The sequence below is a fragment of the Pelmatolapia mariae genome, linkage group LG7, assembly GCF_036321145.2.
Source record: "Pelmatolapia mariae isolate MD_Pm_ZW linkage group LG7, Pm_UMD_F_2, whole genome shotgun sequence".
Lineage (NCBI taxonomy): Eukaryota > Metazoa > Chordata > Actinopteri > Cichliformes > Cichlidae > Pelmatolapia > Pelmatolapia mariae.
In genome coordinates this window covers 25,850,919-25,922,430 of record NC_086233.1, presented here as the reverse complement: position 1 = coordinate 25,922,430, position 71,512 = coordinate 25,850,919, and the positions used below count along the sequence as shown (strand labels likewise).

At 39.7% G+C, this 71,512-nt stretch overlaps 3 protein-coding genes across 5 annotated transcripts in view; 1 reads left to right on the top strand and 2 right to left on the bottom strand.

Annotated features, from left to right (window-relative positions):
- fyb1b (FYN binding protein 1 b) overlaps positions 1–13,523 on the bottom strand; it is a 16,691-nt gene extending 3,168 nt beyond the window's left edge. For both annotated transcript variants that reach the window (XM_063480691.1, XM_063480692.1), the window contains exons 1-11: positions 13,326–13,523; positions 7,765–8,764; positions 3,532–3,634; positions 3,323–3,396; positions 2,437–2,459; positions 2,009–2,070; positions 1,159–1,291; positions 887–1,046; positions 542–662; positions 267–286; positions 82–157 (exon numbers count right to left, since the gene is read on the bottom strand). In XM_063480691.1, coding sequence (XP_063336761.1) covers positions 82–157; positions 267–286; positions 542–662; positions 887–1,046; positions 1,159–1,291; positions 2,009–2,070; positions 2,437–2,459; positions 3,323–3,396; positions 3,532–3,634; positions 7,765–8,764; positions 13,326–13,328 — 1,775 coding nt within the window. In that variant the 5' untranslated portion in view covers positions 13,329–13,523. The remainder of the gene's footprint in view (positions 1–81; positions 158–266; positions 287–541; positions 663–886; positions 1,047–1,158; positions 1,292–2,008; positions 2,071–2,436; positions 2,460–3,322; positions 3,397–3,531; positions 3,635–7,764; positions 8,765–13,325) is intronic.
- Positions 13,524–16,392: 2,869 nt separating this feature from the next.
- ccdc80l2 (coiled-coil domain containing 80 like 2) lies at positions 16,393–26,479 on the bottom strand. The gene is made up of 12 exons (XM_063480689.1): positions 26,024–26,479; positions 25,864–25,952; positions 25,555–25,728; positions 25,248–25,399; positions 23,119–23,424; positions 22,692–22,932; positions 22,413–22,569; positions 19,859–19,995; positions 19,235–19,386; positions 18,431–18,534; positions 17,966–18,046; positions 16,393–16,883 (listed from the first exon to the last, which is right to left on the bottom strand). Exons 1-12 carry the CDS (start codon positions 26,301–26,303, stop codon positions 16,549–16,551), a joined length of 2,208 nt encoding a protein of 735 aa, XP_063336759.1. The 5' UTR covers positions 26,304–26,479; the 3' UTR covers positions 16,393–16,548.
- A 3,786-nt stretch (positions 26,480–30,265) lies between these two features.
- nnt (nicotinamide nucleotide transhydrogenase) lies at positions 30,266–67,725 on the top strand. 2 transcript variants are annotated; one of them, XM_063478666.1, is made up of 22 exons: positions 30,266–30,323; positions 32,290–32,509; positions 35,151–35,380; positions 36,281–36,498; positions 36,736–36,823; positions 36,975–37,063; positions 38,560–38,747; positions 39,116–39,249; positions 39,367–39,558; positions 40,568–40,721; positions 41,610–41,771; positions 45,750–45,860; positions 50,443–50,588; positions 50,866–51,061; positions 52,820–53,053; positions 54,746–54,906; positions 57,141–57,320; positions 57,556–57,715; positions 61,257–61,338; positions 63,110–63,228; positions 63,971–64,086; positions 65,343–67,725. In XM_063478666.1, the coding sequence occupies exons 2-22, from the start codon at positions 32,356–32,358 to the stop codon at positions 65,484–65,486; spliced, it is 3,258 nt and encodes a 1,085-aa protein (XP_063334736.1). In that variant the 5' UTR covers positions 30,266–30,323; positions 32,290–32,355; the 3' UTR covers positions 65,487–67,725. The 2 variants fall into 2 exon arrangements, with proteins under 2 accessions (XP_063334736.1, XP_063334735.1); XM_063478665.1 differs by lacking the exon at positions 30,266–30,323 and adding an exon at positions 30,583–30,711.
- The last annotated feature ends 3,787 nt before the right edge of the window (positions 67,726–71,512 follow it).

Here is a 71,512-nt window from a genome sequence, read left to right as displayed (position 1 = left end):
CTGTTATGTTTTCTGAATCTTTCCAGAGTGTCTTTACGTTTGCATTTACCCGTTTTTTTAAATAACAAAACCAGTTCTCACCTGACTTCTAAGTTTGGATCGACAACATCATCGTATATTTCTCCTCCTTCTCCTCCTGGTAGAGGTGGTAGGACAACTACAAGGCATAAGAGATGTAATCAGCAAGATTTCATTACAGAGTGAGCAACAATATTATTAATAAAATAATATAATGATAAAATGAAACACAGTATTGTAAAATGTACCTCCTGGTCCTTTTTTAGTGCTGTAGAGAAAAAAAAGAGATATTAAATGAGAAGCAGGCCAACTTGGCTAACTTTGTTTTTTCACAGTAAATTGGAGAAGTGCTTCATGGGGTAACAGCAATACAAAAGTGAAACCGACAGTAACACTGGAGTTGCCATTAACGTTTCATGACCCTGACTGAGTAGCATTTTCAAATGTATTATCTATGTCTGTGTCTGTGAAGGAGTGTTGGGGCCACATTAAGGACTCATCATTTACAGTTACAGTCCCGTACCTGTTATCAACCACATCGATGTCATCGTAGACCTCGGGGTCGTACGCCTGCTGAAGTGAGGCTCCTTGATTCTTCAAGGAGTTAAAGTCAATTTCTACTGAAGTCGTCTTCACGTAGCCAACTGTGAGAGCAAAATGAAGCATTGACGAGATGTTAGTGTTGCTCCTACAGTCAGCTTTGAGGCTAAAATATTGACTAAAAACGGAAAAAAGAACATAGATGGTGCATAGAGAGATAGCTGATCCTGTATTTGCAGATACAAGTGACAATTTATCCTGTCAGCAAAGAGTTAGAGTGGAAGGTGATGAGAAACTGAGAAAATTGAGGGGTAGATTGTGAACCTACTGGATCCATCCTGTGCTCTTCCCAACCATTTACCCTCGGGGTTTCCCTGGACTCGAATGATGTCCACGGGGTCTCCCTGCTTCAGACCAAGGTCAGTCTTGCTGCTTCGACAATCTGTGCATGCCTTTCCTTTCTGAAGGACCTCCAGGGGACCAACCAACTAACACACAACCACGCATGCACATGAATTCAAATGTGCACAGGACAAATAACTTGGTTTTGATGAGTGAGGTGTGACAGTCTTATTGATTCTACCTGAGACGTTCACTCACTTTGAATCTTTTCCGGGCCTCTTGTTCCTTCTTCTCGCGTTCCTTCTGCTCCTTTTTCTCAGCCTCCTGGCGTTTTTTCTCCTCTTTGTCCTCTTTCTCTTTCTTCTTCTCTTGCTTTTGTTCCGCTGCTTCCCTTTAACACCAAAAGTACAAAGCATTTAAAAATAAAGTTTTGATGGATGGATGGATAAATAGGTTTAAGATTCAGTTTTATTGGGTAAGAAAGGTGAAGAAGAGCTTTCAGACTGGGTGGAGTTTGTGATAGAAAGCTAGCAGGATACCTTGAAGGGAAGGCTTAAAAGATGGTAGCGATGTATAGTTATTGAGCCATACATCAATGCTGAAGATGCTCAGATTCTCACTGGGAGTAACAGGGATGGATTGTACCAATTTAGTCAAAATAAACCTGGTTTATAAATGTATATTTTATGTTTATGTCTATGTAAGATATTCTTAGGTTCTATAAAAACAAGAGCTTTATTTAATATCATTACCGAAAATATTCCAAGACTTCTGATGTCCCTTAAAAAGGGAAGTTAGAAAGGAGATTTAATTTACTCTAAGTTTGTCTGCTCCCTTGTTTTAATCGGTTGAAGTGCCACAGACCGAAAAGCAACAACATCTCATAGTGATGCAAAACAACCACTAGATGGTAGTGTTAATAAGGTGTGACGTGGACACAGCTGAACGTTTACCGCAGACATTTTGAACTTTGGATCTAAGCAGACTTATTTCATACGCAGTCCTCAAACACTGTGAATAAAAAGGCCAGTTATTCTTTCACACTTTAAAACCTAGACATTATGAGTGAGGTGTGGGATAAGCCAATGGAGGTGTGACAATCTCTCACCATCGTTCATCAAGATCTTCATACATCTCTCCATCATCATCATCGTCGTCATTAATTTCCTCCTGGGAGGAGAGGACATAAAGCAACAGAAATATATAAGGCTATAACCTTAGTCAAGTTAAGACACATTTAATTTTAGAGTATAAACTTTTTAACTTAATTATTTGAATTCGTTAAAGATATTTAACCTCCTGAAGTTCTGGTTGGACTACAAAAGCCTCTTTGAAGCAGACCTACAATCTGTCAAAAGCCGTTTTTTTTCTACCCATACATTCATTTATAATTACTTCCAGGGCTTGTGTTATTTAGTCACTATTCTGTTGCTGTTTCCTTCTGTGGTACCACTGGTGGTGATGTGGTTTATTCTGCACTTTCACCTGCATGGCAATCTGTATTTATATGAGTGAAAGTAATTCAGCATGTCTCACCTTTCCTCTCTGGCTTGGGTGGGCTGCAAAAAGAGAAACAATAAAGCAGCGTTACAACGAGACCCTTTTGAAGCAGATATCACAATCTGAATTCATGTTCATACTGTGAAGTTTAACGTGCTCAATGCTGACTATCACCTGTACCAAAAACATTTTAAGCATTAGTCTTTTTTAAGTATGATATGAAAATACATAATATTTAGAAAACTAAATCTCTTTAGCTTCATGCTAACTTTTTCATCTTTCGGCTGCTGCCTTCAGGGGTCGCCACAGCAGATCATCTGGGTCCATCTCAACATATCCCTAGCATCTTCCTCACCATTTTGTAAACTTTCTCTTTCAGTCTTGCTGCTATCCTTCTGTCACAAATCACTTGTCTCCATCGGCTCCACCCTGCCTGCACTCTCTTCTTCACCTCTCTTGTGCGGGTCTGTTGCTTTGTACGGTATTTAAACGTATTCAAGTTCACTGCTTCTGCTCCTTGCATCTTATCCTTATCCTTTACAGCTGTCTCCCTGAGGTTCACACAGCTGTATGCTAACTAATGTAGGTAAAGGTAGGTAAACAGTGATGGTGAGGTTGCACTAGAATCCACTGGATAAAAAAAATATTTTGGGATTACTCCAAAATGAAGCATATAAAAATGGAAAACTTTCTACTTAGGAATAGTTGAAGCCATAACATTTTGAGTTCTACAGATATTCTTTTCTTCCTTTCATACAACTCCACACATTTTCAATGCCAATAAAATGCATTTTACATATTTAGAAATTACCACTGTCTTCTAGCACAAATATGGCACAAAGTTCAGCTTCTTCTGTATTCCAGTGATGTTAAAAAAAGTTGTGCAACATTAGTTTTAGAGTCTTAGAGACTTTTACTGGACCTGCAGATGGTGGTAGAGGCGGGGGAGAATTGGTCACGTGATCGACATCGTCGTAAGTGTCTTCTTGCTGGTTCCTAAACAGCAGGTTAGGATTTAGCTGTTATTAATTGGAGTAGCATTATCCATAAAATACACAGCATGTCCAACATTTATCATCGTGTTTCTGTTCAAACAGGAAAATGAGAAAGTGTGTTTAATGTGTCACTCACATGGCTCCAGGATGTCGTGGGGGCAGATTTGGCAGTGCAGGTGGTGGGGCTTGATTCTGGGCCACATGGTTGCTCGCAGTGATGGGTTTCTTAAAACTGGGACCTGCAGCAGAAACATGCAGTGTTGACACTGTGTTAGCCAATTACTCTTTAGGTGGTTTTGCTGTACTTTACTTGCTTCCGGTGTAAATTTAGCACTTTTTAGACCAATGCAAATTTCACCAACACTGTCTGCCACCGTCTCTGATGACCACACAAGACGTGTACATAAATAGATGGGTATCTATGTATCTAAATGTGAAAGAGTTTTATTTTTCTTTGAAATAGGTCTCTCTAATTTCTGTGATGATTATCTATGTCAAAGAGTCACATCAGTCTCATCTAGACACATCGAAACTGGTGCAAAGATGGTCCTCTGTACATAACCTTCAGAGACTGGTGACGGTATGTGTTAATAGGACTCTCTTTATGATCAAGAATGATATATAAAATATTTCTGCAGCGAGGCATTTGAATCTCCTAGAGTGTTTTTCCTGCTTAAGTAACCCTTGTGCCACAAGATTTCGAGAACAATGTCCAATCTTCGTTAATTGTCCACATAAAAAAATGTCCCAGGAACTTTAAAATGTGACTTACGAAGTTTTGAGAGTACTGAAAGTAAAAGTGAAAACAGCTACGTCTTTGAAAATGTTTCGAATATGGAGTCTTTTTTGCCATGAAATGTATTCAGGTGTATAATGTGTAATGCACAACAACCAGGAAGTAATCAAAAGTAAGTGCTTCAAGATTGTATATCTACAACATCGGTAAATGTGCTTAATTCCATCCGACCAACCACTTTGGCCACTAAATTTGAATGATGCACCTAAAAACAAACTCCAGTAACGTAGGCGATGCAAATTATGTAAATCTTTATAACTTTACTCAAGATCAATATAGGATCACAAAAGCCATAAGTAATAAAGGAAAGAAAGTGAGAGTACAGCGTGAAAACAACATTTTCCAGAGTTATTACTAGTGGACGCTGGGTAATGTGGTTTGGTGGAATGAATCTCACAAAACTGCAAAACTGTGATCAGAACATTGCTCTCTTGGCCTCTAGTGAGTGACCCAGAATTTCAGCCAAGACAGCCGACCTCTGACTGGAATATATTCACGTATGTGGCTGTAGACAGAGCCTGTCTTTAAAAAGGCTCCCTGGCTTGCTGGAACTTACTTCCCCATGTGGTGAAACAAACTCAGCTGTCAGAGTGGCGAGTGAAGTGGGGGTAGAAAAGAGAAACTGGACAGGGAACTTGCAAATAGAGGAACCTAGTGTAGTTTTGTCACTTTAGTCTCTTATGTGAAGCTCTGAAGAACTGCAGCATTTGTGTAAACACACTGAAAATACACAGAGTAACTTATGCAGTGCAATATTTCATGTACAAGCAGACTTTGTGTATTTCTTTTAGGTCTGATAAGCTAAAGTATGCTCAATAACTGCTGGCCAAACACTGCCCACGTCACTGAAACCACACTGACTTGTGAAGCAACTTCTATTTCACACTTCAGAAATGCGTTAACAGAGTGTGTCCAAAGTAGCATCGCGAGCGATATAGAGGAAATGCACTTGAACCAATAAAATAAGAGGAACACCTTCTTTAGACAGTCACGAGAGCTGCGCGCTCTTGAGTGCCCCACATTACCTCTTACACATTTAACCCTTTTCACGGGGTGGGGAGACTGACTCTACTTCTATAGAGAGTCCATTACATAAAATGTCACTGGGGCTTGTTTTCCTGCAAATTCTGCCGTGTTTAATTTGCCATATGTGTTGTATACAGATTGAGATCAGAGAACCAAACACTCACGAGACCAAACTGAAAACAAAGGATGTAAAATCAAATAAAAAGCAGAAGTATTTCTGACTGGGGGGGGGGCACATGTGCATCCCTGCTGGCTGGCAGAAGTTTAGTGCCTGAAGCTGAACTCCCTGTCTCGCATATGTAGAGCATGTTTTCTACTTTCTTGTACGTTAGGCCATACTGCAAAACAATAAAATGTTCATTTTCATTTCATTTTGAAAAGGCTATTTCGTGAGTTTGTTAAGCATTTTTTTAGAGTTCTCTTTTGATGGAGATACATGGGAACAGATTACTTCCACATGATCTCATCAAGATTAGTCAGCAACCACAGCGGTCATCCATTTTTTATTAATAAAAAACAAATCCAAGACCTAAGTTTGGGTTTAAATACTGTTTTCTAGTATTTCTTAATGTAATCTTTGGATATTCAGCATTTCTTTAAACTAGAAACACCAAACTGTTCATCTATCAAATAAAATAAGATTTTTTCTAGTACAAATGTATTTATTTACTTTCAAATAGTAAGGTTTCTTGTTCTGTATTGAAAAGTGCACATTCTAGTCTTGCAACACTTCTACTGTCATCTTACAATAATGGGTGATAACAGGTAATTAAAATAAACAACAAATATATTTACATCTATCTTTTTAAAGTAAAATTCTGAACTCTCCTTCGATTCTGAATAAAGGAAGTACCTAACGTGCTGGGTTAACTTTAGCTTCATGAAGGTGTGATCACACGTGTCTGGGACAACGTTAAACTGTGAAAACACGCCTCCACTGCATACTTGTGTAGAAAACGCCAAACTGCTTTTCATTTAGGTTTAGTGTCTTGCCCTAAGATACTGTGACATGCAGACTGGAGGAGGGATCAAACCACTGACCTTCAACTTAGTAGAAAACCTGCTTGACCTGCTGAGCCACAGCCACCCTAACTGGTACCATATAAATGAAACTGAATTGAATGATTCAGTAGATGATAACATTTAACTTTTACAAATATGGAAGGCTGAAACTGGCATGGATTTATTACAAGATGCTCACTGCACTGGTTAGATTCTTGGCTCTGTTAGTAGTTGAGCCCAAGCGAGAACATCCTGGGCTGAAAAATGAAGCAACCACAGAAAGGTTTGTCCAGTAACCCTTTGAAGCTTGCTCTAAATGCAACTAAATATCCATACACTCTCATAATAAAATGGCCAGCTGCAGAGCAGAAAAAAGTAGCATGTTTAATGTCTTGTACATAAGCCTGTATACAAAAAACAGTTGAAAAAGGCTGTTGGGGTATTGTTGTCACCCTGGCGGGCAGGCAAGTGATGTGGTCAGCAGGTTTCTGAATGCGATAACTCGAGAAAAAAGCAACATAGGAGTTTCAAATTGATACAATAATTGTATCTACTAAAACTATTAGGAGTTGTTTAAATCTCAGTGACCTCGGCCTCAAGGTCAGGGGTCAGAGGTCCTCAAAATCTTGTTTATGTGATAACTTTATCGTGGCTTGCTTTGACAAGTGGATGCCAGCAACCTGTCTGCTATCCGCATTACTCAGTAATTCAGTCATTTTATGCTCACGACACCCTAAACAAGCCAAAATTTCAAGGCACACTTGTGTTCATATTTGTGCAAAACAGCATCTCAAACATTTTACATGCTCTTGGTGCTTCTTTTGATTACACTGTCAGATTAAAGGGCCTTTGGTCATTTGGACCTGCAATAAGTTCCATTAGTTTATAACTTGCCTCTATAACCTTATCAGACCCTTACACACAGGCCAACAAACGGTCTTGGTTCAGATCCTCCACTCTTTTGAAGCAGGCCAAGTTTTCTCAAAATATATATTTGGCTTCTACGTGGCTTCCTTCCTTTTGACACCCTGAGCCAGATGAAGCCACAATCCAAAAGGGAATGACCGTTTGACTAAAACGTGGCCCATCTCTTTACTTTTCTTTGGGAGTTGACTCAGGATGAGTACAAACACCACATCTCAGCCACAGGTCTACCAATAATGGGCCAGATGTCAGATGTGTTATAACATTTGGGTCACATCATGTACATGCTTGCCATAACCCATATCGGGCATGGCTCATGACATTCAGCTCAGGGCTGGGCCACATATCACAACTAAAGGTGGGTCTTGATACATTATTTGATCTCAGTTTTGGTTGAGCGAAATTATAGTATTTTATTTTTATGTTATCCCTGCATAGTACTACTTTTCAAGTATATGCGTCTGTGCAGTGTACAGATCCAGAGTGTACTATCCAAGATTGCTAGTGTCAGCATGCAATTTAGCATCCAACCAAACTGTTACGCCTCTTGGCAAAAAGTCAGCATGCCACTGACCAAAATGATAGTGTGGCTTTGCGGTTACATGGACAAATCCAACTTACCCTCGTCAGAGGCCTCTGGGCCTCTTTTAATGTTCTCCAGGTTGACTTTCGGAGGTCGGTTAGGTTTAGCAGGAGGAGGACCCAGAGCCAAGCTGTTGGGGAGAGGGTTACGCTTTGGGCCTGATGAATCATTTCCGTTAACACCACCGCTTGCCAGAGGAGAGGGCTTGACTGGCTTCTTAAAGCTGGGCTTCTTACTGGCTGGAGGTTTTGGAGGAAGAATGGAGTTAGTAGCTGTAAGGCTAGGTTTGCTGGTCCCACCACTCTCTGTCTGCTCAGTCTTTTCCTCCTTGTTGAACAGATTCTGAGCAGTCCTGAAGTTTGAGGTGGGCTTAGAAGAAGAGTTGGCCAGCAATGAAGGTTTGATCACGTTGTCTTTGTTCCTTCCTGCCTGTTCCTCAGCTTGCTGCTGTAATTTTACAATGCTGCCAATCGGTTTTTGTTGCACACCAGGCAATTTTAGTGGCGCAGGACTGCTGTTTGGTGCTGCATTGTTTTCGTCTTTAACCCAGCTGGGCTTGTTGCTGATTGCTGGTGAAGGTTTAGGAAAGGCAGGTTTGGACTCAGACAGGGTGGAGGTAAGAGGAGGTTTGTTGAATGGAGGCTTCTGTGCCAGGCTTTTAACTTCAGGAGCCTGTGATAAGGGTGGTTTCAAGGGTGTCTGCTGTTTATTAACAGTAAAGGGTTTGCTGTTGGTGTTGCTATCATCCTGGATGTTGGCAAATCTGCTTGCCAAGGCTTTAGCTTTATTTGGCTCTTGTACCTCTGTGTCACTTTTAGTAGATACTGTGTTTTTTAGGAAACTTGGTTTTGGAGGCGTATTTACTGCACTGCCTGAGAGGCTTTCCAAGACTGGTTTCTTCTGTATAGGTGGGCCAGAGGAGAGGGTCGGGTGCAAGGGTTGTTTGATACGTCCAGGGGGCGCAGAGGAAGTCTCGTCAGTGCTTCCCCCACCTGCTTGGAAGCGAGCCATGATGGCCTTTACATCTGACTTATTGTCCTGGGGGGAAAAAAAAGACATAAGGGGTTCAGAAAGTGAGTTAATAAGAATCCAACACTACGGTAAGTATCAAACTGATTTTTACTTAAGGAAGAATCTAAGCTAAAGGAAAATAAGGCCGTGCTTGCTAGAACATAAATGGCTTCAACAGAAAATAAAATCCAGACAGAGCAAAAAGGGAATTTAAAAAAATGAGTTACTCACACTGAGCTGCCATGAAAGTTCAAATAGGAACAGAAAGTTTCATTTCCTCTCATAAATTTTCATTGTCCAGTCAGTAGAATTTGTGCTTTCTCTTCAGTTTCTCTTTCACTGCTCAATTAAACAATCTTTTTTCCCCCAGTAATTTACCCAAGATCCCTCTCACACTATTTTTTTCTATGCACACATAGAAACTTAACGCACAGAGCTTTGTCTCAGAAAGTTAATCACAGACTTTGTGGTTCAAACACGTTCAAATGACACTACGTCTCAAAGTGTCGTAGTGGTTAGGCCAGCACCTTGATTGCAGCTACGGGTTTGCAAAAGTGACCCTGTTTGTTAGTGTCACTCTGTTAAAGATTTAATGTTTATAAGAAAATATCCTCTGTCATGAAAATAAGGGATTTTATGTTCCTTGACTATAAGTATTCTCAGCATTTACAGGATTGTGTAATGCAGGAACTCTGCAGATGACTCATGTCATTATTGTTCTATGTTTGGCACTCTTAAGCAATATTTGAAAAAAAAAGAGAGACTATTTTCTATCTTACAGTATTTTAACTTGAGAATTGCCAACAGTCAAAACACATTTGTTTCTGAAATAGAGTCTGTTGCATTTGGCAGCATGGTGCAGTGGTTAGTTTTGTTGACTCATACCAGAAAAAACTGGTATGAGTTTTGACCCTTGTGGTCAGGCTTTGTATGTGCATGTTCTGCCTGTGCCTGTGTAGGTTTTCTCCAGGTGCTCTAGCTTCATTTCACAGTCTAAAGACATGCATATTCGGCTAACTGGTGGTTGTAAAGTTGTTGTAGGTACACTCTTATGTTGTCCTGTGATAAACTGACGAGCTATCCCTACTCTCACATGATGTCAGAGTATATGTGCTACCTGTGTTTTTAAATGTGACATATGTCTGTACAACAAAAGCATCCTATAGGTTAAGATTAATAAAAGAAAAGATAATCAATCGAAGGATTGAGTGATTTTTCTTTTCTTCAGATGTTTAATATATTTGTCTTACAATCCCACACAATAATGTGGAAGTCTTAACATCAACTACTGCCCAGTTATTGTCTTCACTCCAGGTTTCATCTATTAAAAAACACACAATAACTAAAAACTTCTAACTAAAAAAAAACCCCTTCTCTCAAACCACACTCTGTACCAACTTCCTGGTTTGTCACTGTCATAAACACAAGTTTCAAATGGCCCCAGTTTAAAAGCATTTATTACATGGACCTTTGTAATATACCTGCTTCAAGGTAGCTGCAAAATGGTGTTTACACTGGAAATAATTTAGATGGTCTGTGTTTTTAGAGTGGCTTTGAATGAATGAGGAATTCAAATATGTGAACTGGAACAGTCGGTCCTATGAGTATGTAAAAGTGTGAGGCAGGAATAAGCTACATCACTAACCACAGGTACATCATTAACCACACTTTCATCCAGCGTCAGTTTAACAACGTGTCATATATTGGGCTCGTGACCAACTAGGAGCCACACCTATTCTAATGAAGCTGGCTTGAGCAGGAAGTAGAGATAAGAGCATGAGGACACACAGCTGCAGCTATTCCTATGGAGCAATAAAAGCAAGGGAACACAATGCAATGGAAAGTGCAAATGTGCACCGCTATAAACAGAAACACTTAGCATACAGTGTTAATGTGCGCTTATGCGCTAAGACTTAGACACAAAAACAGAGTGAAGTGGAAGCTAATTTCTCTTACTGACTTCTCATTGTAATAATGTAATATTGCGTATGATGGCTCAGTGAGTTTCATAATCAGCATACAGTCCTGTGAAAAAGGAATATCACCCCATGGTTCAGTAGCTTGTAGAAACACCCTTAGTAACAATAACTAAAAATAGTTCTCTTCTGTATTACTTTATCAGTCCGTTGCAACGTTATAGAGGAATTTTAAAACACTGCTTCTGTTCACTGAAATTTGTGGGCATTTTTGCATTTGTATTGGTTTTGGATGCACAGCTCTCTTAAGGTCCCACCACAGTGGGGTTGAGGTCTGGACTCTGACTAGAGCATTGCAGTACCTTGTGTTTTTTTCTTTTTCTATTTTAGTCATTATATGTGGTTTACTGCTGTGCTTGGCATCATTGATCTGTTTCGTGACCCAATTTCAGCCAAGATTTAGCTGAAACTGCACATTTAATTCTAGAACACTTTGGTATACAGAGGACTTCATGGTTGACTCAGTGACTGCAAGGTGCACATGTCCTGTGGCTGCAAAACAAACCCAAATCATCAGCATCATCCATCAATAAGCTTGACAGTTAGTGTGAGCCGCTTGTATTAACATGCTGTTTAGATTTCCCCAAGCATGGTACAGTGTAGTATTATTACCAAACATTTGCTCTTTGGTCTCATCTGTCCAAAAGGCACTGTTCCAGGAGTCTTGTGATTTTTTCAGCTGCAACTTTGTAACCTAAGCTGTGCGGCTCTGCTCTTTTTAGAGAGAATAAGCTTTTTCTTTCAGCCTTTCTAGACACGTCATACTGTAGCGTCTGAGATGTAGAGCTCGCATTGCTCAGTCTCTCATTGGAGTTAATTTGCTGGTACATCCTGGGATATGTTTGTCATCTTGTTAACACCTAGCTGAATGCTCCAGCCCAAACTTCTGTTTTTACTGAGGTGCTCACACTTGCTGATGATCAGTAAATCAAGTGCATTTACACATGGCTTAGTCTGCTTAGCTTTTCACGAGACTACATATACGTTATATTGAGTTTTAAGAATTAGATGCTTTTCTTTTTACCAACCCTTGCATGCATATTGTTTGTTTTTGTTTTAGTATTCTAAAGGAAATGTACTTGTTGCTTGGACTATTTTCCACTTCCAGTATATTTTACTGATGACATAATGCCCCAGTACTGTACGTGGATCTATCTACTCTGGCGACCCTCTCTCTGGAAAGTAAGGGAGTGACAAAAAGTACCAGTCTCAGTCTTTAAGATGATGACTTTAGTCGCCAACAGTGAACATGGACCAGACCATGTAGGGAATTTCGAGTCTTTAAAAGCTACACTGTCTAAAGAACTGAATCAGCAGTGGAGAAGTGGATGGTGTTTTATTTGATACATTTGGACACATTTTATTCTGAAGTGGGAAAATGTCGCAATGTGCATTCCCTGTTATCAATGAATGCACATGGCTATCCGCTGTCGACAACATGGCTTCAGTGTTGAAGAGAGGAATGTCAGCATATGCTCTTTAACAGCCAATCTCTCGGTAAACTGAGAGAGACAGTGGGTGGAACTTCACTGCAGTGGTGCCAGTAACATCAAGCGTTAAATATGTTAACGCTGAGCCTGAAATGCGGTTGAATATTAAATCGGTAGAAAGAAAAAGAGGAAAGTTCCCTCGTAATACTTCTGTTTTTTAACGCTATAAATTGCCTAATATGTTATGTACAGGATTATTGCAGTTGCTTCTTCTCGAGATACGGGTGCACTGCAGTTGCAATTTTGTAAAGGACCTGCAAATGTTGTCACATACCAGAAACACCTCTTGATAGGATAGCCATTTAATGCAGTACAGCTCAATGGGAACACAAAGCTGCCATAGTTTGTGTGGCACCTATATACTTGTCTGAGATGGTTCAAAGGTTTGAACCATAAATTTAATGCAGAGCTATTTAATGTAATTATAGATATGAAAATAATTATATGTAAATAATCCATTGTTATGGTGCAGGACCAGAGCATAAATAACATAATAACCACAGAGTCTTGGATGCTAAGCCAGTTACTCCAAACATATTTTCTCTTCTAATGTTTGTTCTTTCACAGAAGCCTTGTGAAAAGTGACCAGCTGAGAAACGACAGAGGAAGAGGAACCACGATTTCTATTTACAGTGTGATGAAAAGTGCAGAGCAAAGGTGCCTTGCTTAATCGAGCTGACACAAAACCCAGAACCACCAACCCCAACTGTGAGGTTTAACTTTCCTATTTTTTACACAGTACGTGAAAAGAAAATTGGGACAAAAATGATTTAAATATCAAACTATTTTTAACAAGTTTAAACACGTGGTTTTAATTCAGCATTTTACTTTACTTAACTTTAACGATCACTGAAATGAACGTAGTGCATGTGTGTGTACACATTAACTCGCTCAAACGAATTAAAATGTACCAGTTTGTAATAATAATCAAGTATGGCTGACTTCTAAAAGATACAAAAGCTCATGTTATCCTGTCACGATAAGCCGTCTAAAACACACATAACAACCGTTCTGCAGTTTCAAGAGCAAGTTCCTTCTGTTAAACCCACAGTGCCCACTTAGAGTATTTCAATCATTTAAAATGTGATGATTAATTATTTAAGTTTCTTAAGTTTTACTCACCATCTTGAGGAAGACTTTCCCAGGCAGAGAGCTGGTCAACGACTGGTTTGTGGATAAAGGGGAGAGTGTTTGTTCAGTGTTTGTTCAGTGCCTCTGTGCGAGTTTCTGTTTCTGTCACAGAGAGAAAGGCACTGAGATAGTGAGTGTTGATAGTGAATGACAAAGAGTGTGGCTGAGCATTGAGCATGTATGTCTGAGGGGGGGATGTATACTCCCGTTCTTTCGGTGACATAAGCATCTGTCTACAACTGACTACTTCCTCTCTTAGTAGTATGTGTGTTTTGTGTGACTGTGGGTGTCACAACTTCTGTTATCTCCGTGTTTTGATCTCATTGATTTGCCTATCCCTGGCAAATTCCCTGCAGTTTCCCTCTGTGCTTAACAAATGATGTTCACTCAGTCAGAGGCAGGTCAAAACTGTTCCATAGCAACTGTGTTAAAGAGGTGTTATAGCTTGTATGATGAAAAGGTTTTTGGTCAGCAGTGCGAGAAGACAACAAGCCATAGCCAATTAACAACATTAGTAGACAGCACAGGAAACATTGTGGTCATATGAGTGGCGCAAAGACAAGACAAGCGTATAAGACCAGCGTACATCCATGCTAGTGGCTCTTTGAAGCCTTAGAAGTGCTTTGAGCTAAATCAGAGGTGCCACAGTTCAGTTCACAGAGGGGCAAACTAGTAAATGACAATCACATAAAGGGCCAAGCTTATATATATTGAATTTATCACATGGCCTCATGTACTTTATGCAATTGTGTTCTCACACACTTACACTTTAAGTTTATCTTATCATGTTTTCAAATGATAAGTCAGTGGTTTTATGGGAAATTTCATAAATATGAATAAAAAGACCTTTGATTGTGCTTTTTACATGCACTATTCAGACTTCTGACATGAAAATTGGCTGCATGTAAGGATTTAAGAATTGCAAATGCACACTGTAGTTTTTCTGTCTTGAGAAAGTGAGCTTTACAACTTCACTAAAAGAATACTTATAGTACGGTGCTTCATTTAGAAAACCTCTGTTAACACTTCATGGTTTAAGTTTTGTTGTGGGTGTGTAGATCAAAAATGGCAATGATGATTACAAATAATCTTGTAGGAAATGCACAAGGGTGAAGAAGTAATTTATGTAGTCTGCCACTTCTTCATGAATTGTCTGCCTTGAACATTAGCATTCTTCTTTTTTGCCAGTCTTTATTAGCTAGCTTATTACTCCTCATGTCCAGTGTCTGGGGTACCTTTTGCTAAATTTTGCAAGCACATATGTAACTGCAGGCGACAGCTACAGCTGGGTGGACCGAAATTTAATGAGAAGATGAAGTGATAAGTAAAATTTGCAGAGACGTTTCAGTTTCAGCATGCTAACAGCTAATAAGCTCAGTTTAGAACTGAGAACACACTCTGTATAAAGAGCAGAAAATACAAGTGTCAACACAGGCTTTCTATGTGAAAGTTGAGTAACTCCACCAGTTGAGGCTCATTAACCCTAAAGAGAGCTAAGCAGCCCCCTAGTGGACACCAGTATGGCATTTTCCATCTGATTTTATAGTAACAAATAAAACAAATTTATGCAACATAGAATTTGTACCAGGAATCAGAACAAACTGTAAAATCTGGACAGACAGTATTTTTAATGATGGCTACACATATTTTGTTGCATCCTTTCATGTTTTGTAATTTGCTTGTTCCTTTTCTTCTCTGTCCTCCTTCCTCCATTGTGTTTGACATGCTCTGTATTTGTGGTTACAGGCCTGACCAACCTGCTGTGTTTGTTTGTTGTTTCTTTTCGCACCAACCGGTCCGGTTGGTGGTCAGTGGGGTCAGGAGGGGTCACTCCTGGTAAAACAAAGTCTGTTACGCCACTGTCAGTGAAAGCTCAAAGGGACTATTTGGGTTTCTCTCTAAGGTCTCTAATCGACCTGGCTTCCTTTTCCTTGGAATTTGCGAGGCACATTATGTCAGCATGCAAATTTGACACAGAGACAGTTTAAAGTAACTTTCTGTCTTACTTCAACCTTCATTCTTCTTCTTCTTACTTGTAATTCACATTTTGAGGTGAAGCCCAGAGCTGAATTTAGAGCCAGTTGTGTGATGGATGTGTTTTTCTTTTCGCTTTTTTTGCTTTGTTATATTGTACCATGTTTTGATTACATTTATTGTTCAACTTATTGTACATTCACTTTCTGATACACATTATAGCTATGTTACAACCCACTATTCTTCACATCTGTTATATTATGTGTTACTACCTATCACCAACTGATTATCAGGATTCCTCATTTTTAAAGTAAAAATGCTTTTACTTTCTTTTCTGTCTTCTTTTGTGATGTATAGACCTTTAGGTTAAAGGTTTAATTCACTCTTTTTTAATTATGTGCTGCTGCACTTGCAGAGGCAAACATCCGTATTATTGCATGTGAGATGTTTGCTATTTTGGACACTTGCATTTGCTCTTTTACTAAACATTGCTTTAGGATATATCTGACATGAGGTTCATTGTAAACATTTGCTATTCCCCTTGCTGGATCCCGGTTTGGTTAAGACGGATGGCTTTGTTTGTTAGTATTCGGATGAATGAGTCATATCATGTTCTGGTCACAACTCGATGTTAAACTTTCTGTGTTAGGACTTCTGAATTCAAGAAATCAGTCCATGCAGACAAGTGAAGAACTCATGTAAAACTTTTGTTAACACCTGTATTACTGACCATGAGGTGTATGCAGCTCTTTAAAAAGTCATGGCTTAAATAAAAGAACTTCTCTTCTATTTCAATACTTCGTTCGTTTTAGTATCAGCATATTTCAGTAGAGAACCTTTCCTTTTTTGTACTTGCACAGTGGATGTGTTTGAAAGGTCTAGACAGACATATTAGTAAAAAGCACCATCTGCTCTGTCTTGAAATTACTTTCTTCCCTTTTTACATATGAAGTCAAATAGAAAACAGCTTTTTTAAAGGGCAGTTGAAATGCATGAAGGAGACCACGCCATTGTTGTCTGCTTATCTTTTCAAATGTATTTTATTTCTTGTAAAATATCCAGCTTATTATTGTAAGATCCAGCAGATCATCATCTATACATCGACTTTATTGATTCTTATGAGTCCAGTTTTGAGGTCTTTGTTTGATCACTGGCTCAAGTCAAATCCACGTGTTGATACTTTTTCTGTTTCATATTAAAAATTTTAGGTAGATAATCGCATCTTCCTCCTTTTTTGTCATTATTCCTCCGATTGGCTGTAGAAGTGCATCTTCTCTGCCCTCTCTTCATTGTATCCGTGCGAGTGTTCCCGCTCGTTGCCTCCTCTTCCTCTGTCCTCCTGGCAGTGAATCCCCAGCCTCTTCTGCAGCTTCTCCTCCTGGAGGCGGAGCTCCATAGAGTCCACCAGGTCGTAGATGTTATCCAGGGACCACATAGGTGATGGAAACCATGTTTTGGTGTCACCATCCTTCCCCACAACCACCATGCTGAAATAGTCTTTATCGATCTTTAGCTGTTCCCTCATATTGTTGACCATGTCAGGCGTCAATGACTCAACCTCAGTCTGACTGCGACCTGGGTGAAGGATGACAGAATGGAAGTCATTTAAATTACACAAAACAGTGAAAAGCGAAAGAAACGAAAACTAGGATAACCCAGATTCGTTCAGATTAGATAAAATCTTATGACAGCTCAACCTTAAAACCACAGTCAAAACAAAACTTTCAAAAGCATTTCCTCTAGGCTCCAAAAGGGAGAGAGTCCCATATACTTCCATGTTAAAATGCTTGACTTTACAGCAAAAATAAACCTTTTACTACCTGGAACAGAAACTTTTTCGTGCTCTGCAGCTAAATTTCCCCTTTGTGTCATCTGTGCTGACATTTTTGTATTTTTAAAGGGAACATACAAAAACGAGTCAAAAAATTAGTCAAAATCGCGTTTTTGTTTTTGTGCTGCATGTATTGCTATTTATCCATTGGGATCATTTTTGGTGTAAGTTGCCCTGTTTTGAAGATATCAGCTGTATAGATCTCTTTGCTATAATGAAGCGCTACCAGTCAGTATAACGTAGAACAGGGGTGGGGAACTCCAGGCATCAAGGGCCGGTGTCCTGCAGGTTTTAGATGTGTCCTTGATCCAACACAGCTGATTGAAATGGCTAAATTACCTCCTCAACATGTCTTGAAGTTCTCCAGAGGCCTGGTAATTAACCAATCATTTGATTCAGGTGTGTTGACCCAGGGTGATATCTAAAACCTGCAGGACACCGGCACTTGAGGCCTGGAGTTCCCTACCACTGATGTAGAAACTGTTTTCTCTCTGCCAAACTACACCTGCCAACTGCATCACTGTGCAGGCCGAACCACATATCTACATGTGGCAAAAGGTTAGCAGTAGTGACAGCATGACAGAATATAAATACTGAATGTGTCTTCCTCAGTTACACGCTTCCTTTGGTTGACAGATGTAGCCTTTTGGAGTCCACAAAACAGGTGAGATCATGCACCTTTTTTTTTCTTACAAAGAATCTGCTCTTAAACCAAAATGTTTATTAAACTACCTACCTTAAAATATACAATATTACTAATGATTTCAAACGTGTATGCTCCATTACGTTTCATACACCTGGAATGCCCCACATTACCATGACGTACCATTTAAGGGAAATAACTCAACAGTTCCTGATGCTTTTTCTTCTGTTCCTATCAGCTTTAGCATGGCAAAGTGACGAATACCTGAGAAAAACACAAGAGAAGGTACAATTACACTCATTAAAAGGGACTCATTCAGCACAGATAATCAAAACTATCCTTTTTTATAAAGACAAAGAAATGCGTTTATGACGATGAACCTGTTCAGCTAAGTGCCTGTCTAGCTATGGTTATATATTTCACATAATATGGCTCTCTTACCGCACAATTTTATAAATGCATAACATTTTAATACACTAATTTCATATTATAATATTCATTGTTTGATTCTGTCATGATCCGTACAGTTTTGTTTAATGGTATGCTTTTTCAGGTCCAAATTTCACAACCATGACAAATCTACCCATGTCTGACTTCTGGCTTCCTTGTAACACTTCCTTGTTACCGCAGGTCTTTTAAAAAACGTACCCAGGGGACATTCCTGTCCTCTGACAGCAGAGAGCTGCTGCTGAAACAAATAGTCATCCTCAGAGGGAGCAGAGATGAGCAGCAGTCTCCTTTTAGACATGAACCTAGAAATGAAAAATATAGATTTAAACTTGGATGCCTGTCAGTTTCATTCAGTCATTAGACCACCTTCTATAAAATGGAAGACCATAGATTCAATCATACTTTTACTCAGTTTTTAAATTTGAAATATGCTACACTTTATATCATGAATAAAATAGAAACAAACATAAACTTTCACAGGAAGCAATAAAGACGAATATGAAGAATAATTACATGATTTAAGATAAAGATAGGAGATTGGACTGTGAAGGTTTCAGAGATCCACTCTCCACTAAAAAAAGGTCACTGTCACCACATGGTTTTTTTCACTGTTGATAATTTAAGGTGACAGAGAGATTTAAATATGCTGACCCTGTTTACAGCAATCTTCAAATTTATTTTGAGCTTGTTTTGTTCTTAGTGGATGGTGCTCACTGCAATAACAACATCCATCCATCCATCCATCCATCTTCTTCCGCTTTATCCGGGGCCGGGTCATGGGGGCAGCAGCCTAAGCAGAGAAGCCCAGACTTCCCTCTCCCCAGCCACCTCCTCCATCTTATCTGGGGGAACACCAAGGCGTTCCCAGGCCAGCCGAGAGATATAATCTCTCCAGCGTGTCCTGGGTCTGCCCCGGGGCCCCCTCGCGGGGCCCCCTCCCGGGGCAGACCGGGGCCTCCTCCCGGGGCAGAATCTGCAATAAAAACAGATTAATTATATTACCTGAGCAGTGGGTTTTCTACTACAGGCTGTCCCATGTCTTTAGAGCACGCTGGTGGATTCTTTCTTTCCTTCTCTTTTTCTCGGTTCCTCGAGGGAAAGTTGTCAATGTAGTCAAACAAAGCCTGGCTTGATGGCGGAGCCTCAAAGACTCTCTGGGGGGGGGGGATAAGAGCAGGTGAGGGATTACATCTGAAGTCTTTATGGGCATACATAAGCAACTAAACAACGAGGAAAATGTGTTGCGATACAACTGTATTATTTGCAATTATTTTCTTATTTGGTGAATGTCAAAGTTATTAAGTGACCAACACTTGGTCACATAATAAAGTTGTTCCCGATTACTTTAAGTGTTGCTGGAGTCTTCATGTCATCAGAACTTTGTCTTCTCCATGCACCCTGGAAGTAGGTGAAGTTGTGCCAGAAATATTTGTTGCTATGAACATCAAAGTCCCATCTTTGCCTGGTTAAATAATGGGTTCCTCAATGGGTTACTTGAAGTTCAAATATTGCAATGGTTTTGAAATATGAGTGTGTTTTCCTTTTAATCTCTAAACTTATCTGCTATCAGAAAGCCAAATAAGCAAGAAAAGACAAACTTGGAAAGCTCAGGTGAGATTTTCTTACACTGGCCTTGATGTCATAATCTGTGACAGTCATTGAAAAGAGGTCAGGCGATGACAGGCCGAGCTCTGCCCTCAGCAGAGAGATGGCCCCTAAATCCAAGAAATGCTCTGCTTGGCCACTGAGTGGAGGCTCTGAATCTGGAGCACACACATGCAAAGGATATAAATCAATGTGTGCACACACAGATGTTAGAGAAAATACCATGTACACGTTACAGTGCATGCAACAAAAACAGTAATTATAACCACTATATCCCACAGTGTTAAATCAGTGTCTCTGAACGATGTGTGAACTTGTAGACAGTAAGTACACAGGGCTTTTGTTTGTCTGTCTATTTTCACCAAGTCCTCTTGTGGAAAGGGACTACTGTGTTAACTGTTAAAATGTAACTACTGCAGTATCACAGTGTAGCATGTGAGAGAATTAAACTAAACATTTACTACATACCGCAGTGCAAAATTAAACTGTTACTTCCTGGTACAAGAGTTCAGAGAACTACCACATTTTGCTTAGCAGTAAACCTGAGCTGTTTATGTTATTCTGACTAAACCACTTCACTTTATTATTGTGTATTGTTATATGCTTTATTAGATACTATCTGCTTTTTTATGGCTGATGGGAACTGTGTATTGTATGGGTTAGTTCCCTGATGATGAATTCCACTGACTTTGTTGTGCTCTTGATTTTGTATTCAGCGTCTTACTGAGGCTGAACTTTGTAGTTTTGAGTTAAATGTCTCAACGCACATTGACTGGATTAGGCTAGCATTAAATTTGGTTCAGCAAGGCCCCAGCTCACACAGGTCTACAGACCAGTCTCCAGATAAAAATGTGCATTCTCTAATCACTTAATGCATGTTTAAATATCCAGTCCTGCAGGTCTAGAGATTGGAGGTGACCCTCTGGCATATATATTTTTCCTGGGGAATGATATAGATTCCCTGACTGGTTGGCAAGTGGTTGCAATCGCTTGGCGACGTTGGTGGCAAAGAGGAATATGGTGCTGCACCAAAACTCTCCTTATGATTCCTTTGGTTGATAACAGTTTGCATTGAAGATGTTTTCATTGCAGCAACTCTAGCAACCACAGTGATCACAAGGAGGTTTTAGTTTTAGCGCCCTCTGTACAACTTCTAGCAACCACTCTCGACCCAATCATGGAATACACATTTTTTCCCGGAGGACAGGAGGTTGCTATGGCACATCTCTAGGCCTATGTGACTGAGGGATAATTTATGTCCCTCTGAAGTTGAACTGCCTTACTTTACCTTCAACCATAAGTTATCAATAAATGATGTACCAATATGGTGACATATGGGAGTTAGGCTATAATATTAATCCAAAGCTCGAAACAACAGTTCTTTAAAAGCAAGTCCACAAACAATTGTGGTCAAAAGTTTACATACATTCATCATGGCCATGAATGTCATGGCATTTGAGGGCTTTTCAGCACAACTGGTGCTGAAGGTTCTACATTAACTTAACTTGACAAGGCCAAGACCTATTAGGTTCTTGATTGACTACAACTAGTAGTTTCTCTTTTCCAGAATAAAAAGGATTTGTTTGATGCCACTAATTGGACTGACCAATATTCAGAACAATGAAAAAGTCCAACGAACTCAGCCTGTCTCTCGTCCACAGCATGTCTTTCATCCTGTTTTCCTTCTTTCACCCCAACCGGTCGCAGCAGATGGCCGCCCCTCCCTGAGCCTGGTTCTGCCGGAGGTTTCTTCCTGTTAAAAGGGAGTTTTTCCTTCCCACTGTCGCCAAAGTGCTTGCTCATAGGGGGTCATATGATATGATTGTTGGGTTTTTCTCTGTATTTATTATTGTGCGATCTACTGTACAATATAAAGCGCCTTGAGGCGACTTTTGTTGTGATTTGGCGCTGTATAAATAAATTGAATTGAAGATCAAGGAAAGACAATAGGAGACTTAAATTGGGAAGACCTCTTGGAGCCATTTCTAAACAACTGCAGATTCCAAGATAATTAACTTAAATGACTGTAGGTATGTGTCATTCAGATGTGTTATCACTTTGCCAAGATGTGGAAGAAGACCCCAACTGTCACCCTCAATAATTGAAAACAAAAAACTGAAATATCAGAATGACTATGACATTCATGCACAGGGTTAGTGTGTGTAAAAATAGACTTCAGACCAAAGGTTAAAATTAATTAATTAATAATCCATGTCTGTACATGCATAAGGCGTATACCAAGATGGCTATCTCTTTACTAATAACCTTAAGGCTTATAAACAGTCTGTGTATTTTACCGTTAGCTATTGTTAGCATGCTAAAATAGCTGGCAATAGGTCAACACCTTACCCACGGACAATTTTGTTACTGTTCAGTTTCTAGGAAGCACCATATTTGCCTTTGGTTGCATGTTAGTAAAAAACAAAACAAAACCAAGTGTGTGTTGGTTCAGTGATCCCTGAGAGGATTTGTAGTTTTAAAAGCATTCATGAAGAGAACCTAAGCAAATGTTGAAATGCAAATATATAACTGGCAACATCACACGGACGTCAAAAAAGGTAAAAACCCTTCCTACCTAGGTGGTAGTGCTGAAGTATAAGTGTGCCATCACTTCCCTGTCCAGTAATGGTTGCCACTGTGACCTTCCTCATAGCGAGTTCACAGCGATACTTCTCATTCTCCTCAGTCTGCTGGATGTACAGTGTTGCCTCTCTGTTGGGTGTTGAGATCACCTTGTATGAGGCAAAACAAAAACATGAATATTGGTTCAGGTACAGCCGTGAAAATGCATGATTTAAATTCATTAACAATCTAGAGGCAAAGAGAAGTGCAACGATTAGACAAAAGGTCTTACCATCAACCTTCTTGTCCCCTTTAAACTGTCCAAAAACTCCTTCAGCGCTGTTTTATCCTTCTCACTTGCCTCTCTGTTGGACTTTTTCCCCCTTCCTTTTCTTTTCTTTCCTTTTTTCCCTTTGCCTTTTTTCTTAGACCTCTGTTTTTCCTTTTTGTTCTCCTTTCCACTCTGCCCAGTTTTATCTCCATTATTTTTCTCTACATTTCTCTTCTTTCCTTCTTCCACAGATGGATGAGTGCTGCAATACAATATATAAAAAAAAGTCACTTTGATGTCCATCCAGCACTAAAAACAGTATTTATGTGCTGTAAGCAGACGAGGAGGCAAGAAATACCAGATGTGAACACAAATCAAAACATTCGAAGGCATACTCTTCACTCTGTTTCAAAGTCTCACAAGACAGACATGCTTAAAAAGACATTACCTGTTTTTCTTTACTTCCTCATTGCTCCTTGAAACAGATGGAGGACTGGTCATCCTTGTTTTCTCCTGTACTTTAGAATTGATGGGATCATTGTTGCTCGAAGGCTTTCTCATTGGAGACGGCTTACGAATTACAAACCTCGACCGACCACTCAGTATATCCTGGATCTTACTCCTCAGAGCAGCTTTTTTGTCCAACGGTGGTCTTCTTTGTAATGCCACCACAGAAGTCACATTTCCTCTCCTCTGAGGACTAAGTGTCATCTTTTTTCTTTTTTTCACAATCTTCTTTTTGGTGGTTTTACATCTAAAACATGGCATAGAAAACAAAAAATTCACATGTGTGTTCACTTGGAAAACTATGAAATCTTTATCTGTTTTTAATCATCGTTTTTGTTTTTTTTTTTAAACTCATGAATGTAAGTGTCAGCCATTGTAAAAAAAATAAAAATAAATAAATAAATAAAATGAGGGGGAGTTATTTAGCAGGAAGTCTGGTGAGCAGATACTGCCCATGGAATAACGTCCTGTTCACCAATGAATCGCTTCACTTGTTCCCCATCACTTTGTCAGTTGCTGCATTTGACATTCAATATTCTGGTTGTGTAGGTTAGTCTTGCATATTTTCCAACCTTATCAGTCCCTAGTATCCTTCCTTCCCATTGGTAGTTAATTCAGTCTCTCAGAAGTGAGTTTGACTTAAGCTAGTGCCCAACTGCTTATAGGTGAGTTATAGTTTCTGTGATCTTGAGTCTGCTAGAGACTAATCTGATCTGAGTGACGTCAATTTCATCATCAGACGGTGAATGCAAGGCTCTGAGCGGTCATACTCTTAAGTGACCGGATAAACTAATGAGACTTTTCTTTACCTGCATCAACTACTCAGCAGCCTCCAGGTGGAAGGAGGACAACTGTTACTCAGTCTCTGTCACTGCTAGTCTTATTTGTGTGCGTACGCCACATAATGGTCTAAAGATCTCTGAAACTCTTGTATATAATTGGTGTTTTGCACTGGGTACAAATATCCTTGCACATTTTGTGACTCTTCTGTACTTATTGTTTCTGAATTCACTGCAGGAGCCTCTGTAGGAATTTTTGGCAAACTTTCTGGCACATTCCTCTCAAAGCTCAGAATTATTACATTAATTTAATTTGTGATGTTGACTTGACCATAGGTCTGCATGTCAGAGTAAATTGTTGTCTGACTCTCTCTGCTAGCCCTGCAATATACTGGCAACATGTCCAGGGTATATCCTGGCTGTCACTCCATGAGAGCTGGGATAGGCTCCAGACCTCTATGACCCTGAACTGTGTAAGTGGAAGAAAATGGATTAACGATGCTAAGCAGGACAAACATTTCACGGTGTACAGCTGAAAAGGAAGCAGACTGTCTGAAGTTGGTAGCTTAACTCACTAGTTTCTCAGCAAGGAAACTGCACTACGTTTGCCATCTGGGAGCTTCGCTTGCTCTTTCTTTTGCCTCCTTTGCAGGTGACAACTTTTTTTGTTATCACTTGTGTTTTACTTCCACTTTTACATTTCTTGATTAGATTTGGGCACCATAAACTACTACTAAGTTTAGAACTGAGGTTGCCCTTAAACAAGTTGTCAATCTCATGTTGAATCTCATCTTGCATGTTAAAAAAAGCCCAATGTGAGGTGAAAGTGAGACCCTTCTCACCATTGATAGGTGCGTCACAGAACTGATGCAAGTGGCCTTGGCAAAACAGCATTTGGCACCCCAGGGATGAGAGCAGTCTGTTTCTTCAGATCAAATTAAAACCAAACCTGATAGTGGTATCAAATCAAGAGAACCCGAAAATCATCATAGCTGATCATGAGTTGATAATGAATGATTGCACCAAACTGCTGCGACAATTTTCTTTATAAAATGCTGACAAATTTTCACAGCCAACAATCCAGTGGTTGTTAATTTGAATATTTCTAAATGTATATCAAGATAAACCATAACATAGCTTAACAGCTAAACAGTTAATTAGGCAGGTCATTTGCAGTTTTCTAATTTTTTTTTAATTTTGGTTGTCCGTCCTATTAAAAGCAACCTGTTTAATTTTATATAGGACTTTTAAAATTAGTCATCACATAAAAATAAAAGTAAGGTAGTGAAACCTGAAGTGAGATCCTTTTCTGGTCATCTTCTCCAGCTTCCTCATGGGGAACTGATCGATGACCTCCAAAACGGCCTCGACACGGACCGGATAAGGGAAGCGCTCACTGACCCGTAGGTTCTTCTTTATAACCAGCATGGTGAACTCTTGCTCCTGACATGATTGGTGTGCAACACAAATCAGAAGCACATCAACTACTAAATCACCAAGAAGCATTTCAGTTTAAAAAAGAATTAAAAAGGCAATAATTTTTTTATATGTTGCCAAGAGTTTGAAATGAATCACACAGTTTATGGCACACTGGTTACTTGGCTGGTAAGCTCCAGGTAGTGCAGCAGTTTGGTAACCGTGTCGGGGTCCAGGTTCTCAACTGTGGCATCTCCTTGAAAAGTTGTTTTCTGGATCCGTCCCTCCATCATAGCATTCTGAATGATAGTTACAATGTACGTATCTCTTTCTGCTAAATGGCAGTTCAGGCCTTTCTGAGTAAGGCAGAGAAAGAAACAATCAAATAAAACAAGTAAAAATTGATGGATAAGCAGCTAGTTTAAATTTTTTCTAAATCTGAAAAAAGAGTAAATAATGTGTATATATCAGAATAAATTGAGGAGAAGTACCTGCTCCATTTCTTCTAGCTGTTTCTCCATCATACGAAGATATTGGTCACTGTGGGATGGAGCTGTTATCACCCACAGACGCTTTTTACCTGCAGGGGAAAATGAGTGGCTGTAGGGACATAGGAACAGGAACATCTGCTGGTCAATTAATTCCTCTTACCTGCAAAGTCAGCCAGGAAATCCATCTCTGGAGCCAAGCTTGATGATGACTCTCCAACTTTTCTGTTATATCCATCTTCTCTGCTTTCTTCCAGCCCTAATCCATGTTCAATTCCTGGTGGAAGGTCTGAGTAGTCTCCCCAGTCTCGTACATTTGGGTCCAACAGCTCCTTTGGCTTACCGTCACCGAAGCCCTGCCATGCAGCCTGCAAACCCAGGTTGTTGAGGCTCCACAAAGCGGCAATCAGCAACAGATAGCGTGAGGTAAAAAACTGAGACATCCTCACTGATGTTGCAAATAAATTGGTCTGGCGATCAGCTGGAACTGCTTAGCAGCTCATAAATCCTCATCTGAAGTAAAAATACATATGTGCAGTGTTGCTTTCACCACCGCTAGGTCTTAGTCAGCAGTGTTGCCTCTGTAACAGACTAGGATTTGCCACTTGTTTAGAATTGATGTGCAGTTATTTTAAAAAAGGAAAAAAAAACGTATCCAGTTAATAAAACAATAGCTTGAATCCCAGTTCAACGCTCCACTGAAGGCTTTATGGTGAAAAACTGGTGGATCCAACCTGGAATCTGTAAAAAAAAAGGGAAAAGCAAAGACTATCGTGGTGTTAAAGCCTCTCTGCAGCAGAGAAACTGACTCGAGAGAAACTCCTCTCCTTACACACAGACACACACTCCTGGATCAAATTAAACCCCAGACCCTTTAACAGGAAACTCCTGGAATTTTCTGCAACTTCAAAGCATTTTCTCCCAGAAAACTCTCTCTCCCTCTCTGTCTCACACACTACCATACTATTACACACACAGACCCAACAAAAAAATAGTTATTGTTGCATAATTGGTGCCACACATTGTCTTTGGTTTAAATCTCTTCACCAGATGAAATTTCATTGTATTCAGCATGTTTGATTTACAAATATGTCACTATCTGTCAGACGAAAGGATGAATTTTTAATCACAAACTTTGTTACTGCACACATGATTCGTGACAGATGGGGTTTTCTCAGGAAAAGGGCAAGGACAGTGAAGGTCATGAACTTTGGGAAGTTCAGGCAGTTCAGACCAAAGCCATTTGTTCAGGAGAGTCAAAGCTTTTAAGGGATGGGAAATGGCAATTACCATAAATAACTGAGACCACACTGCAGATGCCGATGTCTAGAAAAGGTCACACCAGTTCAAAATTGTCAATCTGAGACAAATGTCCTCACAGGGCAATAGCCTTCTGTCAGGTAAAAGCATTCATCTTTCTCCAACCTCACAAAGCTTAAAAACAACAAAGCTAGATAGCTTACAACCTCCTCCCTCTCATTAAAATCTACAAATCTGACTTGAAATATCTGCAACTTGAACCTATAAACCCCCAGATCTCTTCAAATGCAAACATAATCACTGAAATGGTGACAGAAATCCTGTTTTGCAGAATATTTAGAGCATTCTTAGTAGTGATCTTAGTAATTATTGTTATGTTCACTTACTGGGCACTTTTTATTAGGTAAACATTGCTACTACTGGGTTGAACACCTTTTAATTCTTTGTGGTGTAGATTCAACAAGGTGTTGGAGGTTTTTTTTGGTCCATATTGACATGACTGGCATGCCATTACATGGCCAACAGCTTAAACTGTCAGGGTGGATCCATGCTTTTCAGGCTATTTATGCCAGATTCAGATCCTACCATATGAATTTTCCAGTATAAATGGAACCTCATCAGAACAGGTAGTCTTTCCAGTCTTCTGTTGCCTAAATACAGTGATAACCATGTGATGTGATTGGCTGATTAGATATTTGCATTAAAAGAGGTTGAACAGGTTTCCCTAATAAAATGGCTAGTGACTATAAATGGTTTACTCTAGAATTATTGCCCTTACGCTATAAAGCAAGCAAATATTTCATGTTTTTTACATCCTTATAATATGAAACTAAAATAAATCAAATGCAATTTTTTGTATCATATAAATAAGGTATCCACATAAGTATGAAAACTGCACATTGTTAGTATTTTATATGTAATTTCATTTGTAACAAATTATTAGTGGATCTACTGCACATAGCAAGGAAGTGCAACAGGTAGAATTTTTTGTCAGATGGACTGAAAAACACATGCTTTGAAGAGTTATGACATTCTAAATATTCTTGCACATGTTTCTTGACCTCAAAAATGGAATTTGGTGAGAATAGAGACAAAATAAAGACAATGGAAGAATGCAGGCTGTCAGTGCAATTAGAAGAGCTGTCTGTAGAGTGAAATGAAATACAATGAGAACCAGGTGCAGCCACAGTGCATCCCGCGCTGTGGTCCTGATAAAGAGAACCAGATGATCACTGTGTGTGAGAAATAGAGGATTTGTTCTATTTACATGTGAATGAATGTGAGAGAAAAGAAGCTAAGAATAGCATAAACAAAGACACATAAAGAAGCTGCTATCTTGTTGTTTCAGTGTCAATACAGGTCGTGTATCAGTTTTTGTAAAGCTTTTATTTTTCCACTAATAATGATACACAGTTAAAAGCTAAAAACAGTAAGAATTCACCTCCCCATTAGCACAAAAATGTGATTTTTCATAGGAAATACACCATTTAAGAGACGATCATGATGTCAGATTTCATTTCAGACAGTGTACCAGCTTACATTTACCATGATGAGATATCTTTGGGTGAAGACCAAGAATAACAGAGTGAAAGCCTCTTCCGCTGACTTCACAGCACCATTCATATTACACTTTGCACGAGAATGCTGAATTTCATACAGCTGTGCAGTCTCCACCATACCAAATGAAGCCCAGGTGTTGAGTTTAGTGTTTTGTATGTAAGATTACAATGACATGCTAACATAATCAAATGCACCACAGCCTCAGGTCAGTATGAGGTCGCACATGATGACATCACAAGGGGGACGACGCCTATAAAATCAGTCTCCAAATCATAAACACAGAGAAAAGATGTAAGATTTAAATTTGTACAAATATATTTGTATGGATAGTAAATTGAGATAACTGACCTGCCACGATGAACAAAAAAAACTCCAGGGACCCCCAACCTTCCGGTGACCACAAAAAACATGTTTTAATCTGAATAGAAAAGCATTTTGGAGTCTGGTCTGTGAAAAACATTGTCAGCTAGGTTTACTGAAAAGATAAACAACTCAAGGTAAACACCTTAAAAAAGCCCCTCACTAATATTGACCAAATCCTATGAATTGGACATCTGTGTCAAATGTCTACCTTTTGCTTATATGATGCCTAGTAGGGCCACAGAGAGGGTCACCTCAAAGCAAGGACATCCTAGTTATTAACAGTGGGCATGCCAAGTATGCGAAGTGCATAGCTGGCTTTGTGACTATGTGAGACTGTTACATGTGCACACATTAATGCACATGAATCGCACACAATTAAATCAACCTCAGTGCAAGTCTCAGCCCTGAAAGTTGGCCCTAAGTATTGTTTTTTTAATCCAGGTTCCCAAGTAAGCATCTGTAGACCCATGCAAAAGTGAATTTTGTAATGTTTACTCCAAATGTAGATGGGGCTTCTCGTAGCTCAGAATGAATCTTTCTGGGGTAACCTGAGATATAAGCACAAGTGGGTCCTCATACATTGCATTTTTCAGTGCTTTGAAAAAATATCCGCCCTCTTCCTGCTTTTCATTTGCAGAAAGGAAGGGGTATATACTTTTTCACAGCACTGAGCATGCATTAATGAAACACAGCTGGCAATAGCCTATTTCTTTGGCTCAGTGCTACTTTGGGGAGACCAACAATTCCTCTGTGCAGGAACAAAAAAAATTAGATTATTGGCTGAGGGCTGCTTTATCCACGAAGTGAAAGAAAATACGGAAAGCAACACATAAACAGTACAGTAAACTCAATGAACCAAGCGGAGCCTCAGATTTAGTAAACTGTAGTAGAGCGCCCCTCAGTGGGGCCATGCAGAGTTGCACCTTTAACGGTTTTTTTAATGCATTTTTCAGGTACATTACAGAAATGTGCTCATTAGTCTTTTCCAGCATATGGAAAGGCTTCAGCATAACTTTGCGTCTGAATTAAGGCTGTTTTCGGTAAATCTGATGACATATAATATGTGGAAAAGTTATCATAAAGCATAAAAAGAAACGTTGACAAGCCAAAGACAATTGTGAAACGGCACTGACAGTGACAGCGCATCATGCGCCGTCTGATATCCTCTGACGCATCTCCCGAGGTCCAATCACGTCTCTGTGCCGGCCGCTTCTCCTCACTCCTTCCGGGTCGTCGCAAAGTTCGCCTGTGCTGCACAGAGCCGGGGACTGTCTTCAAAGGTCAGTCGAGTTATCAATCGATAATCTCTCCACTCTCGCTTTCCACCATGCATTTGTTTCGGTTTGCATTTCTGCGAGTGTGCAGGGGGCCTTTTTGACTCACACGTCGCCTACACGTATGAATCAGAACCATCTGACTTTGTATGCAAGCTAGCGCTAGCTCAGGTTAGCTTCCTCACCCCCCCCCCCCCCCCCCCCCCCCCCCCCCTTATATATTTTGTCACGGGTACAGACAAAAAGAGAAGCGAGCTGCCCGCCTGGATTGTGACCGTGTTGTCTCTTGATTCGCAATGGAAGCTGTGTGAGAGCTGGCCCGCCTGAAATGCGTTTAATGCACCAGCTTTTATGCTCCGGATTCTTTGAATGACACCGCTGTGTTGTTGTTATTGTAAGGAAGCCATTGATATGTGGGTTTGTTTTACTGGTGACTCACGAGGTGGTGGAAAGGTTAACGGTGCTCAGAGCGGGTTAAGCTAGGACATTGAACACAAAGCAGCAGACCCAAGCAGCTTGATGATGATGATGTTGGTGGTTATCTTTATGTATCTTTAGCTAACTGTTAGCTGCATGTTAGCTGAAACTCAATGACGTGGTAGTTACAGATTAAAAAAACAAACAAACCCTCAACTACCGCCTTTAAATGAGCCACAATTAACTTTTATCGACCTTTATTCGTGTTGTTGTTTGTTTATTAATGCATACACGTAGTTCATTTTGCGTTTATGTTGCCACGTTTCATTCAGGCCTGTTTAACTTCAGTCTTGGTTTACTGAGGACTGCTCAACTTTTGTGCTCCAACTGAATGTCTGCAAAAATCAATAATAATAATGATAAGAATATTACTAAAAAATGTCTAACATGAAATATCCAAACAGTGTATGTACATCCAAGGCTGTACACTGAGAGATCCCATTGTTAATGAGCTTCTTAATTATCAGTAAACATCAAATGACTGTTTTTTGTTTATGAAGTTGTACAGTTTTGTTTTCTTGGGTAGTTTTTGAATATTGTTGGTCATATGTGGCCTGCTACATTTTGACTACTGTTTCACTCTAGATTGAGAGCTTAATTCAATAATGAAATAACAATAAATAACTTAATTTAAAATGTTTACAGGCATATTCATTAATGTGCCTACGCTATGATTGTATGACTCTATTTAGATTTAATGATGTATTGATTGCTGTTTATAATTTATCACTTATGTTTTTTGTGTACTAAGACATTGTTATTAACTCTTTAGACTTTTTACAAAAAAATGACAGACAGCTCAATTAATAGTATTGATTGCAGTTTACACAGTAACTCTATTTTCCACTCGCAAAGCTCAACCAGCAAATAATATGATTGTTTTGCTTGACAAATTACTTGAAATATTGAGGGGTTTTTTTCCCTCAGTTAATTGAGTCCCTTGAACTCCACTCTCTGCACTAATGATTGGTACATGTTTTTAACCTTTACTCAAGACATAAAAAGTGGCACAGTAGAGCTTGTAGCCAGTGCGGTCTAGTTTGAACCCTTCTGCACAAGCCTCCTCTCCTAGTTTGTCCCAGTCATATTATCTTCTTTTAAAGCAAACACACTACACCACACATGCTGTTTACTGCCTTTGAATCATTTGGTTTGCTGCAATTAAAATAAGTGATTGTAGTTCTCTGTGGGTTTATTAGTGCACAGTTAGGTTGATATGCGAGCTAGCGACGCACTCATAATAAGGTGTTGAATTTTAGTGCAGCTATGTGACCTGTTGCATAAACAGCGGTCACTTGCATGTCCTTGATGTGCAAGGGAAGGACAGTTTTCTGTGAAAGGATTTGACGTGTGTGTAGTTGGATTCTAATTCTGGGATCGGGAAAAATATTCAACATGCTTATTTTTTCCTCTCACTTCAACATAGTTTCATCCTGCAGTTCTTCTTAACCTCTAACCACCCTCCCCTCTCTCTCTTTTCATGTCTCCTCCCCAGGAGGGCTGTTGTCTGTCCTCTATAGCTCCTCCTGCAGTGTGAGTGTCAGGTGTGTGTGCGTGCACCATGGCTAGCCTCCTCCGAGTTGTGGCGGCCAGCTGCTCAGCGCCTGTGTTCAGCGGGGTTTCTGCTGTAAAGCTGCAGAGTGGCCGTACCATCAAGTCAACATGTCTGCGGTTTTTTAGGACCCATCAAGCTCTCGGGCGATGTGCTAGTCCAGGTAAGGCGCTGCACAGTGAGGAGCGTAAGTTAAAAAATCTTTAATGCTATAATCAGTGTGGTGTGACTCTTTGTTTTATTGACTGTCTTCGTAATCCATAAAATGGGCAAGGTGACCCAGGCCTGGAACAGTGTTTTATTGCTAGGTGTAAGCTTTTGTGACCTAATGTTCCTATATAAGAATAATGCTATGAAATTCACAATTATGTATGAATGGTCATTCTTGGATAGCAGGCTGGGTTTTTCTACTGTTTCATTGAGACATATCTTTATTGAGATATAGGTAGATATTTAACCGCTGATAGCCACAGGAGCAACACCACCTGTAGCGTCCATGTCTTTTCTCAAGTACTTGTGTGTCAGGTGTACAGCATGAGTGTTACAGGTGTCTGCTACTCATTATGTAAAACAGATAGAGGGTTATTCAGTTCACTTTAATCACTGTTGTAGCATTCTATTCATTCATTCTTGCATGCTTGTTTTGAAGGTCAATGTTATGAAATAGTTAATCCAGAGGACAAACTTCAGTCTCACACAGCAGTTTTTCAGTTTGGAGTCAGTTTTGTTTTGGAGTTTTGGTTTAGAGTCGGTGTTGCTTTCTGTTTAAATATCATATAGTGCATACCCCAGTTTCAGGGACATTCTCAGTTTGACGTTTCTGAGGCAGCAGGTGTGATCACTGTGAAGCCAGTACCAGCTGGTTAGAGGAGCTTTATGTCTGCGTGTGCCGGTTTCCTTTGCTTCACGGTGACATGGGTTGACAGTCCTGCAGTTTAGCTCGCTCCAGTAACAGCTGGCAGCGTTTATTCTGGACACACAAGTGTCAGATTATGATCTCATGTAGGAGGGGCACACATGCTTACGTGTGATTATGCTTTGACCTCCAGAGAACCTATAGACTGACAGCATAATCTGAAAGCATGTGTTTACGTGAGACGGGTTTTGTTCTGTAAAGTGGACAAGATCAGACTTTGCTGCATGTTGTGTATGGTGTTGGCATAACTTGCAAGCAAGACATAAATGACTGTGGGATTAGAGTAAACAAATGAGCACAGCATGATGCTTCTGACTTCTTTTGTAAAATTGAGCTGAGAGAGACCTGCTTCAGCACTATTCTAAAAAAAAAAAAAAAATCACTGATCTTATTTGTAAGTTTTTATCTCAGCCCAATCAATGATTATTATATCCCTGTATAATAAAAGGCTGGTTTGCCATACGTCTAAGCATCCCCTCCTTTGAAACAACCCAGGCCTGTCAGCTTCTCAGCATTTCCTCTTGTCCTCATTTCCAAGAATATCGGCACAGTGTAAACATGTTTATTTAAAAACAACAATCACGTGCCGCTGAGGGTCTGCCCTTTTCAATGTTTCATTCATAGGAGAAGGTGTCGAGGCCGCAGGCTCAGAGTTTCAGTCGTGGAAGCTTTCATTGCACTGACAGTAACGTAATAAGTTATCTTCAACTCATAAGACTATCTTCACTTGTCTTGTCTCTTGTGTCTGCACCGGGTCTTCCGTGCACATGTCTGTGTTGCAAGTGTTGTTGATATGTGAAGGGATTAACACGGATCACTTTGATCATCATCGATCTATCCATATGTTTGCAATCGGACTACATTAATTTGTTGAAAATGGCACATTACATATGCAGTAATTGATTAGGTCTTTAGCAGAAACAAGTAAACAAAAAAAAAGGTAATCAACAGCCCTTGGTCACTGCTTTTAGTGGTGAATGGGTTTATCTGCTGTTGTCTACTCAGCGTGTTTATTCAGTAATCCTAATTTTTACCGGAAGGCTACCTGAGAGCATTTTTTTTGGTAGATAGGGTTCTTATATCAGTAGTGACCTTTGATTTATAGACCATATTCACATGGTTGGCTCAGAAAATAAATTCTGGGCCGTCTTGTGCTGCGACGCCTCCTGTAAACCCAAAGTGGCCATAGGATGGGTCACTGTAGCAGCAGGAGCAGAAAAGAGTAAAGGTTCATGTGAATGGGTTGAGGAGCCTGCAGGAAGGAAATGCAGTGGAATTTCCCATAGGAGCCAATAAAGCATGTGCCTGCCTGTCACTTGAAAAAGAAAGTACTAAAAAAAAGACTCTTACGTTTTCAGTTTGTTCTTTCTCTTGTTTTCTTTTCAGTTTCTCTTTTGCTACTAATTTATCCCTTGTTATTCTCTCATATCATACTCCCCTTTTTATGTCACCATTTGAATCAGGTCAGCTTTGATTAGTAAATGAGAGACTCAAAATACCTGCAAAACTGATGAATTTACCAGCAGTCCAAGCTGTAGTTTATGTGTACTGCTAATTTGCAAATGTCACATGAAGAGAAAAATCTTATCAGGAATGCAAACAAAGGCCGTTATTTATATGTTTATGGTAAACTCAGCTAAGTTGTCCTTTCATGTAGTAGTAGCAAAGATACATAAACAAAATGTTGTGGCTTGTTTATTGTCACTATATCTTTCTGCTGTTTTGGAACATGGCATCTTCAGTCGTTCAAACCCAGAAACACACTGCACATTTCTACCATCTTTCTTCGTTAAGGATTCAATATTTAGTTATTTCACCTTAGCTTTTGTAGCTCGTTAAAAATTTCCTTCAGTTTGTGAGTTTCACCAGATCATTTTTCCCTCTCTAGGTATTCCATACAAACAACTCACAGTCGGAGTTCCCAAAGAAATTTTCCAGAATGAACGCAGAGTGGCGCTATCGCCTGCCGGCGTCCAGGCACTCATCAAACAGGGTTTCAATGTTGTTGTGGAGTCCGGAGCTGGAGAGTCTTCCAAGTTCGGTGATGAACAGTACGCCCAGGCCGGAGCAACAATTAAAGACCTCAAAGATGTCTTAGCATCTGATGTGGTGGTTAAGGTAAGTCTTAAATAAAGAGAGGGTGTGTTGTGGAGAGGGACGAGGAGGGCACAAAAGGCGGTTGAATGAAACCTGTGCCAGAAATGTATCACTATCTGACTGACTGGTTAAGAAGAGATAATGAGGGATAAGAGAAGGAAGTGGGGGAAAGGAAGGAAGTCAGAGTTTTGATGATGACAGCAGCTTTTGGCGTGATGTGTGTCTTGTGGTGTAGGTGTAGGAGGATGTGGAGGAATGACAGAGTATGTGAATGCAGGGAAAAAACATGTCACTATCCCAAAACAATTAAACTGTCTGTCTTCACGTCAGACATGGTGGTTGAGGATGAGAAAAAGGCAGCGATTCTAAGAAAATGAGAAGCAGCTTCATGTTTTTACAGGTTCTTATTTAATAATCATTTATAATTAAAGGTTTGTTATTTTATAATCTAAACTAATATGAAAGTGGAAAAATGTCAGAGAGAAGTGAAGGTTGCTGTGGATGACTTACTTTAAACACAACCCACTGGATCCTTACTTCCTTGGATACTATACGTACCAGTATGGACCTGAGTTTTAGTGCATTGGTCACTCATGAAAGAGCCTTGGTAACTGTAATATACTACTGATGAAACCAGTGGGTGAGTCTGAACTGGAACTGATGGCGTTAACTTCATAGCATAAAAAAAGTCAGAACTAAAAAACACTAAAACCAAAACTAAAACACTGCACTGTAGTTGGCTGATGTAGAAGAAAAGGTAGAAATATACATATCTATAAAAATATAGGAAACACTTGCAGTACTCTATAGTAGCTTTGATATATACTCTGGGATAAACTGATCTCGATAAGATCTGATCAGTTATTTCTGGTCACACTACGTTCGTTTTGAACTATCTGAGCTAAATTTGTCTGCTTCCAGGTCCGTGCTCCTATTTTCAACCCTGCTCTGGGTGTGCATGAGGTGGATATGATGAAGGATGCATCTACTTTGATCAGCTTCATCTATCCAGCTCAGAACCCTGAGCTGATGGACATGCTGTCCAAGAAGAAAGCAACTGTCCTGGCTATGGACCAGGTGCCCAGAGTCACCATTGCCCAGGGTTACGATGCACTGAGCTCCATGGCAAACATCGCAGGGTATGTTCACGGTGCCTTCAAGGCACGTATTGTTGACTGCTTGCGTCCAGTTGAATGATCTGCTCCTGTCTTCCTGTACTCTTGTCTTATAAACAAAATGTTGGATTACAGACCCAGACCAGAAAAAGGAAAACATTTCTTCAGATGTTTTAGCAACTGCTTAATTTTTCTTTCTTTTTTGCATTTAGCACATCTATATTCATTGTTTTTTTTGTTATGAATTCCCTGTCTTTTCAGGTACAAGGCAGTGGTGCTGGCAGCTAACAGCTTTGGACGGTTTTTCACTGGACAAATTACAGCAGCCGGGAAAGTGCCTCCTGCAAAGGTGTGTAGTCTGAGTCCGTGTACTTTTGGAGGTAGCATTTCTTTTATTTAGTAGGTATGCGTCTGTGAATGTGACTCTGCCAGTTTTAACTTTAAGCACGGGCCATAACTCTGGTCATCCTTAACTAGTATTTGTACGCCTTCTTTAATAGGTGCTCATCATTGGAGGTGGCGTGGCTGGGTTGGCAGCAGCGGGCACCGCCAGAGCCATGGGAGCCATTGTCAGAGGATTTGATACGAGGTTAGAAAAATTATTGACTGCAAAATATTATTTGTTATTGGTTTTTGTTCACCAGCTAATATAGTCAGTATTATTAACTTAGTGTAGAACTAGCGGCTACAATGGCAACATCTAATATCGCAGTTAATCACAGCGACAAAGGCATTGTGTCTCCTTTGGCTTTTTCACAATAAAAACTGTCTTTGGCAGTTGAACACTTTGAAGCAGCAGCAGTAAAATGCTAAGAGAAAAGTGAAGGAATGCATGCCTTCTTTCCTTTGAGTTCCTTATACCTGCTGTACATGGAAAATTCAAAGAAAACAAGGGCTTTGTAAATGTAAGGGCCTTTATCCCTTCATATACTATACCGTTCAGTTTTATATAGTTAATTCTACAGTCATGCTAATTTTCTGTGTGCAGTGAACTTGCTGTCCTATAGATTTTTTTTTTTTACAGCAGTTAAAGTCAGCAACCAGATCTCGGACTTGTCTAAGGAGCTTGGAAAGAAAAGCGTCTGGACTTCTTTGAGTTGCTTGAAGAGAAAGAAGTCCAGACGCTTTTCATTCCAAGCTCCTTAGACTACGATGACCTGGATGACTGAAAACCTTCACAGACAGATCTCTGACTATTTGCAGACTTTGTAGACCTAACGGATAAAGTCAAAATTGAAGCCACTATTATGCCAGATTCAGTCTGCAATCTGTCTGCGATTGATTGGGGTCCAGCTGGCATACTCTGTTTGTGATAATATAGTGATTAGCTGTGATAAATTCAGTCAGAACCTCATCAATAATGGGGACGTAGTTGGTGCAGTTGGTAACCATCTGAGTCACATTCCCTACTGCAAAAACATGCCAACGATTGCATCTGAGAATGGCTGAGTTGTGCTCATTAAGGGTGTTGTATGCTTAACGTCTGGTTGACCAGCTTGTCGCCACAGCTACTGCACAAAATTCAGTGCAATCACTAGACAACCACCAATTTTGTTTTTCCTAGTCACAAGGAGGTTGGCTTCCTATTTTTACTCTAGTGTGACTGAGACATTAACACGTGTTATTGCTGTTACACAGTATTCACAGTGTGTTTCTCTTCAAGTTTTATGGACATACAGTGTTTCTCATATTGTACCACATAATCATTTTTAGAAGTGATTATTCTTCTGATATTTTCATGATTATTGTTTTTCTTTATTGAATGTAGGAAAATGAGTAGAAGTGCTTGTTATCTCTCATATCCCAACTTGATATCTTGATTTAGGTGACAGTTACTTTATTTTCATGTACAATGTAGAAAATAAAGTTCTCTGATTTCAGAAGGCAGAACTGCTAAATGTTTGGGACTTTTTCCTTTAACAGAGCACAGGAAGGATGGTATTTCCTTCAGTAAATGGTTACCAAATAGTTTTCCATTAAATAATATATTAACTTGCTAATCTTTGCAGTTTTTATCACACGTGTAATGTGCGCTCATCTGAGATTTTGAAATTACCAGTAACCTCTCATTTTCCTCTCTCCTAGAGCTGCAGCTTTGGAGCAGTTTAAATCTCTGGGTGCAGAACCACTGGAGGTGGACATTAAGGAGTCAGGAGAAGGCCAGGGAGGCTACGCCAAGGAAATGTCTAAGGAGTTTATAGAGGCAGAGATGAAGCTGTTTGCTAAGCAGTGTCAGGAGGTGGACATTGTCATCAGCACTGCTCTTATCCCTGGTATGCAGAGAAACGCAGTGTCAGGCAGAATAAGAATGTTGGCTGTGGCCACAAGCCCTGTCCTCAGCATCAAGGTTGCATAAAGAGATTTCTCTCCATTTGAAATAGGATTTGAGATGTGTATTCTCGTCTCAACTCTTAGAAAAGTGCCCATCAGTTCCAATAATCTTTTGTTTTTAACAATTTTTATATGTAGTGTGGGCACAGTAAGCTTAATTGCAGTGACAATGAGTTACTTGCTAGGTTATACTTTGAGATTAAGGTTCCATTGAGGCTGATGTGATATGATACTTTGTAAATGTGGGCAATTTTGAATCATCTTTCCAGTGATGCATTAATAGCCTAGTCTTTCTGTTTTAACAATGCAGGTAGGCGGGCACCCATCCTAATCACCAAGCCAATGGTAGAAAGTATGAAAGATGGCTCAGTGGTGGTGGACCTGGCTGCTGAGGCAGGTGGAAACATTGAAACCACAGTACCTGGAGAGCTGTCTGTATACAAGGTCAGTGCATACACTCTTTAGACGTTCTCACACTTAAACAAAAGGAAGTTTTTGTTTGGTTTTCTTTAATTGATTGGCTTAGTTTAATTTTTTAAAATATTAATTTTTTTGTTACAGGGCGTGACCCATGTTGGCTACACAGACCTACCCAGCCGTTTACCAACTCAGTCCAGCACTTTGTATTCCAACAACATCACCAAGTTGATCCGGGCGATCAGCCCCGACAAGGAGAACTTTTACTTTGATGTCAAGGACGAGTTCGACTATGGGACCATGGATCACGTTGTCAGAGGATCTGTTGTCATGGAGGTATGAGGTCTTGTGCAGCCCAAAGCCAAACGTGCTGGTATCGCCAATGTGATCTTTGGCTGGGTGGACATTTTCTGCCTTTTCTCTGGCTGTCCTTACCTAATATTTTCTAGCTGTTCTTTACTGCTCCTTTCCATCCATCTGCACATGTTGTAGGATCATGTCTCAGTCACTAGATGTCACTCTTAGCATGCATTCTTCTTGCATCATAGTCTCTATAGAGCTGCAAATGAAGCAGTGTCCTCTCATTACACCAAACCCCAAGGCAAATTAAATCTTTATGCCATATGATATACTCTAATTTCTATGTTATTTAAATATTGCAGTCAGAGGTTCTCATTTTTGCTTTGTCTAATGATTTACAAGCAACGCTACAAGCACGTTTATTTTTCACCTCCTGTTTATGGAATTCTTCTAAGAATTTTAGATTAAGCAAAGTTAATGCAATAATCAGCTGAAATATTGACTACAATATGGATATCCATATGCAAACCACACTACAGCTGCTGCAGATTTCTTCAATCCATGTTTTTTAGCACAGGAAAAGAGAGATAAGAGAGATTATTTTGCTTATATTAGTCTGTAATCTTATTCACTTCTTCAAAAGAGCAGATTTCAGAGATTAATTAACTCATATAGTAATATAGTAATGGTCTTACAAATGCTGCTGAAACACAGCAATTTTTTATTGTACCTGTCCATTAGCTTGCCTAATTAATCTGAACAGTTAAAAGGATAAGAGATTGACCATTCTTGAGGGGGGTCAGGGTAGAGCCGCTATCCCTCCACATCGAAAGGAGTCAGTTAAGCTGGCCTTGGGCATCTTACTGGGATACCTCCTGTTATCATCATCAGTGAGGTCTTTGCTTGGACTGCTTTCATGATAAGTGTCATATATTAAATTCATAACTTTGCACCGTGTTTTTTTTTTTTTAATCAGACAAAGATCATTACCAGCTGAGCCATAAAAATGGTTTGCTCTTTTTGTTTCTCTATTTGTCACCTCCAGAAAGGAAAGAACCTGTTCCCCGCTCCTCAGCCTCTCAACGTGCCTGTCGCAGCGCCTCCTAAAACGAAGAGCGTCCAGGAACTGGAGGCAGAGAAGGCTGCACAGATTTCCCCTTTCAGGGCCACACTCACCAGTGCTGGGGTTTACACTGGAGGTTGGTTGTTGCAGATAACTGTGGGTGTACCATTAAATTTAGATTTAGGGTGGAGTAATTCAACTAAAGTGTTCTTTAACACAGTTTACTCTCATATATTTTAACTGTCATCAAAGGGTCTTAGGGGAGGTCGTGGTCTTTCAGCTTTTTGTTAACAGTTGGAATGTGTACAGGAGGCGAGAAGTGACAGAGGCAGGTTACAGATGCACACACCGGCACCCTGTTAGTGTCAGGAAGTGTGCATTGTAAAAACAGCATCACGCTGAGTGTTGGTTTGAAGTAGAGCTGTGGTGAGGTGTTCCTATGGCGCCACACAGCCTCTGTGTCAGTGTAGCACATGTACTGGATGCGGTTCACACATTGTTTAGGTGCTTGAGTAGTTTCCTACTTAACACCAACACACAACTACTGATGTTAGCTCCTCTTAATCAGTGTGGACTGTCTGTAAATACCCATTTATCTGCAGCCATTTAGATCATCATGGATGTGCATTCAGTCTGTAAAAGAATAGTCGCCAAAGTAATAAAATAAACTTGTCTGCTAAAGTGCAGGGAATTAGGACAACATGGGTGGTCAAGTGCCCACCACATATGCGTCCTTTATTTTTCCAGTTACGTATATTTGAGATTAAAATGAAGACAGAACTGTTTTCTTAGACTCCAGCTCCAACATAAACCAGTTCTGACAGTTTCAGCTCCTTCTATAGAATATTCCAGGAAAAAGAGCCAGCGCATTTAAAACACTTTCTCCACCTAATTCTGTGAGTAATAAATAGGAGCTCCTCAGTAGGCATACATTTTGTATTTCACTCTTAATGTGTCCTTCAGCTGTGCAGTCAGAGCTACTCTACTTCTTTTATTTCCTTAACTTCTCTTCTCTCTGTGCCAGGCATCGCCACCCTGCTTGGTCTGGGCCTGTCAGCTCCCAACGCTGCCTTCACTCAGATGGTCACCACCTTTGGTCTGGCTGGCATCGTGGGATACCACACAGTGTGGGGAGTCACTCCTGCTTTGCACTCTCCTCTCATGTCTGTCACCAACGCCATCTCAGGTCAGTTATTTGCAATGTGTCTCATTACAGTTTGTGAGTTAAACTTCCCATAACGGAAGTCATTTTTCTGTCTAGTATGAATGAAGTCATCGTTTCTCCCATCTGTGTAAGCACAAATCACAGATCCACACAGTGCCTGATTTATAGCCGCATGATACACATTTATCACGTTTACATTTCTAAGAATAATTGTAATTACAGACATGAATCTTGATGTTTCCTTATTCAGTCTGAATCACATGAACAGTTAATTTTATGCACTTCTTGACTGGACACTGTTTTAACTAATAAAAAAGATCTGTGTTAAGGTACTTTTTTGAAAGTTTGACTTTAAGCTGTTTAACCAAAATTATTAATCATGTGTACTCACAAGTGTCATTAATCCCCACTGACACCCGTACAGCTTTACTGTCCAGCAGAGTAGAATTTACTGAAACACAACATCATCATCTACCTCGTGTTATACACATATAGAATAGCAATACATTAATTAAAAAAAAAAAAAAAGCCTTAACCTTAATCTTTGATCGATCACACCCAGCTGGCTGCTGTAACCCTGCTGTTGCCTTTTTGCCCTTCGTTCTAAAACTTTCAGGATCGAGTTCTTATTGCGGCTGCTGCTTAACACAGAAGGGTTAAGAGGTTAGAGAGGTAAATGGTACGTGTGTGTTCTCACAGCTTTGATCACTCCACAGCTACACACTGAGGTAGGAAGTAACACGCCGTTGGTGATCTCTGAGGGTCAGGGAAGTCTTTTGCTCGTTTACTCGTGTGCACAGCCGGACATCAGAGCTCGCCTGGAGAGCCCAGCAGTGTAACAACTAAGAGATAGTTTTCACTTTCTTTGAAATTTTATTAGTGACACCTATATATCATTTACCCTTCTGTGAAGTTTGTCCAGAGCTGTCTTAAATGAGATGGCTCGAAAAGGCACATGGGGTTCATGGGGTTCGTCGCTTAATATTGGTAGAACTTGATAGATTTCCCGAAACGTTTTTTTGTTTTTTGTTTTTCTTTCCATCTTGTCTGCTCCCTTTACCTCCTTTCCCCTCTCACCTTCCTCTTTGTCCAGGTATTTTTTTCCTCTCATATTTGGCAGGGACTCATTGGCTTTTTTAAAAACCTCTGTCATTTACTGACTGTGGTTATGGAAACAGTGAAACCTGCAGAATTGTTGTTGTTGTGCCAGGCATCATAAAGACACACACACACAATAACTTACAGACATTAGGGAATCATGTTGGAATTTAGGGTTGCAATGAGGGACAGTTTTATTCTTTTCAGGACATTATTGTGTTACAGCCAGTAGTGACTCCGACTGGTGGGTCATCTTAGATTCTTCAGATACTGGTTTCACATCCAGTGGCTCATTGAAATGTATCTTCATATCTGGTGACTTATAATAAGGCTTTAATCTACTTGAGAGCCCTGATTTACTGCCTGAAACCTAATGTTTGATACATAGACACACACACAGGGCGTTAGGCCACCCAGTGCAGACATCTGTTGATACCTTACAGTTTGCATGTGTCCACTGATGCCTATTGGCTTGCTTTTGGGCTTATCCGTTCATTAAGTTGGACAGGAATGTCTTTGATCTCCACCTACAAGATGTAACTGCATCTGTTTTCTTTTCTTTAAAAAAGAAAAAATCAAATTCTCAATTTTCCCCTTTTTCCATTGTTAGTGACTAGTTGCAAGGAGTTAACTAGTTATTTGCTGTCCTCCCAGTGACTGATCAGTTTATTCTGTAGGTCCAGTTTAGTTTTATTTATTTAGAAGTATTTCAGAACAATCAGGTCAAGGTGCTTTCTATATTAGAGAGAAAACCCCAACAGTCACATGCACAAGCCCTTGGAGATGGTGGGAATGAAGAACTCCCTTTTAATAGGAAATCTCCAACCAAAACAGGCGTAATGGCACTTTTATCCTCGCTGTTAACCCCATCTTGCTTGTTTCTCCTGTGAATACTGCAGCAGCGGCTTGTGTGTCATTGGCGAGCATAAAAATAAGTCGGTTTTATCATAACATTAACAGTGGCACACAAGGCGACCAACATGGCGGGTATACTGGAGTCTTAAGGAGGGGCACATTCTTGCCATGACTAATTATAGCATGGACTTTTTTTTATTGTGCAGCTCAGTTCCTGTTGACAAGTGGCAACATTGCTTTCGTTTGTTTTTTTGTTTTTGTTTTTTTTTCAGTCAGGTTGCATTTGCACACATTATTCATTGATCAGGAGCAGAAAGAAGTAAAGGCCGTAGTCCCCTAATGTAACTCTTTGTTGAGACTTCAAGGCTTCTAACATCAACATATACATGTTGACATTAGCTGTAGGTAAAACAAAAACAACACACACAAAACACCTCCCCCGAGAAAATGCAAAAAAAAAAAAAAAAATCCCATTCAGATTACATTTAGGAAGTGGGCCCACCTGGTAATTTTATTTAACCATTTAACCATAACAAGCTCAATTCATGATAAGACATAAATATTAGCTGTACATCAGATACCCATCTATATGGCAAACAAAAGGACAATAAACATTAAAATGAGTATGTGACCTAAAAAAAAAATAAAATGGAAAGAGGGAAGGAAACTTGAAGAATAAATTTGAAATAATCAAGGCCATGCTTAATACGCTGCAACTTAAAAGCTAAAAGTTTGTTTGTTATCAAATTTAAAGCAAAGTTGGAATTCTAAGGACATTTTTAGATATAAAAAAAAAGAAAGAAAATACAGTTAAAAAAGGCTGTTAGTTAAAAGAGGTGAAAGCCAAAGAAAAATGTAACACACCTACTGGACGTATATACTTGCATCTCAAAAAATTTGCATGTGGTATAAAAAAGTTTAAAATGATTTGGTTGTTAAATTTAAATAGTACCTACTTCAATGTATTATATAACTGTTGCTTGTTAAAACCTCAGTACTTCGAATTTGACTTGCTTACGTAGTATTCGTATAGGATCTGTTGGTCTAGTTCAGCACACGCAACCACATTCATGCGGAAGACCGCTGACTTGACAGATGATTGTTATCAACGACCAGTGTCGAGGCTGGCTGTTTGCAGAATGCTGTAGTAAGCAAATTAATGGAAAACTGACTGGATCAGCGTGGTTGGAAAATGTGGACAGTTACAGGGATCATCACTAGGTTACATATGTAAATACAGAACACAGATTCAGTTTGTGTGAGATGTATACAGACTGCATACAGTCACTTTGTCCATGAGAGTGTAACATGAATCATTATTAAAAGAAGATTGATTAGTGGCACCCTGACTCATTTTTTGCTGGTTTCTGTGGGGTGATTAAAAACCAACTTTAAAGTATTAATGCTCCAGGTTATCCTGCAACAGTGGTTTCTATTTGTGACAGCTAATTTAAAATGAGGTTGTATTTACATAAATACAAGTGGCGAAAGAGTGTTTGGCAGCTTTAAAAGTTGAAGCCAACATACAGGCGTGTTTATAAAGCTGCATTTTGTCTGAGAAAAAAGGAGGTCAGACTTCCTTTTTTCCTCATTTGAAAGTCCAATCTAACACTGTTGACTTCAAACACACAAACACACACACTACCTGTTAGTCAACCAAAATAGCACACAGTCACAAGCCCATGTGAATGCAGGCTCCAATGGTAGTTGTGCATTGCATCCTACTGCCTGTAAATCATTACAGGACTGATGTTATCGAGGTTTCCTGAGTCTCTTTTGGTAAAAACGCACACACTCTTTTCCTTTCCATCTATTTTTTTTATCGCCGTATCTTTTTCCTATCTGGGAAACAAACAGTATTCTGAGGAAACTGTTTGATTAAACCAAATCTAATAAGTGTCAAGATTAACTTTTTCTTTTTTCAACAACTGAATTCATGTTTTGAAGTTCTGTGCTATTTTTGTAACATCTTCACCAAATTTTTGAACCCCCCACTGTATTATGAAAGCGTAGGTTCATGAATACTGAAATGTCTGCGGTCTGCAGGTCTGACGGCTGTGGGTGGTCTGTCCCTGATGGGAGGGGGCTACGTCCCAACTTCGACTGCTGAGACACTGGCTGTGCTCGCTGCCTTCATCTCTTCGGTCAACATTGCTGGTGAGTCACCCTAACACAGACACCTCACGGTAACCCCTGCCAGTTACAGCAACCCAGAGCCAATAAAATATCATCTTGGGCCGAAGATTGAGGTGTTTAATATTGATTGTGCAATAACATCATTTCAAACCCAAGTTTTGCAGCTGCCCTCTCTGCCCACCTGCTCAGCCCAGAGTCGGTGGCTCTCGCTCGGACCACACACATCCATTCCTGCTATTAGCCTCAATAATTTCCATTATAATGACAAACTGTTCCTGGAGTCATTATAATACTCATCACTCTGTAATAGTCCTGGGAAAAACAGAGTGTTCCTCCAGGGCTGAGCCATGATTTAGTTTTAATTTCTCCTATTAGCTCACTGCTAGAGACCAGGACAGACTTTGATGCATTCAAATAAATAGCTGACTTGCATAACAGATGCATTTGGCTTGTTTGTTAAAATACACTGATGCATCAGTTGAGTGTTAGAGATGTAGAGGGCATTAAGTGCAATCTTACCACAGATCAATCATTGCTTTCAAATGCATCACTGTACAAACCACTTTTTAGCGCTTTCACTTAACTTTGCTCTTTCTTCTGAAATACCACAGCCTTCATTGACATACCTACCAGTTATTTTTTTTTAATGTTCTCTTTGAGTTGGGTTCCTCAGACATATTTCATAGCAGTATACCACATTACCATAACCCCATGGGAACAAACTTAACACGCCATGGAAACGGACAAACACAATAAAGACAGAGCGCAATTAGGTCTATGTAAAATGTGAACATGCTGCCTTATCAATTCCATCTGTTAGCAAAAATCTGAAAAATGCCTGAAAGCTCCAGTGTGGTGGTTGCACTGCAAGAAGGGTAAAAAACCCAGAGCTACGTTTTTCTAAGCTACCGAACTGAAGAAATTAACCTTTCAGGCTACAGGCAATAAAACCGAAAACATGCAAAACTGGGATCCTGATATCTGCATGTGCAACAGACACTTTCTTGCTGATAAGTCAAATATTCAAATGCCTGTTTAAAGCTAATATAAACTAATTGGCCACATTATTAGGTACACCTGTTTTACTGCTCACTAAAAGCAAATTACAGTAGTAGAAGCAAGTAGCAAGTAAGTAGTAAATAACTACTTGTTACAACCAAGGTACGCAGAAAAGTATCACCGAATGAACAGCACGTCATATCTTGAAACATATGGGCTATAGCAGCAGAAGACCACACCAGGTGTCACTCCTGTCAGCTAAGAAACAGAAAGCTGAGACCACACTTAACACAGGCTAATCAAAATTGGACAACTGACAATTGGAAAAACGTTGCCTGGTCTAGTGAGTCTAAAAAAGCTCAAACTGGTGTCTTGAACAAGAAAACTGGTTCACTGTACTCAAATGGCCTTCATAGTGAGCAACTGTGTGAAGATGTCATGTCCAGGGCTGCACATAAGTGGTCCGCAGGTGCGCATTAGCTGTCAAAATAAAAGACGCGCACCAGATAAGAAGTCGCAACGCACGTTTGCGTACATAAGATTTTCTGGAGGAGGACGGACATTTGTTCAGAACTCTTAAAGATGTCGAAGAAGCAAGCTCTGTAACCAATTACTTTGGTGTTCCCCCACCTCCAAAGAAACATCAGAAGGAGTCCGAACTGCAAAATAGGCGCGTATTCTCGGAATTTCTGGGAATACGCGCTTCTTTTGCGGTGGAGGAACACCAAAGTAATTGCTTACGGAGCTTGCTTCTTCGACATCTTTAAGAGTTCTGAGCAAATGTCCGTCCTTCTCCAGAAAATCTTATGTACGCAAACGCGCATTGCAACTTCTTATCTGGTGCGCGTCTTTTATTTTGACAGCGAATGCGCACCTGCGGACCACTTATGTGCAGCCCTGGTCATGTCAACATGGACTAAAATCTCTGAGGAATCTTTCCAGCACCTCGTTGGATCTGTGCCATAAAGAATTATGGACCAACCAAGTATTAGCAAGATGTACCTAACAAAGTGGCCATTAAATGTATTCATGTAAGCGAAGCAAAAGCATTTTGACAGTTTAAAGATTGTTTAATTCATGTTTTAACATTTTGAGTATTTTAGTTGTTTGCTATCACGTGATAGCACGATGAGCTTTTTTAACAGCTAGCCTAGCCTTTTTCTTAACTTTACTAACGGGTCAAAGTTTTTACTGATCTTGTGAAATACCTCATCGTTTACTGAAAATAACAGGCTAAAAATGTTGTATGTACATTCTTTGGTTACCGGCAACATTCCCAGCACAGTATTTAGCAGATGTTATCATGGTGATGTGCTAAATGAAGTAAGATAAGCAGTGTTTATCAGAATTTCATAACTGTGTTATTGCTTAATCTGACACAGTAAATCAATATTATGCTGTCTGAATGAGTTCAAGCAGCACTCTTCCAGCATGAGTGTAAACTCTTAATCTTGTTTATAGGCTGTTTTTCTTGCAAGCTTTCCAAATATAGTGCCACTAGCCCCATTTTTGGTTAAGAAAATACCCCAAAAAGAGACCGATACTGGCTTAGAGTTGTTTAAATACACAGACGTTCCTCCATATTAATATACAGTTAGATCCATATATATTTGGGCACTGAAACAAGTTGTTTTTTGTTTTTGTTTTTTGTTTTTTTTAAAAAAAAAACCTGTTTACTGGAACATATTCCAATTATAGTCATATAATGGACATGGATATGATGTGTACACTCTCAGTTTTCATTTGAGGGTATCTACGTTCAAAAAATGAACGACACTCTCCAGGAGGTAGGCGTATCGATATCTAAGTCTACAATAAAGAGAAGACTGCATGAAAGTAAATACAGAGGGTTCACTGCAAGGTGCAAGCCACTCACAAGTCTCAAGTGTAGAGAAGCTTGACTAGACGATGCTAAAAAAAAAACCCAAAAAAAACCCAGCAGTTCTGGATGAAACCAAGATCAACCTCTACCAGAACGATGGCAAGAAGAAAGTATGGAGAAGGCGTGGAACAGCTCATGATCCAAAGCAACCTGTAAAACACAGCAGAGGCATTGTGATGGCTTGGGCGTGCATGGCTGCCAGTGGCACTGGGACATTAGTGTTTAGTGATGACGTGTCACAGGACAGAAGCAGCCGAATGAATTCTGAGGTGTTCAGAGACATACTGTCTGTTCAAATCCAGCTAAATGCATCAAAATTGATTGAGCAGCGTTTCATAATACAGATGGACAGTGACCAAAACATACAGCCAAAGCAATCCAAGAGTTTATTAGAGCAAGAAGTGGAATATTTTTGATTGACCAAGTCAGTCACCTGACCTTGACCCAGTTGAGCATTCATTTCACTTGTTGAAGACTAAACTTTGGATAGAGGCCCACAAACAAACAGCAGTAAAGGCCTGGAAGAGCATTAAAAAGGAGGAAATCCCGCATCTGGTGATGTCCATGAGTTCAAGACTTCAGGCTGTTATTGCCAGCAAAAGGTTTTCAACCAAGTATTAGAAATGAACATTTTATTTTCAGTTATTTAAGATAAGATAAGATAAGATAAGATAAGATGACCTTTATTAGTCCCACAAGTGGGAAATTTGTTTTGTTACAGCAAAAGTGCAAGTTATGTAGCAGAAATTAGAAAACACTGGAATGCAATAAAATAAAATAAAATACAATATACAATAGAATAAAATAGAATATAATAATATATACAATAGAATAAAATAGAAATACAAATGCTATATACAACTGAGTAAGAAAATACAATACTTCGTCAGAAAAAGAATTGCACATATAGCAGTTTTATTGCACGTGTGAGGGTTTGATCAGCTGCAAAAGTCTTTGTTGTGGAGTCTGACAGCAGTGTCCAATTACATTTGAGCCCCTAAAATGAAGGGATTATGCTTAAAAAATTCTTCAGTTCCTCACATTTTTATGCAATCTTTTTGTTCAACCCACTGAATTTAAGCTTAAAGTCTACACTCAAACTGCATCTGAGTTGTTTCATTTAAAATTCATTGTGGTAACGTACAGAACCAAAAATTAGTCTCTGTCTCTGTCCAAATATGTAACTGTATTGACCCAGTCTGGTCTGGAATAATAGTCGATTATTAGTACATGTTTTAAATAGGACATTATGTGACTAAAATTACATGTACGGGACAGAAACAGATGCTAACCTCCGATTCACCCCTCTGTGTATTAGTGCATGTGTATGCACGTGGCTACAGTCATGCCAGAGGGGAAAAGGGAAGCATACATGCAGTAATGTGATCTTGTCCTGTAAAGCAGTAAGACACTGTCTGCTCCCGGTTTGACACTTTTGAGGTTTTCTACTTGAAATATTTACCCTGACATAAAGTAGACTCATTAAATTCCTAACATTGGTTATTGGGCTTGGCAACAAATTTTAGCTATGTCCTTTAAAACACCTGTTAGTCTAAAAATGTAGAAACTGTTTTTCAGTTTCAACTATTTTTACTCTTTTTCTTCTCCTCATCTTGTTGTTTTTTGTCAAAGTTTTTTTGTGTTTTTCTGTATTAATGATTATTTTGTTAATTTTAATTGACTTAGCAGTTGTCAATATAAGTGTCTTCATTTCCTCATCAGGTGGTTTTCTGGTGACTCAGAAGATGTTGGACATGTTCAAACGTCCCACTGATCCCCCAGAGTACAACTACCTCTATTTGCTTCCTGGTGGTGTCTTCGTCGGAGGCTACGCTGCGGCTCTGCAGTCTGGATATAACATTGAACAGGTGAAAGAGGACATTTAAGTTGTGTCCGTTAGTTAAAGTGTTTTCATGTTTTCTCACTGAAGCTATTTTCTTTATCCATGTGCATTGATGCAGAACAGCTCATGACTATATAAAAGTCCTTGAGACCTCCGAAATGTATTCTTTCATTCCACAGATGTTGTGCAGGAACTCTAAGTAAAATCATTTGAACTTTTCTTTTTCTTTTTTTTTCCATCCTGTGGTTCCTTAATCCTTGTCCACAACCCTTCTTTTCCATTCTCTCTCTTTCCCTGACCAGATGATGTACTTGGGCTCAGGCTTGTGCTGCGTTGGTGCCCTGGCTGGCCTTTCTAACCAGACCACAGCCCGTCTGGGTAACACTTTAGGTATGATGGGAGTCGCAGGTGGGATTGCAGCCACTCTGGGTGCCCTCAAACCAAGTCCTGAGCTCCTGGCACAAATGAGTGCAGCCATGGCTGTGGGTGGCACTGCTGGTGAGTCTGTTTGCATTTAGAGTTGCAAATAAAAACTTTAAAATTACCAGGATCTCAATACTGATTACTGATGACATGCAGTCTGATATTCATCTAAGTCACAAATGGAGATAAAAACAGTGTGAGTAAAGCAATAACACAAACATTTGTCTTTATTTAACATGGTGAGTAATAAATAACACTGCAAGCTTAAAAGCTACTAATGTCTGGTGTTCAGATTTAAGACATGAGATTTGATCCGTGGGCTGCAGGAGGTGCCATTCCTGTAAATAAAGGCATGCAAAGTCTGCTCCTCTTAAGGAAAACCTGCTTGGCATTTAACATGCCTTGATTGCGACAGCTTTCACAAGATCTTAGAAGCATTATTGAGGTAAAAAGAAGTGGGAAAGGCTAGAAAACTACAGGGACCTAAATGTTCATCAGTCTACAATGAGCCAAATTGTTTGTAAATAAGGTGTAATTTGGGACTGCTGCTCCTCTGCATTTGAGACGTACTGCAAAGATCATCCCAAGGTTTCAATCCCAAAAGAGGTAAGCACAAGGGTAGCAGCAAAACACCTGCAGACACATGTCCTAACTATTAAGCATGGAGGCGGTAGTCTCATGTTTTGGGACTGCTTTTGGGACTCAAACCCATGACACCTTGCAACATTTGAAGAAATAATGAAGCTAAATTGTATGAAGAAATTTTGTCAGGGCAGCAGTCCATAACCTGGAGCTTGGGAGAGGTTGGGTGTTGCAGCAGTACTGACGCAAAGCAATAAGCACACAAGTTAATTAGCACCAGAAGAGCTGGAAGATGGTGAAACAAGATTCAGGTTTTGATTAGGTTTGACTCTAATCCAGCTAAGATCCTGAGGTATGACCTTCAGAGGGATTTTTTTGATCTTGACATCCCGGGTGTTTTGTATGAAGGAAGGCTCCACTGTTTCTCTTCAGCATTTTGCATGTTGCAAAAGCACTTACTGGACATACTCGATTGTTAAAGGATGTTCCACAAGTTACTGAATTCAAGAGTTAATGTTTAACTCTTTCCAGCTTCCACCATAACTACTTAATGTGTTCAATTAAGCAATGAAAAGCACAACTATTTGTGTGTTAATTAGCTTAGTCAGGTTGTATTCAAGTTGATCATCATCATCAAATCATCGTAACTCTAAATGATTCACAAACTCCCTTCTTGCAGCTGTGCATAGATTTTAAAAGATTGGCTTGTCCTTCTCCCCTACACAGAAGTAGGAATGTCTCTTGACTCAAATATATTGAACGCGGCTTTTGCATTGTTTGCATATATTCTGGTCTTGGCTACATTAGGTTAGCAGGTGTGTTAAGAGCAGTGATATTTACATCATGACTAAATCTCTGCCAGACAAAGCAGATCTGTCAGAATGGTCAGCTTCACACATTACTCACTTTCTCTCTCTTTGAGGATTGTTTGATCATTTAAATGCTAATTGTTCCAGCCACAAAGCCGAAACCCAGACTAAACTATCCACACAGACAATAATGCTGTTTTTCTTTTTAACCCCAGATACGGGAATGTATTTCACACACGCACATGTACAGAAAGTGTAGACCAACTCACACACACGGAATTTCCCCAAGCAAGCCTCATCAGCAACACCTGGCTCTTTAGATGGGCCCACTTCCCAGCAGTCCTGAGTGCATGTGCATGTGCTTGTGATTTGCATGTTATTTGTGTGTGGGTCTTTCAGGGCCACTAAACTTTATTTACTTCTTATCTCTCCTTCTCTCTAGGCCTGGCCATTGCTAAGAAGATCCAGATCAGTGACTTGCCCCAGCTGGTGGCTGCTTTCCACAGTTTGGTTGGCTTGGCTGCTGTGCTCACCTGTGTGGCTGAATACATGATTGAGTACCCACACTTCGCCACAGACCCTGCAGCTAACCTCACCAAGATAGTTGCTTATCTTGGAGCCTACATCGGTGGAGTCACTTTTAGCGGCTCTTTGGTAGCATATGGCAAACTGCAAGGTGAGAGCTGCAGTTGCATATACTAAGTATTGAATGGAAAAGAAACATTTACACTTGCTGATGTACAGGCACACTTTGGAATAATGCTGACTTGTTATTATAAAGCATATTTATTACACTTTTGATCATCCTGGTTGCCAGAGAGGAGGCAGATGCAGTCCATCATGAGATGCTACTTTTAGGTGCACGATACATGTTAGGATAACCATGGATCTGGGTCAACTGTGATCTGTAAAGCTACAGTTAATGTTAATTTTGCAAAGCTCTTTTTAGAAAAACATTTTTTAAGCTCAAATGTGCTCTTTCTTTACTTTCTTTCCAAGAGCCAGATTAGAAGATCACTGCCAATTTCGAGTCTCTGCATTAATTCTTCAACTGGAGCTGGGAGTCATTGAGCTTTGCTTAGCATAAACACTATATAAGCAAAAGTAAACTCCTTGTTTAAGTTAATAAGAAGTCTTAATTATGGGTGGCAACCTCAATGCCTGAAAAATGAAGCTGGTATGGAAGTGCCAAAAAGTGCAGTTCCCTTACTGGCCACTTGAGGCTGCTCCTAAACCACCTCAGTCTCCAGAGACTTCCATGTTAAAATGCCCAGCTTACAACAGTTTGGTCCATTATGGATAGTTTCCCGCTTCATAACAACTTTGTACTGAGTGAATCCGTTTAGATACTGTTAAGGCCAAAAGTTAGGGATGTGGTTTCTTTGGCAGATGTGCCAACACAGAGTGTAGATGCAGATAGCTTGAAGCTAGGTTTCACACCTGCTACTCAGATTTACTGAACTAGACTTCTCAGCCATGCTTTTGCTGTTTGGTAGGGACAAGTGATGTGGATTACAGTGTGGTACAGACCATCTAGGAAGTTTGTGTTTTAGCTTCAGTGAGTGAATTCTTGTATTTTGTTATTGCTGTGTTGTTTCAGATTGATAAGCAGACATCTGTGCATTGCAACTTACTAACCATACTTGCTAGATAAGAGAACTTGGAACTGTTTTCTTTAGGTACCTTCTGACTATAAAAGTCCAAAGCGTTACTGTTGAGACCAGGTACCATCACAGCAGCTCCATCTATCTTTAGTTTCCAGTTCCTGTCTGAATACTGCAATTCGTTTAACTCACTTCTTGTTTTTGTTATAATTGAGATGATATTTCATATGTATGTATGGTTAAGTTTTATTTGCGATTGTTTTTCCTAAACATGACCAGTTAACTGACCTGCAATTATTTTTTGACATTTGGAGGTGAAAAATGATCAAAGAAAAAAATGTTATCTTTATTGATTAACAAACTTTAACCTGCATCGACTACATACTCAGACACACATATGCACACTTTGCTGCCAGCTTGATCATACTGTGTTTATCCACATAAGGAAGTCTGCTGCTTCATGTCACCGCTGCTTGCTGTGAAGTGTTAAAAAAAGAAGCCCAGTTCATCAGGTTCATGTGCTGGCTCCAGTCCTTGTAATCACACTGTAATTTCCATGTTGACTGAAAGTGTTTCATAAGGACAAATTATGCATCAACATGGCATTCAGTTAATGACAAGTCTCAAGTGGTGGTTGCGAATTGAGAAATCTAAAATGATAAATGTCACACATACAAAAAAAAGCTACTGCTAGGATTTTTAATGTTTGAGTGCACATCTAACAGATTTTTTTTTTTGTCCTCCCCACTTTTCTCCACATGCAGGTATGTTGAACAGCGCTCCTCTGATGCTCCCCGGTCGTCACGCCCTGAATGCCACTCTTATGGCAGCAAGTGTCGGTGGGATGATTCCCTACATGCTGGATCCAAGTTACACCACAGGCATCACCTGTCTCGGATCAGTGTCTGCTCTCTCTGCTGTCATGGTATGCTGTGTGTTTATGTATAAAGTCTGTTTTTTCGCTCTTAAAAATCACAGATTGGGAAGTTATTTCATACCGACAGACTGGACATGATGGTAAAAATTTTCATGAGTGGTGAAAGGGCATAAAGAAGTCAAGAGAAATGATGCCAGAGAGGTGTAGAAAAGAGACAAAACGAAGGGATTTGCTCATAAATGTCAGGAGGCTTTTTGCACAGGAAACAGCTACTGAGCTGCCCAGAAATTCAGAATGGAGCAGAGAGTTGGCAGTGGCCAAACTGCTGGGTTAATTTTCTCCACTGTCGTTAAGCTTAACGTTTGAAATTCTGTAGAAATCAGAGACAGACATCTTCAATGCAGGCATTTCTCCATAGCAGTGTCAAATGTTAAGCATGTGACAGTGAACAATAACAATAAACAACAACTCCACCTACTTTTAAATCTATTTTTTTACTGATAGTCTTTAGATTTACAATTAGCAATAGTTATATTCTATGAAATTAGACTTAGGATCTATAGAGAAGCGTTTTACAGTGTCAAAAAAATAAAGGAAAGTGATAATTGTTCTCTTTAGAGAGTCTTTAGGCCTTCAAAGTTTCATTTACTGATGCTGAGTACTTTATACATTAAGTGAAGCCAGGCAGCACATGTTAAAAACGGAAGAAATTTTATGCACAACAGCGTGTTGGAGTTTCAGTATTTTCTCTCCGTTTTTACACGTGCCAATCCCCCTAAAAAACATCAGCATGTCCCTGGAGAAGGTTGATGGATATCATTTCACAGTTTGTTTTATATTTCTGTCCTCTAATCAGTCGTTAAAATACAGTATAATGCATCATCTACTGTACACGTGTGCGTTTCTTAACACTTCTGGATCCTGCTGCGGCTTTCGTAACTGCAGTTGGCTCTTATTAAACGAAAGCTGTTCAGATGATAGCGGGACTGGAGGACAAGAAAAATTTGATTGTGAAAAATATGTCTAAATCTAGGATGATGTTTTTATCCTTTGAAAATGAAATGTTGTTTATTTAATTATTACAAAACACTAAGTGGACAGGAGTTTCATTCTAGTATATTTAAAAGTTCATAAGGTTTTGTTTGAATGTGAGTGTCTCAACACTTGAGTGGGAATATTGCATATATTACATTACTTAACCTTAATCCTAACATTGTAACATTCAGACATTAACCTAACAAATTATTAGTTGTATTTTGACAGTCGGATTTTATGGAATAGCACCTACCAAGGGAAGTAAAAGAAAGAAAGAAACATTAGTCTTGCTCTGTGTGCACACTGCAGAGGAAGGACAGAGATGTTTTCATTGTGTACCAATCTCTGTGTAAAACTGTAAAAGTCACACTGGATCCTGCTCTGCTCTGTTTCAGTAAAGCACCAGGTTCATGTGCAGTATCACGGAGCAGGAATGTGCGGGGCTCGGCTCTACACACTCAGAGCGAGCACTAAGTGTAGAGTTGACACGACAGAGCCCAAGTTTTGGCACGCGCACATGCTACAGGATTGTTTGGTCTGTTGTTAGGTGGCGACTTATGATGTCATAATATGTCATGCATAATGAAAGTTTTGTGGTTAGAAATTAGATGTTATTGTCGTGGAATTAAAAGGACACAATGCTTTTTTTTAAGGTGTTACAGGTGTATACACACCAGAAATGGGTCATTGTAGCCTGTTGGTATGTGGTTGCTGAGCAACGCATTAAAGCTACTTTCAGCTGCTACTTTGTCACGTCGGTGGGTAGGTCCATATCTGTTTAGTTTTTTTTGTTTTTTTTATACCAGATGCTCTTCTTGATGCAGTCCCAAAGGGATTTGTGTCTCCTCCCAGAGTCAAACCCGAGATGTTTTGTTTGTTAGGTAAATGTGTAAACCACTACATTATGGAGCTGCTGCACTGGCCTCATAATATCTGATATAGACAAGAAACGTCAGGGGCCTTTGTGCCAGTTTTAGCTACTCAACTCCTGATTGTGTTGGAGGAGTTTGCAGTGATGATTTAAGAACTCTGCTGCTGCGCTGCTGTATGTTTGCAGCACAAAGTTCTAATATTGGCACATACTGGACGACATATATGCAAAAATCGCGGCCAATATCATTCGACAACGTCAGCAAACGTGTCTGTCAGTTGAGCTCATAGCTGCTCTCAATTTTGCTGCTCTAATGAATGCTTAAGATGATCACAGGAGTGGGTTTAACCACACATTTCCTACTCCTTTCTTCCAGGGTGTAACACTGACAGCAGCTATTGGAGGTGCTGACATGCCGGTGGTAATCACCGTACTCAACAGTTACTCAGGCTGGGCCCTGTGTGCCGAGGGCTTCCTTCTCAACAACAACCTGCTGACCATCGTCGGAGCTCTCATCGGGTCATCTGGAGCCATTTTGTCATATATTATGTGTGTGGTGAGTGGAGCACAGACTCAGCATCTCATGTGGCAGATAGTTTAATGTGGTTGTTCCTTATCTGTCCACCAGGAGGGACTCTTAACTTTTCCATTATACCAAGACTGTGGAGTTGCTTTTCTAAATATTCCGGCCACAAATGTGTGAAATTCATAGCCATGTTTTGTTTTAGACAAAAGCGTTTAGTGTAAAGTAAATATGAAATAAAGTATCTTAATTTTTCCCCCTCCTCCAGGCCATGAATCGCTCACTGGCTAATGTGATCTTGGGAGGCTACGGCACATCTTCCACCGGCACAGGAAAGCCCATGGAGATTACAGGGACACACACAGAAGTCAATGTGGATCAGACTGTCGAGATGATTAAAGAGGCCCAAAACATAATCATCACTCCAGGTAAGACATACACACACAACCCTATACTCACACTGAGGATTTTATGTGAGTGGAAAAATACAGTACTTTGACTTTGCCAGTCTCTTTTTTGCCATCATTAGCACAGTGTGTTCTGTTTATTTAACCTTTTGTTAACCCGTGTTACATCATTTTGCTGGGTTAATTGACAAGTCCTGGTGGAGCGCACGCGCACAAACACACACAAAAACACATACACACACACGTAAACTCGCTGTTAGGTTTCTGTGTGGTCGTCAGTGCTCGTAAATAGACATTCTGCAGAGCAGCTTATGTATGCAAGGTCAAAGGGGGAAATTAGATGGAATGAGGGTATGTTGGTTTTTTTGTTGACAACTCAAATACCACACTCCAAATTGGCTTCTAGTTCCTTTTTCAGGGTTAAAGAGTGGGTTCCAGTCTTTGTTCCAGCTATATGATTTTCTTTGTTTCACGTGTTTTCAATATTTGTCTAGATATGTGCCTGAACCTCCCACCTGGACTATAACGATTGTCCTTGGAGCTGCTGCTCTAAACTCATTATTGTGTGGCCCACTGACATTTCGGTCCCCTCGTCTAGACTGTTGTTAACCATTCGCAGTTCCAAATGGTTGTTTCGCTCACGTGGGTACATGTAAACACAGACCAAAGGCATCTAATCTGCAAACTGGTGATTCCAGTCACAGCGCTGAGTGCCTGTATACAAAAATGAAGTCTTCAGAGGAAACCGCTGCAATTTACAAGAATTGCAAAATTAAAGTGGTCACGTGGTCAAGTGAAAAAGAGGTGATCCATGGAGAGAGTGGCATCCAATTTAGGTTAAACCATCCCACCCCCGCTTCTTTTCTGGGAATAATGGAAGATGAACAGGAACACGTCTGACAGCTAAAACCAAAACCAGCCCCCAAAAAGAGATATATTTTCTTAGCCTTTTCTCAAAAATGTTTCACAAACAAATCAACACCAAGACAGGATAAAAAATAAAATACCAGACATTTCTTCAGTTGGTCTGTTATTACTTATTTCCTGCTCCATATTTTGAAAGGTTTTGAATGATTTACATTTCAGAGTAATAATCATTTATCTTGTACTTGGAGCAGCTTCTCGGGGCATTCGCTGCTGTCTTGTTTAAGCCAATATTCTTCTGATTGGCTTCGCCTCACAAGCAGAAGGTTTGAACAACAGGTGGATGGGGATTCTGTGCTAATGGCCAGAGCTGTGTGCTTGAAATTATCATATGGAGGATACCCCCTCTCTTTGACATCATACAGATCCAAGAGTAGAAAATACTGGCTGAAACTAGGCATTTTGGGCAGCTTCCAGCTAGTAGGGACACATGCTGGACAGTATAAGCTTTTAATAAGTAGCAGTATATGTGTAAGACAGAAGTTAAGCGGAATCAGTCTACTTGAAAAGATTCCAGCGCAAATACGATGATTAAAATCATTATCGTTCGCTTATCTGAAGTTGACTCACCTTGAAAGCAGGCGAGGTGAGTCAAGGGTATTCCAGATGTTCTTCTCCCTCTCACAGTTCTCCATCTCAAACTCTACCCAGGCCATATGATAATATAATCTCACCAGTGAATTCTGGTACTACTTTGGGATCTTCTTCAAGTTTGTCATGCCCAGAAAATCTCCAATTGGTGGCGCTGTGACATCCAGATGTCTTGGCTCCTTACTCTCTCTTTAAGGCTGATTCTAACCACCCAGTGGGAGAAATGCATTTTGGCTGCTTGTGTTCTGGTCATTACAAAGATCTCATGATCATGGGTGAGGGTTGGGACGTAGATCGATTGTTAAATGAAAGCTTTGCCTTTTGGCTTGACTCTCTCATCACTGTGACACTCTGGTACATCTCCTACATTACTGCTAAAACCATCGCCGATCTGCTGGTCCAACTCCATGTGCTCCATGTTCCTATCACTTGTGAATAAGATCCCAATCCTGGGAACTGAAATCCATTAAAACAAATTATAATACAATCTGTTGAATAATTGGCCGTTTTAAACAACATCAATCAGTTATCCAGACTTTGTTGCAAAGTCTGGATGTCACCAAGCTTCTAAAATTCCACTTAGTGTTAAACATTCAAACATTCTTAATCTTAGATTTGTTTACAATTCTGTAGTTTTACAGTTTTAAGGTCTTTTCACTGCACATGTGCCATTTGTCACCTGTAATGACAGGTAAATGTAAAACTTACACAGCCAGACTGTTTCCACTGGAGACTCTGAAATCATAAGAATTTTCTGTCATTGTGTATAAATTTGTGCGTCATTCGTGATAAGACTTTCTAAATGTTCAGCTGAAATTTGAATATATACAACGCTTCATATGTCACTGTACAGAACCCAGTACATTAAAATGTGCAGAACAATCGGAAATTTAATTACTAAAACATGACAATAGCCAGAGTATAGAAGTAATATTTTTTTATGGCTATGCCTGCATAACTCGCATCAGCCAAATGCATGGTTTGTTGAGCTGTGTGAGGCAGCAGGAGTTTGGTGTTGTTTCTCTGCACCAGCTTTCAGTCAGTGCCCTTGTTTCCATTTCACCAATTCCCTCTAAATTGAAGCTGTCACAGTCAGTTTGCCTGACATCTGTGGAAATGATTAAGACACTGCCCCGATAAACACGGTGCGTTCTTGGCATTCATCCGGCTCATGTCTTCATGGTCTGGGTCCACTTGTTGTTCTTATACGAGAAGCTCCACTGAGAATTTTGGAAGCGCAGAGGGATACAGTAATTTTGACAGAGGGAGGCAGAGAAGTGAAAAGCGCTACATTTTTCATTTTTGAGCTGGGTGGCAGTGGGTCAACCAATTTTCTGGAGATTATTTTGGGGGTGGGGTCTCTGTTTGTCTTCAGTAGAATTGTCATTTTGATTGGTGTGCTGTAACATGAAAGTTTCTGACTGGTTGTTGTGACAAGGTTAGTAAACATCACCGGACCGTTTGACATGTGTTTGTGTGTGTGAGCAACAGCGTGAGTTTAAAAAAAAAAAAGAAAAGAAAAAATCAAGTAGCATACTCCAGAATTATTATCAAACGTGAGATAAATCCAAGGCTGGAGGCAGAAGTACACTCTGTGTATTGGGTTTTATGCTACATTGACAATAAATGTCAACATGAATTTATGTAAGAAATCTTAAAATGATAAAAGCAGGATATTACAAGGAAATAAAGTGGGTTAAAAAATACTCTGTTTTTACCCTTTGGTCATTCAGTTCATTTTCAGAATATTTATATTATTGGTGAGTCATTAAAGCAGCGTAATTAGACTGCAGAAATTAGATTTGAAGATTAGAAGATTGTTTCAGTCACAGAGACTGAGTGAGATGAAAGGGATTTTACAAATAAACATTCAGGCACTGTGTTGGCTGCCTCACTCTAGCTATGCTCCTTTCCTGCATGTGCTTTCTGTAAGGTATATAGCTGTAACCACAAATATGTTTTGGCTAAATTTAAAGGGTTTGTTTGTGCTGGGTATATATAATCATCTAATTCTTGTTGTCTGTTACTGCTTTGAAATCTATTTCAGGTTACGGTCTCTGTGCTGCAAAGGCCCAGTACCCCATTGCGGACTTGGTGAAGATGCTCAAAGAGGCGGGCAAGAGAGTCAGGTAAAGGAATGATAAAGTTGACTTTTTTTAAAGTATATTTAATTTGTCAAAATAAACTGCTGCCAAACGAGTCCATGTTTAGTAAAAGTGCTACAAAAAGTACCATCAATTTTGTTTGATTGTACTGAGCATCTCTGGGTCATTTTCAACATGGCTGCTACTTTTAGATCAACTCCCCCTTTCACTTGTGCCTCAGTGATAGGCACCGAACCTCCTTTAGTGCATCAAAATCAAAATGTCCCATCCTTCTAAGTGATTTCCATTTTTGGAAGTCCCATTGAGGCAAATCAAATGAGCGAAAATTATATTTGTAGCAAAAAAACCTTTGTTTTGAGTGCACTCTGTGCCACCACATGATGACACACACCACAGTCCAGTTTTTTCAGACAACACCTGGTCTAACTCCTCACCTGATGTGCTGCCTTTGGCATTGGAAACGAAGAACTTTTTAACCGAAAGCTGCTGGAGGCTCAGTCCCAGTGACGATCCTCTACGGGAAATTTGGGTCAGTTTTGAGCTAAAGCTAATGTTCGCTGTGCACAAGTTTAAAGTCTGTGGTGATATCACATAACGGGCGGTGCGTGTGTGGTGGTGAGTGTAAGTGGTCAGATTTGGACTTCAAATGAGCCATCTAAAAATGGTAGCTGCACTGGAAGCTGTTTGGGTATATCAATACATAAAAGTTATACTACGAAGGACATGACCAGCAAGCAGAGACTCTGACAAGGGCAACAACACGTAGTGGGCATGTGTGTGTGGTAAAAAAGGAAATGCGAAAGAGAGGATGCGAAGGACAAGGTACAGTGGAAGCATGTGTAATTGTCCTGCCTCTGTCGTTTGATCCTGGCTCTTGCAGCTGCTATTGCTTAGAGCATTTGTACTTGATTAGAGGAAAGTGGGTGGTCAGAGAAAAACAGAAAAACCTCCTTCACTCTGATCTCTTTCTTTCATTTTTTTTTTTTTTTTACATTGTTCTGTATTATTAAAACTCTTTTTTTGTCACTTATTTTCTTACTCTTTGTACCTGCTTTTGTCACCTTTTCCGCTTGTCTTTTTCATCCAGCCTCTTCCTTTTTACAGGGTACTAGCAATATAACACTTGGCCACAACTTCTGCTCATCCAGACCAAAACTACCGTGTTCCCCACTGTCGTCCTGTGCATGCAGACCGTATGGAAATACACAAAAGGCATAAACTGACTTGCTAATTCATCCCAGAATCAGCAGGCCATCTGCTGTCTGTATCCACCGAAGCTCGTTAAACAAAAATAAAAGATCAAACCTCCAAATAGTGGCCAAAGTGATTGGAAGCTTTCAGAAAAGGAGAACCAGCCACCAGTATTCAGTGGCTGGTGCTAATTTCCTACCGTGATTACATTACATGGCTAATTGAGTTTGAGAGCTGTGTATGCCCAGAGACACACACACACACACACACACACACACACACACACACACACACACACACACACACACACTCAACAAATAACACTGGTGGAGGAGTGCAGTAGGTGTGTTTGTGTGGAACCAGACTGTAATCACACTCATCTCTCAACTCTATTTGTCCAAATACTTCATCTTAACGTCTCCTCCTCCACCTGACTCCATTTATTTTGATCCCTCGTTAGGCATCTTTAACATTACTTCTTTTCCATGTCCATGTCTTTCTCTTTGATTTAAGGAAGTTAATGGCAATCAAGAAGAACTATGAACTAAGTTTGTACAAGTAGGACTGATTTGAAGTATTCATTTTAATGTATTTTCACCCTCAGGTTTGGTATTCACCCGGTTGCTGGCCGTATGCCTGGTCAGCTAAATGTGCTCTTGGCTGAAGCTGGTGTCCCGTATGACATCGTCCTGGAAATGGAGGAGATCAATGAGGATTTCTCTGGTGAGAACTAGTTATTTCTGTCATTTAAAATCTGCACATTGTCATTAATTCATCCGTAAATGCTGCTGCCTTTTTACAGAGTTTACAATCAGACCCATTTATATTTACGAATGTAGGGTTAAAAGGATAGTTTGACTTTTATTGGGAAACCTTCAAAGGCCTTATATAGGTGAGAACAGAATTATTGGCCCTCTCATGAAAATTAAAAGTATTGCCCACGTGCTGTTACAACAGAGCAAGGAATTTTTAACACAGCTTTCTAAACATCCCAGTTTTATTTTGGATGCTTACATTAGTTTTGGTTTGCACACAGAAACAAAGTTATTTCACAAAAGGGCTAAAAGTATTATTAGCTGATGCTGTTGGTCAGCTGTGTGTCCTTTTTTGGTGGGTAACAGCCTGCAATCGCTCGTTTTCATTTAACAAGTCTCACAAATGTCTTCTGAGCAATTCCAGCCCATTTTTCTTTAGTGAATCTCTCAAATGCCTTTAAACGTGATGATCTTCAGGAATGGGCCTTGACCTCCAGTTTATCCCACAGATTCCTTCCACACTGACGAGAGTCACAGTTCCAGGCATATTAAAGCATCCCCAGAGCATAATAGTCCCACCCCCATGTTTCAGTATTAAATGAACAAACAAAATTGAGTGGGTAAAGTGTTTGGTATTTTACCTAAAAAAAAAAAAAATAAATAAAAAAATTGATGTGAAATAATGGAGATGTGTTCGTGCATCCTATCAGAAACTGACCTGGTCCTGGTGATCGGCGCCAATGACACAGTTAACTCAGCGGCCCAAGAAGACCCCAACTCCATCATCGCTGGTATGCCCGTGCTGGAAGTCTGGAAGGCGAAGCAGGTGAGACATCTGGCGCATGCATGAGTGATAATAAGATTTATCCTGAAGCACAAAAACACGAAGAGGAACAAATGGAAGCGTTTACAACAATTCGACTGTCTGCACCTGCAGACCTGCTTCATTTAAAGATGCACACAAACCTAAAGAAAAGAAGACAGAAACACACATGTATAGACGTATAAACCCAGGCTCTCACAGACTGTTGCAGTTCCAGGTGCAGTCCCATCCTGATCTCATTACTGAGACTGTGTCCGTGTGGAATATCAACATTTGGAGCATCCCACTGGCACTGATCAGAGATTTGGGATTTATACAGTGCTCCCACTAGTTTCCACACAGGAAATAAAACAGGACATTCTACCTAACCGCACATGCAGAGACACACATACAGATTTTAAATCATTCTTTTTTAAGTGCTCAATTACACTTTCATCACACGCCACTTTTATAATTTAAATAATCTTTGGCTTTGACTCAGAGACTCATTCTTACTAGGAATTGCCTACTAAGAAACTTTTAAGGGTAAAAGTTGGAGTGTTTTTAGCATTTTTCAACCATCATTTCTTAATGGACCATTTTGAAATTTCGTTGTCTAGAAGACTACTTCAGCTTAGTCCTCCAATTTTTTTCTTTATCATAAAATTCATAGTGTGTGGAAAATAAGAGAGAACACCATCACCACTTTTAAATATCAGTATCAACAGAAATTTCAGTTTCCTTAGATTAATTTGGATTTGACACCTGAGAAATATGAGAGTGAAGTTGAATGAAAATGTGTTTTGTTTCCATATTCAAGCTTTAATATCTGTCAAACCATTCTCCTAATTTGGACTGTTTTAAACAATATTATGTGCCTTGTATATGAGAGGCTGTAAATAAAATATCCCCCTGCCTGCAGACGTCCAAATCTGCTGTCAGAGATTGGGGATTCAAATATTTCAGAGATTTAAGCATCCATAATTCTGTGTTAATTGGAGCTACAATCCTTTGAGTCCAGAGCCATAGTGCCATAGATTTACCCTGAAAAAGATTAAAGTTGCTTTGTGAATGTGATCCATGCACATGGCATGGTGCAGATTTATGCGCTGTAAGTCGAGCTGCAGTGCCTCAACCATTATTAATGGAGGGATTGAATGGTGAAGATGAGGAAAACACTTTTTGCAGATGGTCCTTAAAAACTTTTTCTTCTGTTTTGTCATCTGTTTGTTGTCCAATCAGAAGCTTACCAGCCTGTGTGAATTTGTCTCCTTCCATAGGTGATTGTGATGAAACGCTCCCTGGGTGTGGGTTACGCAGCTGTTGACAACCCCATCTTCTACAAACCCAACACTGCGATGTTGTTAGGTGACGCTAAGAAGACTTGCGATGCCCTACAAGCCAAGGTCCGGGAGTCCCAGTAACATGCCCCCTGCTTCAACCAGGCACCTCCGCTGAGAGCACACACATGGAGAGAGAAAGGACGAAAACAATAAGGCTTAGTTTTTCCAAAAGTATTCCAGCATTCAGTTCATCTTTGTCCAATTGCAACGCAGCCAAGTGAACAAAGATGATTAATAGGGTAAAAGCTTTTCTGCAAACCCTTTCTGTGATCTATAAATAAAAGCAAATTTGCTTTTGCAATCAGAGCTGAATAATGCAGATATTGTAGATTTATCATTTCCTAATGAGGTAATGCACAACTCTTTTTATTTCTAGATCTCAAAGAAAGGGTTTGTCAACTTTCTGCATGTCTTCTGTTTAATAAGGGGAGCAGCTGACAGCGAGTCATCATCATTATAGAGACGTATATTAATGTAAAACAGCCACAAATGTAGATAAGATGTTAGAGATGATGCATTTCACTGTTAAGGTGTTTTAGAAAATAGCCAATAGCTAAAAGAAATATTAGACTTGGATTGGAATTTAAAAAATATGATGGTGAATCACCAGAGGAGGTATGACAGACTTAAGCGCTAACATTTTACCACCCTGGAAAGATTCCTCGCCCCTTTTTCCCCCCACTTTGGTTTTGTTTTAGTCATGTGTTCCCTTTGATAGATCTGCTCTTTTTCCCCCCCGTACAAGTAAAAAGAAAAAAGGCAGAATAGTGCAACATTTCAGTTCCAGTTTTATACTGTATTGGGAGATTTTTTTGTATTTGGTCTAATAATTATTTTAGAAAATGTCTGTATTTAGTGCTGTTTTGCTTTTTCTCTTTTCACTTGAGTGTATCTCGTGACCTTCCATCAATGCCTCGTGTTCACCAACCACACTTTGGTTCAAGAAAACAGCTGAGAAAAAATCCATTCAGACTTCTTCCGTCAGATGAGCAATGCAATAAACCAAAAGCATCTGAACGTTATGTGTGCCACCACAGCTGTGCTGAACGCTAGTGAAGCCCGTCTCACTCTTACAAACACACTCTGATAGCCGACTGGATTTTTATGATGTGTTTGAACCAGATGTGTTTCTTCTTTCTGTGTGGTTCAGATATTACAGTACACTAAATGCTATCCTGCTGGCCTTAATGGTAAAGAAGGTTTCGTTTTTTTTTCTTTTAAGTGAATGTGGCTCATCCACTCCAATGCGTGCCCTCATTATTGCTCTACAGTGAAATGAAGGTTTGTAAAGTAGGGCCATATGTCCGTCGGCCTTGTTGCGTCGAGTCTAAGCAACTAAGCAGTTATTTAATTGAAATTGTTGCCACGATCCAGCAGATATGAGGTGTCCGTTATCATGAAGTACTTCTAAAATCTTTATTTCTTCCTTTCTTTTATTAAAGTCCAAAACACAAAAGAAGTGCCAAATGGCCCCTCGAATTCGGAAAGATTTGCGTTATGAAAAAACACTTGAGTAGATCACAGACCAAAAAAAGATGGCAGCTTCCACTTTCTACCTGTTGTGTCACAACTGAGTCATGTTTGAACGTGCTCCATTTATTTTCTGCTGCAGTTGCACTGCTGCAGCACATCAATTGGCAAGAATGTATATTGTGGCGTAGTTTGAACAATAGTCATGAGGTAACATGTGAGCAGTCTTCATCACTTTGTAATCTACAAGTACTGTATGCATTAGTTGTTATAGTATCATCCTGGGACCTGATATGTTGACAACTGTCCTACCTCTCCATGATATGGCCAATACCTTTCCACGGGACCTTCACCTGACCAGTCACCTATTACGTAATCAAGCACAGGATCAGGACAGACAAATTCCAACCAAACACAGGACCAATAGCCTTCTGTTTTGTGTTCATGTTGCATTTTTTAACCACCTGACCTCAGTTTGCTGCCAGCATGTTTGCTTTGTTGTGCAAGTGTAGAGCTGCACATGTCACTAGTGCTCATGAGGGCCTATCGTTCTCACGTCTTAGCTTCCACAAGGAAATGCATTCTTTGTTTGATATCGAGCAAATTAAAAGTGATGGAAAATCTTGATAATTCTGCTAGTATGCCTCCCCCCTTATGCCTGTTGCGTTTCTTCTTCTTTTTAAGGAAAGTATTTTTGTAAAGAGGCAGAGCAACAATGAGGTTTTAAAGTTGTACAACGTTTCAGTGCACCATGTTAGGGAGACGAACTGATGAAATGTACTGTGAACTTGTTTTTTCCCCTCTTTTGTTTGTCATGGAACATTTTCATCCCTAATAAATCTGTATTTACACAAAAGTTTCCTGAAAGCGTAATTTCTTCCCTGACGTACACTTAAAGGTGAAAGGTGCAGTTGAATTCCCTTAAAGTAAACATGCTGATCTGCAAGGATTTCCCTGAGGTCTGCCACAGCTGTGAGGCTAATGGTACCAGCCCAATCTTCTATGGCAGAGTTGAAAACTAAAATATTTGCAGCAATTAACTAAATGAAGGATCACAAGCTGGAGGAAGGAGTTTTATCCACACTTCCACACATGCATCATTTCCCCAGTGCAGCTTTACAGAGACTAAACAAGACGACTGCCACAACGCCGGATACTCATTAAACATGGAGAAAATTCAAGAGTTTATCCCTAATTCCTTAATGGCTCTGAATGAACTTCGGTTTGTGAGGGGCAGCCAATCAGAAGAAAGTTGGCATAAAGGTAGCACAGTCTTATAATGTTAAAATGGCTGTGTGACACCAGCCATTGTTTTAGATTCTGATCTGTGAGTCATTCAGAGTTACTCCAGCTTACTCCTACCATGCTATTATCACTTTTACACTTAGAAATATGGGCTACAGCACATGGTCATGAGATTACATCACCTTTGCTATTCCATTTGTGAACAAAACAAGGAAACGCTGCATTTTGAAGCTCAGAGTGTAATTAGAGTAAACAAATATGTCATCTTGGAAAAGTTCAAGCTTCTTTTGGGTGACATATTAATCAATGCATGCTCTTGTTTTTTGTTTTTTAATCTGCTTTCCCTTGACTAGATAAAAGTCCTGTGAAGAACTAAGTACATGTGATGATTCGGTAGCTGTTAGAACCACCTTTAGAATAAAAATTGAAGTAATCAACAATGTGAGAGATTTTTATCACTCTTGCATTAACATTAAATAATGTGCAACTCTCTTAAGGCCCCATCAGAGCATTTCAGTTGGGTCTAGACCTTCACTGGGTTTTTGTAACACCTTGTTTTTTTTTGTTTTTCAGCCTTTCTGTTGTAGATTTGCTGCTGTGCTTGGAATCTGTAGTGTGACCCCGTGTGACCAAGATTTGGTTGTTGGACAGATGGCCTCACATCTGACTCTAGAATCCTGTGGTAGGACTGCGTGAACAAATTGCAAATTTCCCAATTGATAGCAAAGTGCCAGGGTCCCCAAATCGTCACCCCTGTGCTTCACAGATTGTATGAGATGTTTGTGCTGATATGCTTCGTTTTTCACCAAATGTATTCAGTTTGGTCTCATCCGTCCAAATTTGTTTGGACATTTACTTAGAAGTCTTATCCTGTTCGGATGTCTTCTCCTGGGAAGATCAGCAGCTGTCTTGAATGTTTGTGGATAATATTTCTCACCGTAGAATGATGGCCGTCAAATTGTTTGGGATTGGCCTTATAACCCTTCCTAGATTGATGGGCAGCAGCATTTTCTTCTCTAAGATCACTGAAGATATCTTTCCAACTTAGCATTGTGTTAACACACGTCTGAATGCTGCACATTAGCAAACAGCTCAAAGCAGTGAAAGGGTTTCATTTGTATTTATTCATTTATTTATAAAGTATTGCTGAAAAACATAACTAACATTTTTGTGTTATAGAGAATAAAAACAGCATGAAAAATTTAGCAGCATTTTTGCTTTGATTTTTAAAGCATGAAAGGAAACTATAAAGACAAATACATGCTTAAGGGAGCGCACTGATCGCTTCAGATGATAAGATGGTAGGGTTCACGATAAGATATGATACATTTCGTGATGATACTAAACGAAAGACAGCCATAAAAATAAGACACTGAAACACAGCTGGGAAGTGACGTAACTCCGGCCACAAACATGATTCAAATTTTTGTTTCCCTTTAAAAATTAAGGTATAAACAAAAAATAGTCCTGGCTCTCTGAATGGCAGCGGGTAGAAGATGAGCACAATGGGTATGAAAGCCACTTTAACTCTAACTTCAAGGTGTTCCTCTTTTGCAGAATGGGATTGCATGAGTCTGTGATGAGGGTTTTTACAATGACTGAAATGTAAATATCAGCCTGTGTGATATTTTCACCTACAAGCAGCACTTGATTGCTATTCATCAGCAAAGAGTAAACTAGAGGCACTTAGAAGGGGAGTGGTACCCACATAGATTGAGTTGATTAAACTGTAGATAGATTTATGGACATGGGGATTGCATGTGTGCGTGATGAGGGTGGTTTCATCCTGTAACAAGTGCCACTCAGACAGGCTGTTATCTGGTTGCATGCTTGAGGAGATCTAAGGAGAGCTGTCACTCCCAGAGCACAGGCTAAATGCTGTGATAATTATAAAAGAACAGGTTTGGAAATCACTGTCAGGCAATTCCTGCATGTTTATGTTTGTTTGTTTGTTTTCTTCTTGAATGTAAACAGAAAGCATTTTTTATATGTCTGCAACACGCATCAGGAGGACTGATGCGTGTGTGAGAGTGTGTGAGAGAGGGAAGATCACTGCAGAGGTGACAGTCTCATCAGCTGAAGTGGGACACGCTGCCAGTATTTACTCAGAGCGCAGCATGTTCCAGACACAATAAACCTCCATCCTTCCTCCCAGCAGGGATAGTCTGCCCTCCTTGGAAAAAAATAGTCACACACACACACACACACACACACACACACACACACACACACACACACACACACACACACACACACACACACACACACAGACAATTTGCTTAATTTGTTTTTCTTGGCCTTGCATGCGATTTGATGTGGAAGGTATTTAATTATTTATGACAGGAGTGTGTTTTGATGAGAGAATACTTTTTAATCTTTTATCTGAGAGAAATCGCAGAACATTCAGACTCCTTAAGTAGAAATATCACAATGTGAATCTCAAAAACATTTAAAATATGGCATGCAGCTGAGATGAAAATAAAATTAGATAAAAGCAGTCATTATAAAGCTTGTCCCTCAACACTCATTGTTTTATTTTGTTTTGGGTTTTTTTTGTTTTTTTTAGTCCAACGCTCATTCATTACATATGTATTCATACAAGCGCATGTTTCCACCTTATCTAACACTCTGATGGATACATCAGGGGCAACTCAGGGTAGCCCAAGAATACTTCAACATGCAGACTGGAGGAATCACAGATTACTTCCTGAGCCACAGCCCCCTCTGCCCCCAATTTTATGAATAAAATTATAGTTTTGTACTTTTGTTTTGTTTGTATTTCAGTTTAATGTTTATTAGTTTCAGTTTAAGCATTTTTCATTGCTATAATATGAAGAATATTTGTCCGAGGCGTGATTTAAGATGGATACCACAATCACATAGCACTTTTGAAAGCAGCTGACTCACAGTCAAACATCCTGAGTCTCAAGAAAACAAGATGCTCCATGAGCCAAATGTAATGCAAGTATTGAATTGTCTGTATATAATTATGAATGCATATAGATTAGACTGATTGTGTATAGATGCTTGTAAATAAGTATATCCATGCGTGTGTAGAAGTGCTTATACGTGAGCAGCAATGTTCAAATACTGTTTTATTTCTGTTTTTCTTTTTAGTTTTTACTTTATTTCTTAACTGTGTGAGTTATTATGAAAAACGTCTCTTGAGGCAGGTTGTTTGACCCAAGTGACAAAAACTACGACTAACAACATCTCCCGTGTATGTTTATCTTTATTTCAACTAGCTGGAAAATATTGTTTCAGTTCTCATTTTTATAAAGTCTTGTTTTTATTTCAAAAACTTCTTTAAATCATGGGGTATATCGATAGTCACATAACTTACAATATTCTGGCATCACATTCAAAGTGAAATGATTATATCACATGGTGAA

Excerpts from the sequence above, each read along its gene's own strand:
- ccdc80l2 (XM_063480689.1), bottom strand. The coding sequence starts at position 26,303 with ATGTCTCAGTTTTTTACCTCACGCTATCTGTTGCTGATTGCCGCTTTG. Across the intron at positions 18,047-18,430 it reads AGGACAGGAATGTCCCCTGG|GTATTCGTCACTTTGCCATG; the intron begins GTACGTTTTTTA and ends TGTTTTTCTCAG. Across the intron at positions 16,884-17,965 it reads TGAGTTATTTCCCTTAAATG|GTCGCAGTCAGACTGAGGTT; the intron begins GTACGTCATGGT and ends TCCTTCACCCAG.
- nnt (XM_063478666.1), top strand. The coding sequence starts at position 32,356 with ATGGCTAGCCTCCTCCGAGTTGTGGCGGCCAGCTGCTCAGCGCCTGTG. Across the intron at positions 39,250-39,366 it reads GAGAGCTGTCTGTATACAAG|GGCGTGACCCATGTTGGCTA; the intron begins GTCAGTGCATAC and ends TTTTTGTTACAG. Across the intron at positions 50,589-50,865 it reads CTGGATATAACATTGAACAG|ATGATGTACTTGGGCTCAGG; the intron begins GTGAAAGAGGAC and ends TTCCCTGACCAG.